Genomic DNA, 54974 nt, shown 5'->3' on the forward strand with positions numbered 1-54974 from the left:
TTTGTCTGTCTGGGTGTCCAAGTAGGGCACTAGTCGCGGCCCACGGGGCTGGGTCGTGACAGAAGTGGTATCAGAGCGGTTTTTCCTCGGAATGTCTACAGACCGTGTCTAGTAGAGTCTTGTTTATCGGTGTGTTGTGCACCACATCTATAAACAGGAGGCTACAGGACATTTAGGATGTTTCCTTCCTTCGAATCTTAGATCGTGCGATAGAGCTGTGCTATTAGGATGACTCTGTTCTGATCAGTTGTTATGTTTTTTCTTTCAGTGATGCCTCCGAAAAAGGCGGCAGCTGCCCAGAAGGGCAAGTCATCAGCGGCCGGAGAGACTAGCCGGGCTCGGAAGGGTACTCGGACCCTTGCTCAGATGATGCGTGATATTGCGCCCCGGCTAACAGACTCTGCTACGTCATCATCATCAGAGGAGTCTGGAGCACCAGCCGCTGCCACTAGGGATCAGGGGACGACTTCACCATTGACTCCAGAGGCTCCAGCGCCCGAGCCTCCAGCTTCTCAGCCAGGGGCGGAGGATAGGACGTTGAGGGAGGCCGTACAGCTATTGACTACTTTGGTAGCGGGACAGGCTCGCAGGCGCGGGCTGAGAGCTGATGATGATGATGATAACAGGCGAGATAGCCTGAGAGTTCGTGACTTTCTGATTTGCGGTCCCCCAGAGTTTTTCGGGTCTAAGCCCGAGGAGGACCCCCATGATTTTATTCGGGGGATGCGGCGTTCATTAGATTTGGTCAGGGCTTCAGAGACCGAGTCCGTCGAGTTGGCCTCGCACAGATTACGAGATGTTGCTGCCAATTGGTATGAGTCTTGGGAGCTGTCTAGAGGTGAGGGTGCTCCCCCAGCTACTTGGGATGAGTTTGTGGCCGCTTTTCTCCGCCACTTTTTGCCCCCGGAGTTACGGCGGGCACGGGTTGACAGATTTTTACAGTTGCGGCAGGGAGGTCGGAGTATTCGTGAGTATAATTTGGAGTTCGATTCTTTGGCTCGATATGCGCCTGCTATAGTGGCTGACATGGCTGACCGGATGCACCGGTACGTGATAGGGCTGGACCGTTATTTAGTTGACGGTTGCATGGCGGTGGCATCGCAGACTGATATGGACATCGCCCGGTTACAGGCTTACGCGCAGGGTATGGAGGACCGGCACAAAGAGGATCAGTCGGGCAGAGATCGTGATAGGAGACCGCCCAAGCGGGCCAGGTCAGCTGGGTATTCTGGGGAGTCCCGAAGCGGGTAGCCTCAACAGTATGTTAGACACCCTTCTCAGCCGGCGCAGAGTGCACTCCCGCAGTCTATCGGGGAGGGATTTGATAGTGTCATATACTCAGGAGCAGGCCAGAGTTCCAGAGCATCAGGTTCGCAGACGACCAGGGGTCCCAGCCAGTCCAGACCACCCAGGCTCCGTTGTTCTTATTGTGGGAGATCGCACCCAGGGGAGTGCTACCGAGCTACAGGACCCTGCTTTTCTTGCGGCCGTCAGGGCCACATGATGTGTGATTGTCCAATGGCGAGTGGTTCTGGTAGTACAGTTCAGCCGACGGGATCAGCCGCAGGTTCATTTTCTATTCCCTCAGCTGTGCGCCCTGCAGGGCGGGGTATGCCGGCACCGGCGGGCCGTGGCGGTGTTTCAGATTCTAGCGGTCCTTCGAACCGCATATATGCGTTGGCCAGCCGACAGGACCAGGAGGCGCCACCAGGTGTGGTTACAGGTGATTTGAATTTCTAAATTTGTTACATTGTTTGGTAAGAAATTGATATATGCTATTCAAAAAGAAACTCCCCCGAATTTGAGTAAGATCCGTAGCATTAAATCCAACATTCGAGGATGAATGTTCTTAAGGGGGGGAGGATGTTACGTCCCGTATTTTTTATACATTGGGACAACCCGGATTAACTATGATAATTTAGGTCCAAGACCATTCCGGGATTCGAAGTCGGGACTTTTGACCATTTGATTTTATTTTGAGATATAAGTTATATATGAAATTGTGGGCATTGAACACTTAGGAAAAATTGGGACCACAATTCATAAAATTGGAATTAAAAATGTTGTGCAAAAATGCCATGGTGGCCTTGTATATTGAATGATCCCCACACATTGTGTGGCCAATTTTAATTGGTCCAACACATTGTGTGGGCCAAAGACAATAAGAGATATTTTGAGGGACTTAAAAAAAAAGATGACCTTAAGTCATCTTGTCTCATTGTACAACACTTAGAAAAAATAGATCAAGAAGGTGAAAAACTCCACCATTCTCGGCCAAACCATAGAAAAATCCAACCCCATTTCAAGCCACTCCAAAAATAATTCTTTGGTGTAAACCCACTATATTGAGGTCCCTAAGTAGCGTGGAAGTATTGTTTGGGTCATCCAACTACTAATTTTGCCCATTTGCAAACCCTAACCTATTGGTGGGTTGAAGAAGAAAGGTGAGTTCTAATCTTGTTTTTGAATTATAAATGTTGTATGCATATTGTAGTATGCTAAAATGGATAAAAATCATGAAATATGGAATGTTGGAAGTGGGTTGTGTGATGGGTGTGCTAGCCGTGTAGTGTGGGTGTGATTGTGTAAATGGGTGTTGTGATTGAATTGATGAACTAATTCTTGTATCATGATTAATTGTTGTAGAGTGGAGAAGAGAATACGAATCATCAATATATGTATATATGTGTGTAATGTAGCCGTGTATAGCCCCCAAATGTTTGGCAAAGAATGAATTAATATCGCTTAGCGTCGTAATGGTTATTGTGATGACCTTTATGTTGGAAATGAGAGTTTAATGTCCCAAATTGAGATAGTAAGCGTTGCGGACTGATTTGGAGAACTTTGCGCATTTAATGCAATCCTTATATATGAGAACCATTAACATACATATGTATATATGTGTGTTGTGGACGAATGTGAGTTTTATAAGGTGCCGAAGATCACATTACTACCGCTTAGTATGTTAGTTGTCGTCGTCTTGAAATGAACATTTAGTGACTTATGATTGATGTGAGGTTGTGCGGGCTGTTTTGAGGCTTATCGTGCGTTGATGTAATTGGTATATTATATGAGAATAACATCGTTATATTGTGGATTGTTGAGACAAAACATGACTTGAAAATGAGGAAAATAAAAAGAGGGCTGCTCTCGGCCAAAGGGCTGTTTTCGGCCAATTGGGAGAAAAATTGTGAATTGTTTAGAATGTCCTAGAATATTGTTGGTAAAGATTCGGGTTGATAATTAAATGTGTGAGCGATATTGTGGCTTGAATGTAAGCCGTTGAATTGAATATTTGGAAAGTTGTCGAATGATGAAAAAGAGAGCTATTAATGTTATTTTGCCTTCCGAATTTATTATTGATGTTGCTAGGTTGGTTATTGTGGTTGTTGTTGTTGATTTTTAAGCGAGATAAATTCTCGGGATGGCCTATTTACAGGGGAAGTGCTGCCGAATTTTCTGTAGAATTTAGAGTTAGTTGGAATAAATAATTGCCTAAGTGCCTATGGTTAATATTTGATATTCATTGGCACATTTTGTAGACCTTGGGGAGCCCGAGGCGTAGATTTGGAGTAGCTTTAGATTGGCTAGCTTGGAAGTACGTTCGAGGTATGTAAGGCAACTTCCTTTCTTTTTGGCATGTCTTAGTTTTCATAGGCTAAATTAGAGCCTTAAGGAAATTCCAAATCCGACATCCGAGCATGTTATGATCCGTATATGTTCTTTGGCATTCTTATGCATGATTTGATGAAATATGAATCTTTATGTATTCGAAATAATCGTTCTCCGAACTTTGCACCAAAAGGGTTTCATTTTAAAGAATTCGTAAATTTTGAATGTCATATCTTTCGTATAAATGCTCGGATTGCTCCAATATTTTTATAAGAGTTGGCATTATGTATAATGAGTACGTTTTCCATAAGCGGGCCCGACTTGGGTAAATTCCCATCCGTGGGTCCCGCGACTTCCCTTTATGAAATTCCGGAGCTTTTGAAAGAATTTGTTAAGACTATTATTTCGATTTTCAAATATGATCATTTTGCTTATGTTTGAATTTATGATATTGATTTTGTGCATATGACTACTCACGACTCTATTCGTGCATTCTGTTATTCCTTTCTCCGAGTCCCGGGCCGGTTCTGTTATCGTGCGCGCTTTGATATACTCCGGAGTTATGCTGTGTTTATGGTTCACCGAGCTACTCGCAAAAGAGGGTCGGGTTCCACATATATTTGGTGTTATGCTGTGTATGGCGTTATGTTGTGATGTGATATGTGACGAGGATACGGAGATTTGAAACATTCTGGTGTTTTGCTGTGTTATGGCGCCATCGACGGGCGGGCGACCATATTCTTCTGTACCCTACGCATGACTTACACATTTTTGAAAGTAAACAAATTTTGATATGTTGGATTTATACTTATGTTCTGTACTACTATTTCGTTTATGCCTCAGATTTGTTTCTGTATTTTCTGCTTTGCATACTCAGTACATATTTCGTATTGACCCCCTTTCTTCGGGGGGCTGCGTTTCATGCCCGCAGGTACAGACGCACAGTTTGGTGATCCACCGGTTTAGGACACCATCTTTTGCTGTTGGAGTGCTCTTCTCCTTTCAGAGCATATCTTTTGGTATACACTTTTGTTCGATATGTATGTATATATTCGTTCAGGGGTACAGCGGGGCCCTGTCCCGCCATATGATTCGTTTGGTCTGTTTAGAGGTCTGTAGACGTATTTGTGGGTGTGTGTGCCTACTTCCGTACAGTTGTGTTTATATGATCTCTTTCGTTATGGCAGCCTTGTTGGCGTGCGGTTTGTATATGTTTTGGGTCGTTGTGCCATTTGATAGCCTTGTCGGCTTTTGACATATTTGACAGCTTTGCCGGCTTTTCGTTATATATATATATATGTCCGCACACGGTTGCGTTGAAATGTGTTTGAAACAGTTTGATATAGTTTGAGACGGTATATAGTATTTGTGGCCGTATATGCTATCTGTATGTATTCGATTTGGATAAGTGTGTTACGATTTGGTATGTTTGTCTGTCTGGGTGTCCAAGTAGGGCACCAGTCGCGGCCCACGGGGCTGTGTCGTGACAGTTGGCATGGGAGACATTAATTTGAAGATGTCAAATGGATCCTCGTGGAAGATTACAAAAGTTAGACATGTTCCAAATGTGATGCGAAACCTGATCTCAGTAGGTCAGCTTGATGATGAGGGATATGATCTCAACTTTGGTAATGGGTCTTGGAAGGTGGCGAAAGGTGCTATGGTAGTTGGCCGAGGAAAGAAGATTGGCACTCTCTACATGACGACGAGATGTCGTGATACGATTGTTGTGGTTGACAACACAAAGAAGATAGATTTGTGGCATTGTCGGCTGGGGCATATCAGCCAGAAGGGGATGAAGCTGTTGGTGACAAATGGCTTAATTCCGGAGCTGAAGATGGTGGACCTTCATACGTGTGAGAGCTGCATTCTCGGAAAACAAAAGCGAGTAAGCTTCTCAAATGCAGGCAGGGAGTTGAAGGTCAAGAAGCTGGAATTGGTGCACACAGACGTGTGGGGACCTACCACTGTCCCCTCTCTTGGAGGATCACACTACTACGTGACCTTCATTGATGATTCAACCAGGAAGGTATGGGTTTATTTTATGAAAAATAAATCCGATGTGTTTAGTGTATTCAAAAGATGGAAAGCCATGGTCGAGAATGAAACAAACCTCAAGTTGAAGTGTTTGAGGTCTGACAACGGCGGAGAATACACCGATGGTGATTTCAAACGGTACTGTGCCGATAATGGGATCAAGATGATGAAGACTATTCCTGGAACGCCGCAACAAAATGGAATAGCCGAAAGAATGAACCGAATGTTGAACGAGCGTGCTTGGAGTATGAGAATACACTATGGGCTGCCCAAGACATTCTGGGCAGATGCAATCAATACCACGGCCTTCTTAACTAACCGAGGACCGTCAGTTCCCTTGGATTTCAGAATTCCAGAAGAAGTCTGGAGTGGCAAGAAGGTAAATCTTTCATTTCTGAAAGTGTTCGGCTGCTTATCATATGTTCATAACAATGACACGGCTAGAAGCAAGCTTGATCCAAAATCAAAGAAGTGTTACTTTATTGGCTATGGTGACACCGAGCTTGGTTACCGATTTTGGGATGAACAAAATCGGAAAATCATCCGAAGCAGGAATGTTGTCTTCAACGAAGAGGTACTGTACAAAGACAAGTTGCAAAAAAATTCAGAATGTCAGGACAAGGAATCGGAAATAGTCAATTTGAGGGACTTCCCGACACCTGAGCCGCAGCCAGGTACAGCCGAGGCAGAGGAACAAAATATCCGTGAAGGTGCTGATGAAAGTGCTGATTCTGAAACAAATAAACAGACGCCAATCACAGAACTGCGTAGATCATCCAGGATCAGGAAACCGATTCACCGGTACTCTCTATCCCTCAGCTACATTCTACTCACTAATAGAGGGGAGCCAGAATGTTATGAAGAAGCAATGCAAGTCGATAAATCGACTAAGTGGGAGCTGGAAATGAAGGATGAGATGGATTCACTATCGGCAAATCATACATGAGAGTTAGCCGAGTTGCCAAAGGATAATAGGGCATTGCAAAACAAATGGGTTTATCGGATAAAGGAAGAACCCAATGGAAGCAAGCGTTATAAAGCAAGACTGGTTGCAAAGGGATTTCAACAGAAAGAAGGCATCGACTATACGGAGATCTTCTCTCCCGTAGTCAAGATGGTGACTATCAGAACTGTTCTTGGACTGGTAGCAAAGGAAAATCTACATCTGCAACAGATGGACGTGAAAACTGCATTTCTTCACGGTGATCTAAACGAGGAAATCTACATGCGACAGCCGGAGGGATTCAAAGTCAAATAAAAGGAGAATCTGGTGTGCAAACTTCAAAAGAGTCTGTACGGACTAAAACAGGCTCCAAGACAGTGGTATTTAAAGTTTGACAGCTTTATAAAGAAAGTTGATTTTTCAAGGTGCGAGGCAGATCACTGTTGTTACTTCAAGAAATTTTAAGACTCGTACATGATACTGCTACTCTATGTCGACGACATGCTAATCGTAGGAGCAAACCTACAGGAGATTGATCGGTTGAAAAAAGGGTTATCGGAAGAGTTTGCAATGAAGGATTTGAGAGCTGCAAAACAAATCCTTGGGATGAGAATCGACCGAAGCAAGGAGGGCATCAAACTCTCACAAGAAGAATATGTGAGGAAAGTTATCAAAAGGTTCAACATGCATGATGCCAAGCCAGTCAGCACTCCCTTGGCTGGACACTTTCGGTTGTCAAAGGATCAGTCGTCGAAAACCGAGGATGAGAAGAAGCAGATGGACAAGATACCTTATGCATCTGCAATCGGTAGTCTTATGTATGCAATGATATGTACAAGGACAGACATTGCACATGCAGTGGGAGTTGTCAGCCGATTTATGAGCAATCCGGGAAAGCAACACTGGGAGGCTGTGAAGTGGATATTCAGATATCTGAAAGGCAGCTCGAGTTCAGCTCTGTATTTCCGAAAATCAGAAACAGGATTGCAAGGGTATGTTGATGCTAACAACGGTGGTGATGTTGATAGAAGAAAGAGCACATCCGGGTATGTTTACACCTTCGGAGGTACTGCAATCTCTTGGGTTTCCAAGTTGCAAAAGATAGTAGCTCTCTCTAGTTGTGAGGCTGAGTACGTTGCTGTGACGGAGGCCACAAAGGAAATGATGTGGCTACAATCTTTTCTGCGGGAATTGGATCAGGACCACGAGGGAAGTGTGCTATATTTTGATAGCCAAAGCGCCATTCATTTGGCAAAGAACCCGGTCTACCATGCTCGAACGAAGCATATACAACTCTGGTACCATTTCATTAGATCAACTTTGGAAGATGGAACGTTAGTGCTTGAGAAGATCGCAGGGAGTCAGAATCCAGCAGACATGCTGACAAAGGCAGTGACGATAGACAAACTGAAGCTATGTTCAGCTTCAGTTGGCCTGCACGAAGTGTGAAACTAGGAAAGAGCTGCTGCATCGATCAAAGTGTGAAGACAAATTAAAATTAGTCTTCAAGTGGGAGAATTGTTGGGTTGAGGTCCACCCATGTGGGAAAGAAGAAAAGTGGCCGAAAGTGAAAGTTGAGACATCATAACGATGTCGGCCGAAAGTGAAAGTGGAGACATCATAACGATGTTGGCCGAAAGTGAAAGTAGAGATTTTCTTTTTCTTTTGCTTGAAATCTCAACTATAAATAGAGACACTTCTTCTCATTCTAAACACACCAAAAATTGAAGAAGACAACACATCCCAAAGAGAGAAAAATCTAAGAGATATACTCTTAGTGAAAGGCCTAAATAAGAGAAGGTTTTTGAGAGAATTTTTTAAAAAAAATTCTTGAGTGTAATTGGGATTGGGGTTGTGAGGTTGAGTGTTGTAAACACTTGTAATATTTATTCTTTAATAAGATCTGCAGCAGCAACGTGGACGTAGCTTTCACATTGATGGTGAACCACTATAAATCTGTGTGTGCTATTTATTCTTCGCTTACATCACGGCATAAGTAGGTTCTGTCTAAGGAGGTTGGTATTTAAGTGGTCCAGCTGTGACCCTCCAATCTTTCCTGAGAACCTGCTTACAAAGGTCGGATTTGGGATTCAAATCCTAACACAACCTGCATACAAGATTTATACATTGAAGGGAAACATCTCACAATATCTTATTCCCTTTTATTTTATTTGGTATGATGATGATATGAGTTGAGCTTAAATGAAGAAGTGAGGATTCGTATATCCGACCTGACTTGTTTGGGATTGAAACGTAGTTGTTGTTGTTGTTGTGCTACTATTCAAAAGCACTTATGTTTTAGTTTGATCAAACAAGCTATCAACTCGCTAAACTAACGGGGAAAAAATAGATTTAAGTAGCGACTTAAAAAGGCCATTTGTGCAAATATCCCCACCCACCCCACCCCCAAAGAAAACCAAAAAAAAAAAAAAAAAAAAAAGAAGCAGCACTTGGAAACAACAGAACCCCACAACCATAATATCATCAATATTCAGTCCTCTGCCAACTGTTTTCTTGTATTTATGTCTCACACATATTAAAGTCAAACTAGTCATTTATGCAATTAAAGGAGAAGTCAATCAGTAGGCTCTTTACGCTGTTTTTATTACTCAAACAACCACTTTTTTCTTGCTTATAAATTGGATACAATACCTAGATAGCCCCTTAAACTTGGCAGGTTTTGTAAGATAGACACTCAAACTTAGCTAGTGACCAGATAGACACTTGAACTTGGTAGAAGTGTGTCTTTCAGACACCCGTATACATAAGGCTAAGTGTGTAAAATACACTTGCTTCTAATGTGTTATGTGGACCAACTATTAAATGACACGTGTAATTTCAAAGAATTTTTTTTTGACAAATATAACTAAAAAGTATTAGAAAAAAACTAAAGCATATATAGAAAAAATGCAATAAGAAAAAAAGAAATAAACCCTCCTCCCACAATCCACTACCCAGGAAGTTCCCCCTTCCCCTCCCTTTCGCCACCACCACCCTCTGCCCCAACCCCCCTTTTCCATCTTCTTTCTCAAGAAAACCCCAGCCCTCTCATTAACTCGTTCTCCATCTACCAACTTGAACTCCAGAAATAACTCAACTTGATTATGATGAGTTAAAAAGCTTTACTTAAAATTAGACCTCAACTTCAGTCCTCAGACCTTTTACTTCATTATGGCTTCATCAATTGGGTACAATGTTTGGTTTTACAGTATGAAACTTGAAAATATTGGGAGATTTATTTGAATATTGTGTTTTCTTTCATAAAATTTGATTGCCTGCTTGAATTTTATGTTTTTTTGCTGATATAGTAATAACCTAATTATGAAAAAGTAGTTGATCTTTGTAAAAATGGAGAACACACGCTAATGATCCAAGGAGAAGAATCTGATAATACTAACAGTTAAAGGAGGAGTAAGTTGAAACTATAGGACCCACACGGAATAATATTTTTATTTTGAAATGTAAAAAATCAATTACATACACGTTTTGAGGGAAAAAAGAATCACAATTTGGGTTCTCAAACGTTACTATGTGCGTGCAAAACAATCAACTTGTCATGTCAACATGAGATGTATAAAAGATACATTTTTGCCAAATTTAAGTGTTTATCTGGTCACTAGCTAAGTTTGAGTGTCTATCTTATAAAACCTGCTAAGTTTAAGGGGCTATCTAGGTAACAACAGAACCCCACAACCATAATATCATCAATATTCAGTCCTCTGCCAACTGTTTTCTTGTATTTATGTCTCACACATATTAAAGTCAAACTAGTCATTTTTGCAATTAAAGGAGAAGTCAATCAGTAGGCTCTTTACGCTGTTTTTATTACTCAAACAACCACTTTTTTCTTGCTTATAAATTGGATACATCTGTGTACAGAAATCTTCAATTAATTGCCTCAAATCTTGAAAAAACAATACCAAATTAATCTTGAAACTGAGTTCCAATGGCTTCTCTAATTCTTCTCTTATCAGAGCTTATTAGACATGAAAATACAGATTTATCATACATCATTCCCAGTTTCTTCAAATTCAGCTGTGAATCCTTGTCCTATTGTGGCTTCAAAAGGAACTAAACTAATTTTTGTACTAATTCTTCCTTTTCCAATTCTTTTGTTTTCTTTTTAAGTTGCAGAAAAGAACATGTAAAATTTTACTTATGTTCCAATTTATGTAGCATGCTTCCTTTTTAGCTTGTTCCAAAAGAATGTTATATGTACTCAAGAGCGGAGGGAGAGTGTCGCTTAAAGGTTCGGTCAAACTCAATAGCTTTGGCTCAAACTCTGCATTTGTCATAATAATCTATTGAATATGTAAAGATTATTAATGTAGAACCCTATAACTTAAAAATATTAGAATTCAGAACCTATAAGCTTCAACTCTTAGCTCTGCCTCTAGTCATACTTATTTAGAAATAGCTTAAAGTTGAAATTTATATTTTATTCGCTTTCTGTTGTTAGGGCCGAGGGCGGAGCTGTGGAGTTAATGTGTATTGTGGGTTTTGCCTAAGAAATACGTGCTCTCAGTTTTTATGAAATAATAAGAATTCAATTTTCATCCAAACCAAAATTGAAAGAAGACATTCTGATTCATCCAAAAAGGTGCTCTTCTTATACAGGAAAAAACCACGATCACCATCAGAACAAGTACATTGACTAGATTGTTGAACGTAAATGTATACAACTTAAATTCTTTCTATAAGCATTCGACTCTATGCAACTGAAAAAATAAAAGTACAAAAGCAAGTAAAGGAAATAAAAACAGCACAAGACTAAGGCCTCATTTGTTTGCACTTAATAGAAATCTGAATTTTAATCATTCAGATTCAGTCCATTAAGTGTGTTTGTTTTTTGGGTCTAAATTTTAATTATTCAGATCCAGCCCGGTAAGTGCATTTGTTTTGTTTCTTTTAAAAGCTCTTAATGGGTCAGAATATGTCTGAATTAATCAGATCTGTACAAAAGTCTTAACAAAATTCAGAGTCATAAATATGGCTTTATTTCCGCCATGTTTCACGCATCCTCGTCTTCTTACTTGCAAAAAAAATTCACGCTCCTCTCGTCTCCATCTATCAATTGGCAACCAAATTTTTATCCTATTAAATTGGTAAGATTTCAAAATCTTATAGAATCAATAAACTGTTAAGATTTTAAAATCTTATAGAATCAATCACATGTTCGGTTGATGTGGATTTGACGGGCATAACCGGACTATAATCAAGTAAAAGTAGAAGATAGACTAATATCTCCAAAAAGATCTTCATTCAATTTTGTTCCTCGCTTATTTTGCTTATTAATTTATTTCTTTATTTCGTTTTAGCTGAGGTATAGAGGTCAAAACACTACAGCCGTGAATTTTTAAAATTTCATGTTACCTTGTTGCAATAATTTTTGATATTGATATATAATTTATTTGCATTTTAGATGGTTCAAAAGTATTGTCAAATATAATAATATTCATACCTTAAAATACTTTTCCAAACATAATTTTATTTTGCTGAAATGAGATTTTTTTTTATATTCTACTAATATAATGTTTAATTCCAAATTTTATTTGAATTTTATATTAATTATGTTTAAACATATAAATTATGCACGTTCAAAGATTGAAAATAAACAGTCTTAATCATTCAGTGTTCAGATCTAGAGGTAACCTCTTAATATATCTAGATGTGTATTCAGATTTAGACCTTTCAATATTAATGCACTTCTTAATACTCAGATGTGTATTTAAAGTTAGACGTCTTAATCTTAAAGTAAACAAATGAGGCCTAAATGCTGTTACTAGATTTTAGATACCGAACGACTAAAAACTTAGATGGATATTATTGAAATCTTTACGCAATGGGAAAAGATTTTCTACATAACTATAAATCCCTTCAATAGTAACCGTCTTAGGAGGTCCATGCATTTTACACTTTCTCCACTTCTTGTTACATCATAAAATAAGTAGGAGATAATATTTGATTTTGACTTAGCACCAAATACAATATTTCTGTCATGCGTTGTGTGGACCCACAAAAATCTTTTATAAGTAAATCCTGTCTTTACCCGTACCAAGGGAAACCCAATGATGATGCGCATATCCCATTCCTCATGTTGAGTATCTTTTGAGATCCATACTGTTACCAGGCCTCGTCTATTCAAAAAATCTTTATAGTCTACGACTGCTAATTTGCCTTTCAATTCTATTAATTGATACTTTCATGCTTCGCAATCACGCGGATACCATGTGATGATTCTGAAATTCTCAGCTCTAACATCAAATGCAGCTATATTATGTAGGATAGGAATTGAATCAAAAGTATAAGTATTAAACATATAGTTGACTCCACTAATGCAAACTACACCCGTGAACGGATAAAATTCGGCGACGGTTTCAGTCTCTCTCCATGCTTCATCTATACCTAAAGTGAAAATCCAGTTTCTTGTGCAGTACCCTTGTTCGAATTTAGGTGTCGGTGTCATCAAAAGAACTTTATACTTCTTTTCTTCTGGTTTATAACCCAACGAATAGTAGCAATTATTCTGAGAGACATCTAAATTTAGGTGCGGAAGAAATCTTACTTCTCTGGTACTAGGATTGGAAATTGCAACCGGTTGCGCAAGGAACTTCCAGAAGCAAAACAAGCCATTGACAAACTCAAAACAATTGGTGCCTGGGCGATCGTAGAGTTTATCAAAATTCTCTATACGGAGAAGGGAGGTGTTCCCATCTTCCTTTTGCTCTACAGCGTAAAAAGCTTCCCCTCCACGCACAAAGAATTTTGTTCCACTAGGACGAGTCATGGAACGACATTCATAAATATCCACAAAATTTGATTCAGATACAAGGGAATTACAAAATTTTGTAACACACTTGAAATGCGTTAAAGACTTAGCAGGAAGCCAGGAGAATATCTCAAAGATTATTTCTTGTGGAATCATTCTCCCAAAATTCATCTTCTTTTCCCTGCAAAAACAAAAAAAAAAAGACGGCTGCTAAATCTTAGCAGACGATGTTTCCAGTGTTATTAGGGTAAAGTTTTTTATTCACCTTTAACTCGTATATATACCTAAAACTTTGATACTTCAAAGAGTTTTTATGGGAATTTACCATAAAATTAATAGGGCAAAGGTGCAAATATACCCCTTAACTTTGTGATTTAGAGCAGATATACCCCTCGCTAAAAAAGTGGTGCATATATATCCCTGTCGTTACACAAATGGTGTAAATATACCCTTGTCGTTACACAAATGGTGCAAATATGTCCTTTTCGCTACCAATTTTTTTTTTTAAATCATTTAGCTTATCTTGTAATTAAGAAATATCATGTGACTTTAAAAAAATAATTCTACCAATTTGTTTTCAGTAGACTTATTTTTTAAAGCCCCGATGCAATTTTTTTTTCTAGTGGGTTGTCTTGTTCGTTTTAAAAAAAATATCTGCTTGACTTTAAGAAAAATAAGTTTGCCCATTTTTGTAAACGAATCAGGCCTGATCCACCAGGGAAAAACAATTACCACGTGGCTTTAAAAAATTAAGTCTACAAAAAAAAAAATAGTTAGACTTATTATTTTTTTAAAGCCACGTGGTATTTTTTTAATTAAAAAAAAGCTAAATGATTTTTCAAAAAAGTTGTTAGCAAAAAGGGTATATTTGCACAATTTGTGTAATGCCAGGGGTATATATGCACTAGTTTTTTAACAAGGGATATATCTGCTCTAAATCGCAAAGTTAAGGGTATATTTCCAGCTTTGCCCTAAAATTCCAAAGGACAAAGGTGCAAATATACCACTTAACTTTGCGATTTAGAGCAGATATACCCCTCGTTAAAAATGTGTTGCATATATATGTTACACCTCGTAGTCTTGTACGTGAAATCTATTAGGCATTAGTTGTTTAAGTGTAGACGTAGAGCATTTCCTAGGATATGTGAGACTGTATGCACCTATTTCATGGTTACGAGGGTTTAAGTTCATATAATAAGCTATGGAAGACTCTGGGACCAAGAAAATCAGAGAAAATAAGTTTGTCGGAAACCAAAAAAAAAAAACAAAGTTGGTAGAATCAAGGATAGAATTTTGGGTCAACTTTGGAGTGGTATATCTCCATGTATATTAGGATTTTTAAGGTGTTTCAAAATCCTAAAATGAAGTTCGTCAAGCCTAGTTTCCAAAGCAACAACCCGCTCGTCGATAGGACATCGGAGTAGAGAATTATGGGCGTTACAAGTTAGGCTGACAGAGCAGAAACAACACTGCTACAGTGCTGCTACAGTACTGCCGACTCTAGCCACTATAAAAGGGTTAAAAACCCCATTTTTCTCCATCATAATCTTCCAAAATATTCCAGAAAATTCAGCAAGGCAAGAGAGCTCTTATATCACATAAAAGTGAGGATTTTGAGTAAATTTCAAGCTACGGAATATTAATCGAGGTCCGGACAACATGTAGTCGCGATTATAATTTCGTTTTGTATTGGTGTTAGCTTGGAAACAAAGTAAATATTGAAGATCTTGCTACTTAGGTAAAGATAAGGTATGAATCATTGAATCTCTCTCTTTATCAACGTTGATTAAGGAATATTTACAAGAATAAAAGTTATAGTTTGTTGTGTTGATGTCATTGGCTTATGGATTGAGGTTTGAAGAGAGTTTTGGATGAAAATATACATATTTATCTTGTAGAATATTGAGGATGTTGTTGTTGATGTTGTTGGTATTGTTTGGAAGTGTTTTGGTATTTGGAGGAAATAGATGATATAGGGGAGATGCTGTCCAAATTTTCATAACCTAAATTAGTCTTCAATAATTAGTGCTTATAAGTTGATGAAAATATGATGAAAGTGTGATTAAAGATGTATTTCTCGATATATAGGTTCGGGTGAAGGGCAAGCATCGGTGTAAGGAACTCTTTAAGTGGTGGCTTGACGGATAAGGTATGTAAGGTGTTTGTTTCCCTCTTTCTTTGGCACGAATCCAACTAGAATATAAACACAAGCGTTCCATAACAAATCCACTCTATTCCCATGCTTTGTATTTCAAATCTTAATGTCTTGTTATTTTATTGATTCTTAAAATATTATTTTACTTATCATCATCGATTACTCCTTTGGACTCGATACGAATTCCATAAGCTATTTGGAGGCTATCGACCTTATGTCACTCCGAAAGGCCAAGGTCAGATCATTGACTTCTCATACATGGTATATACATATAAATAAATGTATTGCACTATTTTACTACACCGTGTCGCGCTATAGTCGGCCGGGCATGGCGCGTAAATGCGCATACCACTGCAGTGGGCATGTTATGATATTGGCCCGGACGCGGGCTAATGATGATAACACCGAGCCTTAATGGCCGGGCATGATTTTACACATATAACACCGAGCCTTACGGCTGGGCATGGATACTATCTGTTACGTACATATACACACACACACACACACACACACACACACACACACACACATATATATATATATATATATATATACATATATGTATGTATATATATATATATGTATATACATATATATATATAAATATGTATATACATACATCTACATATATATACATACATACATACATATATATATATATATATATATATATATATATATAAGCATACCAATGATTTTATCATGCATGGTATTTTGTGCTACTTCCAGATGTTCGGTTTTCTATGTATATATATATATATATATGTATATATATATATCTTCCAGAAGTTCGGTTTTCTTTTGCCTTTATTAATGTTACATTATATCTTAATTATGTTGTTACCCTCCTGCCTTACATACTCAGTACTTTTATCCGTATTGACGTCCCATTGCACGGGACGCTGCATTTCGTGCTGCAGGCTCTGACAGAGTTATCGAGGAGCAACCGCAGTAGGATTTTCCAGCTTCAGCGGTGTTAGCAAGTGCCACTACTCCGGACTTGCTATCTTTTGATACTTTTCTGTTAGTATAATATATGTTCATATGTATACTCTTAGAGGCTCATGGACATAGTGGGATATGTAAATATTAGTATGGCCTTGTCGGCCTTGTTTTGGGTTCTTGATATTTTTCTGATAGCCTTGTCGGCTTTATGATATACGTTATGTTGTGGCGACCTTGTCGGTCCGCATATGTACACATGTGTTGAATTATCGGAGATTTCTATGTTGGGCCTTTTCTGCGTGCAGGTGTTCTTTGAGTTATGGTAGGTGATGTTCAAAGTAACTATTAAGTCAGGTGGTTTCGACCTACGGGTCGGAGCCCGTCATACTCCTCATTAGGGGTGTGACAATATACCCTTGCCGTCACACAAATGGTGCAAATATATCCTCTTCACTGACAATTTTTTTTTTCTTCAAAAAAATGAGTAGCTTATTTTTTAATGTAAAAAATGTCATGTAGCTTTTTAAAAAATAGGCCTTATATATATATATATATATATATATATATAAGCATACCAATGATTTTATCATGCATGGTATTTTGTGCTACTTCCAGATGTTCGGTTTTCTATGTATATATACATATATATATATATATATATATATATATATATATATATATATATATATATATATATATATATACATAAGCATACCAATGATTTTATCATGCATGGTATTTTGTGCTACTTCCAGATGTTCGGTTTTCTTTTGCCTTTATTAATGTTACATTATATCTTAATTATGTTGTTACCCTCCTGCCTTACATACTCAGTACTTTTATCCGTATTGACGTCCCATTGCACGGGACACTGCATTTCGTGCTGCAGGCTCTGACAGAGTTATCGAGGAGCAACCGCAGTAGGATTTTCCAGCTTCAGCGGTGTTAGCAAGTGCCACTACTCCGGACTTGCTATCTTTTGATACTTTTCTGTTAGTATAATATATGTTCATATGTATACTCTTAGAGGCTCATGGACATAGTGGGATATGTAAATATTAGTATGGCCTTGTCGGCCTTGTTTTGGGTTCTTGATATTTTTCTGATAGCCTTGTCGGCTTTATGATATACGTTATGTTGTGGCGACCTTGTCGGTCCGCATATGTACACATGTGTTGAATTATCGGAGATTTCTATGTTGGGCCTTTTCTGTGTGCAGGTGTTCTTTGAGTTATGGTAGGTGATGTTCAAAGTAACTATTAAGTCAGGTGGTTTCGACCTACGGGTCGGAGCCCGTCATACTCCTCATTAGGGGTGTGACAATATACCCTTGCCGTCACACAAATGGTGCAAATATATCCTCTTCACTGACAATTTTTTTTTTCTTCAAAAAAATGAGTAGCTTATTTTTTAATGTAAAAAATGTCATGTAGCTTTTAAAAAAATAGGCCTTCCCATTTATTTTAGTAGACTTATTTTTGTAAAGCCACGTGATAATTTTTTTTTTTTCTAGTGGGTTGTCTAGTTCTTTTAAAAAAATATCTCTGTGGCTTTAAAAAGAATAAATCTCCCCATTTTTTAAAACGAACTAGATGCGACCCACCAGGAAAAAAAAGTTATCACGTGGCTTAAAAAATAATTCTATTTAAAAAAAATGGGTAGACTTATTTTTTCAATTAAAAAATAAGCTACATGGTTTTAAGAAAAATTCCCATCAGCGAAAAGGTTATATTCATGTCATTTGTGTAACGACAGGGGAATATATGCACCATCTATTTAACGAGGGGTATATCTGCTCTAAATCGCATCGTTAATGAGTATATCCTTTTTCACAATTAAAAAATATATTTTTCTTCTCACGAGCGAAATTCCTTTTACTTCGAGATGGAAGCTGATGTATGTGTTGTTAATAAAAAAAAGTCTTTAATGGCAGGACTATGCAATTGGAAGTGTAACACTAAGACTCAACTTTTGACGATATGTCACGGCTCAAAAATTAATTAAAGTTAGGGAATACCATCAAGAAGAGATAAAATTTATAAACGATCACTTTTCAGCCATATAATGAAAAAAAAAAAAAACAAATGTTATAAATTTTGAAATTTCACTAGTTAAACTCCTCGATTGTCGTGAAGTTTCAACTATGGAATTTCAAACTCAATAATAGTAACTAATTTTGAATTACATACTAAAAAGTGGCAAACCCGTGCAATTACTGACAAAGAAAACACAGCACTTGGAAACAACGGAACCACAAGCATAGTTTCATCACAATTCACTCTTCTCCGCCAACTACTTTTGTTTGCATCACCCCTCCCCACCCCGCACCCCCACCACTCACACAAATTAAAGCCAAATCATTTTTTTTGCGCGGAATGTCCTTCAAAGGCACTGATCTTTCATTTTTGTCCTTCGCCTAAAAATTCATGGGTTCCGAGTTCGAATTCCACTCAGTTAAATTTTTTTTAAAAAAATAGCAAGACAGAAATTTGAATTCGCCCGACAGAGTTTTGGATTCAAAGGTAGAGTTTGAACCTTATAAGGCAGATTTGGGCATAAGTCTGCCCGAAGGCCTAACATTTGCCCGAATAGCTTAATTTTGGGTAAAAATTTGTCTTAAGGCAAACCTCTGCATTAAGGCCTAAATTTTGCCCCAATAAGCCTAATTTTGCGATAAACCTCTGCTTTGCGAAATTCTTTTTTTTTTTTTTTACTGACATGGGGTTCGAACCCAGTATCTCGAGGTATTAGGCGAGGGCAAAAGACCAATAATTTGAGGAGCAAAAATTAAAGACCAGTGCCTTTAAAGGGTAATCGTGCAAATGATCCAAGTCAAATTGGTCAGTTTTGCATTGAAAAGGTGGGCTGCCACTATGTTTTTATTACTCAAACAACCACTTTTTCTTGCTTACCCTAAATTGGATATATCTGTCAAGAAAATCTTTAATTCAGTGCCTCAAATTTTGAAACAAAAAAATATATATCTTGAAACTGAATTTTAATGGCTTCTCTAATTCTTCTCTCATCAGAACTTATTAGACTTGAAAATACAGTGATCTTACTTCTTCTTTTTCTTCTTCAAATTCAGCTACTAAAGAGCTCAATTAATTGCCAGCAAAAGTGGTTTAACAAGTTTTAATGATAGTTTTGGAAAGGAAGAAGAATTTGAAGAAATTACAAGGATTTGTGTTGATATGGTTTGGCCTTAATTAGAACCTTGTTTTTGTAATTTTGTGTCTTAAAATTATAGCAGGACAAGGTTCTTGTTAGGGAAATGAACCTAATTTATGTGCTCAGTCTTTCTTTTTCCATTTATCTTTACTTTCTTTTGTCTTCTTTTGCAATTGAAGAATTTACTCTTTATGTGAAATGATATAAGATTACAAATTATACCTCAAAATACATTTAAAATTACCTTTTTAACCATTTTGTTTGAGAAGCCTGTTAAACCGACTAATTTTGAATTTTAAATTTACGTTGAGTAAATCCATTAAATGAGTAAAATCATTTATTACTAAAAGATTCTTGATTTTTAAAGTTAATCATTAGAAGAACTTTATACTTCTTTTCTCCTGGCTCATAACCTAATGAATAGAGCTATTCTAAGAGACATTTAAATCTAGTTGCGGAAGAAATCTTACTTCTCATATAGCGGGACTGAAAATTGCAACTGGCTGCCCAAGGCTTCCAGAAGCAAAACAAGTCATTGACAAACTCAAAACAAGTAGTGCCAAAGTGATCGTGGATTTTATCAAAATCTCTGTATGGAGAAGGAAGGCGTTTCCATCTTCCTTTTGCTCTACAATGTAAAAGGCTTCCTCTTTGCGCACAAAGAATTTTTTTCCATTAGGACGAGTCATATAAGAACAACACAAGAGCAAACACGTAGAAATCAATGAGTGCCGAATATCAAATAGTTAAATACTTAGAAATGAGTATTATTAGAAGAAAAAAAAAAGTCCGAGTCCGGAGTCTAAAAGGCAACTTTTGCAAGTGAATAAACAGAAAGGGGTTGATAAAAAACTACATACCAAAAGGGAATGTTACATAATTAATTACTCACTCAAGATAAATAAGTACATTAATTTGACGTACATCAAACATGAGCAAACATTGCATGATTAAAGGGACGGAACTAGAAAAAGGAAGGGCAGGAATCAGTGGCGGACCTAGATTTTTTGGTATTCAAATATTGATAAGTAATTTTTATTTTTTATTTTTGTTGTTGTTGTTGTTGTTGAATGAGTGACTCAAGATTTAAACTGTGACTTTTAGGTAAAATTGAACATCCTTCACCACTAAGCTATCTATCTCAATTGTTTTAAGGGTGTTCAAAATATATTCTATATCCAGTTAACTATAATATCTAATATGTATACTAGAACCATTTCCAGCCAAGGGTGTGCAGGTGACCACCCTTGGCCATGAGTGGCTCCACCACTGGCAGGAATAGACAATAAGAATTGAATCTATTAATATCACATGACGTGTTTAAGAATACAAAATTTAAAGGGTATTTTGGTTCATCATATACATCTTTAGTTTAACACCGTAAGATTTAAAAGTGCTCCTTACTTGTTCAAATTTCGTACCCGGACAAACTCAGAGTTACGTGAACCTTAAAAGAGAAATATTATGTTAATCTTACATTATTTCTAGAAATGCTTGCTAATATGCAATTTTCATCTAAACTCACCAAAAACTTGTTAATTAATAAAGTAATTTTTTTGTTACAACTGTTCTTTTAATAACTACTTCATATATTAAGATATTTCATTGATTTGTTTACTAGCATAATATAACCATTAATTACCTAACGCTAAAAGGCAATGTAGTAATTTATATATAAAAGTGAAATTAGTATTGTCTATGATTGTATACTGATAGTACCATAATCTCAAATTTAAAGTTCACTTCATTGACTTTAGGAAATTGATGTAAATAGGAATATTTAAAATCATATCTAAACTAGATCACCTATTTATGATTTCTTCTCTGTTGAGTAGCAACAGAATCTCTAATGGTTTCAAATTTATCTGATATCCTTATACTACTTGACTAGATTATTTGATAACTTCATGAAAATAAATATAAAAATGAAAGAGGTTGCATTCTGTGAGGATTTTGTAATGAGTTTACGTTATATACATAGTCAATACAAAGTTTTTTATTTTTTTATTTTTTTTATTTTATATTATGAGGTTACCTAAAGGATATTTATAGGTACGCTTACTTAAAATATGAGATTTTTGATCTTGAAATAAGAGTTTAAATGTTACAACAAGTAAAAGTGATATGATAGCATAGATTTTTCTTACACCGACAGTCTACGAAGGGTTTTTCCGACCCCATTCATGAAAAATTATATTGCATATGCAAGATCAATATAATTTAATGTATATATAATACATGTTGAATCCCCTTGACTTCTTCCTATTTTACTCTGTTATATATTAAATCGTTTTAGTGAAAATCTCGACTCTACCACCGTTGACCATGTATGTATATATATAGCTTAAACTCTTTATAATTTACAGTTTAAAAGATTTATGATGTGTGATGACTAGTTGGTGTCTTCACATTGAATTCGGTGCAAAAAATAAACGGTGAAATTTGTTAGTTAGTAGGCGAAAGGGGATTTATACAAAATTAATTAGGTAATTGTCCAATTGTGCAAAAGTCCCACACTTTTGAATTAATAGAGATACTTAGTAGACTTCACATGCTCTTTTTAGTTTGAGTGAGGTCTTTCAATGAAAATTAGTTGTCTTTTGCTAACTAAAATTCATGTTTCAAGAATCCATGCATCACCTTGTTCCCCTTTACTTGTAAGAATTGGCTTCTCTTCACTTGTTTGAATTTTCTCTACAAAACAACAATCCCAAGCAAGAGTTATACTAAAAAAAATTAGCTATAAAGTTCGTTATCAATCTGCAGTTAAATAGCTTATAGCTAACATGATCGGTACTAATCCATCATAAAAAAGATTAGCGATGCATTTTATTATTTCGACAAAAGTTCTATGGCTAATTCTTGTTATACTTTTATAGTGTTGAGATCAGTTGTATAAATTCATATTTTTTTTTGGTGCAAAATTGCTCAAATTATACTATTTATATATGTGTCTTCGCTCCATTTGAATTCGTCTTTTTTCAATATTTTAAAATAAAATTATTAGTGATCTTACTGTTTCCACATTGTCTAAACGATCATATAGTTTCTGATTAGATCAAAAGACTCATAGCGGATAGTTGACCTAAAAGTAAATGTAACAACATAATTATAACTAATTAGTATTGCCTACATAATTTTTTTCTTATTCTATTCCATTTTTCATTATATCCACATGTATTTTTAGGGATTGTATGTCTTCCAAAACAACTTCATTTCATGTGATTTTATGTTTAGCTCGTTCTTTTAACGAACACATTTAAATTTTCCTAATCCGCTTTTTTTTTCTAAAAAAGATTAATTCTCCACTCCTGATTTAAAAATAAGAAGGAAATTTCTAGGAATAAATTTGAAAGTGTCTGGCTATGCAAGGTCCTTTCATTACCTTCACAAACTTTTGTGGAAACACTTTTGTGTGAAACAATTTTAAAAAACTTTTCAAATTGTTAAAATTTGTATTGAGATAATTAAAATTTTTTGCAGACAAGTTAATTTCTTATAAAATAAAATTACCAAACACCTTATAATTTTTCTATATATGAAACTTCTTTCAACGCCTTTTCAGAAAAACTTTTAAAATTGTCCAATGACTTTTGGAGTCAAATGCATAAGAAGCAAATAAATTATTTTTGCACTGTACAATAGCTATAAAAGGAAAATTCTTAAAGAGGAAAAAAAAGTGTAATTTGAATTAACTGTTAAAAAAGAAAATTCTATAATTGGTAAAGAAATATCTTAGTTGTAAGACAAAACAAGAATACTTTTATTAGTTTGTTTGCTTTGACCAAGTAGTGCATATGGTTTGTACTTTATTTACTAGCCAAATAAACCGCATATTATCACCCATCATTCATTTTATTGCATGTTTAACATACCGTATTTTTTTATTGCACACACTTTATAATGAATTCTTTTCCATTTAGTAGATAATCCTTTATTCTTTTGCATCCTTTTTCTCTTCTGTCTTTTCTTCCTCTCACTATTATCAAGTCAACATAATATTTTGTTTTTTTGTGTCTTCTCTTCCATTTAATTTTTGCATGAAACTCTCAATTATAATTCTGCACAAACTAATATATCTTCACTCTCATTTTCTCCTCTTTCTCCATTGTTATCTCACTTTCCTCTCTACTCTATTTTTCTTTGTCTTTCTTGAAGTGAGGCTGAATATTTGGGATCATGGACTCATGGGATGCTCAAAAGATGTGAGTTTATAAGTGAAAACTGTTTTTCAATTGATCTTTTTGATGTTCTTTTCTCCTTTTACGTTACTCGTAATTTTAGGTATACTTTATATCATGTGCATACTTGAATGTGCATACTTGAATTTTGTTTTTCAAAGAAATTTTGTAAAACATGATTTATCTTGAAAAATATTTTTTTTGGAGAAATATTTTGATAATGTTTTCATGACTTTTACAAGTTGAAAGAAAAACGTATAAGTATTGGTTGAAGCAAGTGATTTGAAATGAGCATCGAATAAAAAAAAAGATTTTTACTAGTGGTTTTAACGGATCGGGTTATATTTGGACCGATTAAGATGGATCAAACCAACAAGGTGATGGATAAAAAACTATTAAATTTTTTCTTGGGCCAAAACTTGGTGAGTTATGAGAAAAAGCTTTGTATGTCAATGAGGTGCAAATAATGGCTCATAACTTAACCAATCAAATTCTAAATTACTTTTCATTTTTTTTTCTCTTGTAATTTTTTTAGTTACAAATCAAGCTACTGTACTTTTTCTTTTATTTATCACTAAATAATCCAATAGACCATACCATTTTTTTTTTAATAATGTTTTGATGTGTTATCTTGTGAGTCAATTTGTAATAAAGACCAAATTGGACCAAACTTCGATAGGTTATTTGGATCACACTCAAAATAACACATCAACGAATATATATTGAATTCAATCCCCATAAATTTGGGCAGGTTAGATAGATTTATATTTTAATAAAGGAAAAAAGTTGATTTGTCCTTATACTATTCGAAACTGAGGAACTTTGCATTGTTAAACTTTCGATCTAATTCTAGTTCGCGCAAAAAGAACTTATTTTTACCTTTGATCTTTAACGGAGTTACAACTAAGGATGATTTTAAAATTTAGTCAAAATTGAGGAGTGAATATTAGTTTCTTGGGGAAACGACATGGTGTGGGCTGCCATCAATTTAAATGACCCAACTTTGGATTATATGACCCCAAATACACTTAAGGCCCAAAGAAAAGACAAGTTATAAACAAACCCTAGTATTTAAATACACATTTTATAACACCCTTTCCTACTTTTCATAACTTAGAATCCCTAGAAAATACACTTTCTCTCTTTTTATTTTCTTGGAGAATTGCCGCTCAGCCTTCTTCTCTGGCAAAGCAACGCCAGAGCTCTGGTGAACTAAAGTAACCAACAAGGACGAACAGACCACTGCTCGTCCCCTCTCCTCCGCCTGTTTCTTCTTCTTTTGGTTTGATCTCTGATGATAGCTGGAGAAAAATTCATATCCGGCCGGTATTCACTAGAATCCAATCACGCATCACCACTACTCTGCGTTTCACCACTTTTTTCCGCTTGCTCCATGGTTTTTGGCCGGAGTTTTTCGCTGAAATTTCATCGGCCATATAGTTCATTGTTTGTTGGTCATAGTTGTTTCCAGATTTGCAAACGACCCCTACCCCGCCATTATTTTCCGGTTTCTGCTCACATCTCCTCTTCTTTATCTCCTCCACCCCTTAGATCATCACACCTCGTGAATCTCACCGGAAACACACTTAAAACTTTCAGATCTAACTTTCCCTCTTTTCATTTTCTTGGAGAACAACTGACTCAACCTTCTTTTCAGGCCAAACAACGCCGGAGCTTCGACGAACTAAAGTAACCAACGACGATGCACAAATAAATGCTCGTCCCCTCTCCTCTGCCTCTTCATTTTCTTTTGCTCGAATCTCCGATGCTAGCTGGAGAAAATTTTAGATATGGCCGGTATTCACTAGAATCCGGTCACGCACCACCACTGCTCCGCGTTTCACCACTAATTTCCCCCTTGCTCAGTGTTTTTGGTCGGAGTTTTCGCTGAAATTTCATCGGCTTATGATTCTTTGTTTGTTTGTCATAGTCGTTTTCCAGATCTGGAAACGACCCCTCCCCCGCCATCATTTTCCAATCAAACACAGATCAAAATCTCTACTCACGCCGTCTTTTCTTTATTTCCTCTGTCCCTCACATCGTCACACTGACGTGAATCTCACCGGATATACACTTAAAACTTTCAGATCTAATTTTCTCTTTTTTTCATTTTCTTGGAGAATAGCTCATTCATCCTTTTTCTCCGGCAAAGCAACGCCGGAGCTTCAACGAACTAAAGTAATCAATGAAGACGCATAAACCATTGCGTGTCCCCTCTCCTATGCCTCTTTCTTCTGTGTTTGCTTGAATTTCCGATGATAGCCGAAGAAAATTTCAGATCTGTTCGATATTCGCCAGAATCAGGTCACACACCACCATTGCTCCGCGTTTCACTATTGTTTTTCCCTTTGCTCCGTGTTTTTGGCCGGAGTTTTTCGTTGAAATTTTGTCGGCTGTATTGTTCTTTGGTGACCCCTCCCACGCCATTATTTTCCAATCAAACAAAAATCGGAATTTCCACTCACATCCTCTTTTATTTATCTCCTCTGCCCCTCACGTCATTACACCGCCATGAATCTCACCAGAACACACTAAAACTTTCAGATCTAACTGAAAAATTAACCAGATATGAAAGTCATTGCCGGAGAGTATATTTTTTTCCGTCCAAATTTGTCGTCATTTATACATTTGTAAGTAGTGTGTTATAATTATATAATATATGTATAATTAGTGTGTATACATACACACTGAGTATACATTGATTAAATATTTTTCCTATATCATTTATACACAAATTATATAGACTAATGTATATAATGTGTATATGTATTGTATGAAGAGCGTATATATGAAGTGTATAATAAATGTATAATAAATGTATAATATACATTTTGGCTACAATATGTCTTTTGATTTTATGTGGCCATCCGGTTGTCAAAACTTTCACCAGATGGCTACTTCTGTCCTTGCCCCTAATCCCCCCCCCCCCCCCCCCCCCCCCATAATTTGAACAGGCAAAGTCCACTCATTCACCCTGGAGCTCAATTAATAGTAAGAGCAAATACGAGACGATTTGCTAATTGTTAGGGCATAAACAGACTAAAAGTCTAATGAAGGACAAATTGATCAATTTTAAGTAGTATAGGGGCATATTTAAACTTTTTCCTTCTAATAAATTTTGGAACACACGACTTAATCAAGAAAAATTAGGGAAAACGGTTCAAATCAACTAATTCTACTCTATTTTGCTCCAATTTTCTTGATTTGTGGGCAATTTTTCAGGCTTGACAAATATATCCATGATTACTTGATTAAAAAGGGGATGATTAAGACTGCTGAGACATTTGCTAGCGAAGCTAATTTTATTAATCCCATGGATGTTGGTAAGTCTTTCGTTAAACTTTGAACTAATTACTCTGCTTTAATAGTGATTATCATTCATTCAATTAAAAGTTGTTTCCGTGTAACCTATTATGAGTAGGTTTCTTATGTCGCACCCCCTTGAAGTGGGTCCCTACCTTCGCTTTTGTGGGTGAATGCCGGATGGTTCGTGTTAATTTTAAGAACTTTTTTATTCCTTTGATTTAATTATAATTTTTATATGGTATTTGACACAGACTTTAAGGAATAACTGAAGTCTTTTAACAAAAAATAAATTTATACTCCCTCTGCTAGAATTTATGTGTCATTGGGGTAGGGGCGAAATTTACAGTTTCTTTAATTGTGATTATCTTTCAATCAAAAGTTCTCCGTCTTATAATGGTTTACAAAGAAAAGAGGGAATGGTGATAGATAATAATGCCATTTTTAAATTTTGTGTTGCACTTATCTAAGTTCAATCTTTTCTCGAAAGTGCTTTTCGTGTTTCTAAAATTGTATTAATTGCTCTTCTTTATTTTGGAGGGATATGCACGTCGAAGTGACTGATCATTTTATTTGTGAAGCGATGTGTTACAGCGTTAGTGTACCATTATTTAATTGTCACGCCCCGAACCATGACCTGGGAGTAACACGACACTCGGGCCTTGCTTGCATGTGTCCGAGTGAACCTCATGGCTTGCTTGTCAACATGGGCATCAAAACAACATAATCTATATGATGCAATTTAAATGAATCAAGAAAATGTAATTTGCGGAATAAAGTCTTGAAATTTTCTCATAGCATGAAATATCATGAAAACATAATAGTCTGCAAACATGAAAGCACAACTGACTCTGTGAACTAACATCTGTCTATGAAACCTCTAAAACATGTCTGAATACTAACTATCAGGACATGGCCCTGGACTACCATAAACTGAATACTAATGCAGACTCTATGTTGAACCCCGAGAGGAGTGGGGCTCACCAATAAGCTGATAACTGAAGTGATCCTACTGTGCAGATGTATGCTCCTGAAAATCGGTATCTGCACCGTGAAGTGCAGGCCCCGGGCAAAAGGGACGTTAGTACATGGTGAATAGTACTAGTATGTAAAACCTGCTGAAATGAAGAACATGGCACAGTATAGGTATAAGACATGAACTGAAACTGAATGTAACTTGGACATGAGCATGAAACGTGAGTAAAATCTTAAAATAGTAAATCAATAGAAATACTTGTATGTAAAACTACTTGTAACGTGGGGAATGCTATAGTATAACCGACAACATGGTCTGGTACTTGCGTCCTACCAGCAGAACACTCACAACCTTGCCATGGATATGAGATTTAAGTAATAATAAGCATGTAAGGATCCAAACTGCATAATGAAGGTGTTGCCTCCTTGCTGACAACCCTTATCCTACGGTGGCAACGTAGTTTCAGGCTATCTGAGCCTTCTCGGTTAACTAAGCAATTCCCAAAAACATGAACATAATACAGTTGGCTAAGAAACTCATGATTTTCGTGAAATAACTTGTAAATAACTTGTAATCATGATTTCACGAAATAACTTGTAACATAGTTTCATGAATATCTTGTAATATGGTTTCTTGAGATAAGTTGTCGAAGTTTTGCAAACATGTTCTTGATTCATGGGTAATAACAATAGTTAATAATTATATATATAATTGATTTGAAAACATGCTTGTAACTTGTTACATAAAATCATAAGTTTCATATAAACATAATGAGAACACATGAGGAAGAATTCATGATTCATGGATTAAGCTAGGGTTCTTAATAACCGTAATGGAAAATTAGGAATACAATAACGAATATAGATACAAAATTCATGTACATAAATACATAAATACGGGCTACCAATATGTTGGGTTTAATGCCCTAGGGTTTGAACTTCATGGATATCAAGAAACGGAGCATGGGGAAGAACGTAGAGATTCCCACATGTGGATGGAAGTTCTACATACCTTAATTGCTCCAAAACTTGAATTAAAGACTTGAGCTTTGAAGAAGGTTTCCAAAATCTTGAATTCTTGAACCTTGAGATGGGTTTTCTTGAAAACCCTAGTCTTGGAATGATGATTTCTTGTTTAGATTACAAGGATAGGTATTAGAATTGATTTGGAATAATTAGAGTAGGCTTACCTTGGTGTTCTTGATGATGGAAGAGGGTAGGAAGTCGTTCTAGGGCTTGAAGGAATGAAAAATAATGATTTGAACTGATATGGATGAATATATACTGTTCTGGAAAAATTAGATTTTCGGCCCAGTTAAATACTGGCCGTATTTTGAAATACGGTCCGTATTTTGACATATGGACTGCACTGCGTCTCTTTAGTAAAATGGTCATAACTCTTTTCACAGATGTCTGTTTGACCCCCATAATATACCGTTGGAAAGATATTTCAAAGCTCTACAACTTTCATGAAGGAAGTTTTCCCAAATTACAAATTAGTTTTGAATAAGGGCCGTATTTTGAAATACGGTCCGTATTTAACCATTTGACATCAAATTGCCAAATTCCAGAATGCTCAGAAATCCTTGGTTTCAGTTTACGATTTGAAATACGGGCCTTATTGTGAAATACGGTCTGTATTTAACCATATGACATTCAACTACCAGTTTACGATTTGATTTACGATCCGTAAACTGGAATATGGTCATTGTTCATGGGCGTAAACCACCATCTTACAACTGAAGAGGAAATTTCCAATTCCCACATTCTTTATCTGATTTTCTAAGTCTTGGATCATGGTCAAAGCTTAGGTTAAAGGTACGGGGTGTTACATTAATTATGTGATTTGTTTCAGTTATCAAATCTCCGGAGGGATTTCTTGCGGAATAGTGGAATGTATTTTTTGATATACATCTCGAGAATGCTCAAGAATCCTATGTTGAGGTGTTACCTAAAATTTCTTCAGTTAAGTTCATCATTTTTTGAGACTACTATAACCTAACCGCATGATTTTTTAAATTCTCAGGCTGCACTGACAATGGACAATGTGCTACCTTACATCCCTTCTGCTGTGGCAACATCTTTTCCTCATTCTGCTAGACCAGTTAGCTCTCCTACCATGCAGTCTTTTGGTCCTTTTTTTAAAAAATAAATTATAGTCAGGGGTGTTAATTGGGCGGGTTGGACTAGATTTGGGCCGAGTTAATATAAAGTTCCTTTGGCTAAAACGGGTAGGGCTAAAATGTGGGTTATAACCCAACCCGTCCAATTCTTACTAAGTTTTAATTTCTTTGATTGTTCTTTTTTAGTTTTTTAAGTACCTAATAAAATTATTATTTTTCTTTATTATGGCTATAGATAACATATCAAATAAAGAAATGTCTTTTTGAAAATATCTTTGATGAGGTTTCACGGGTCAATTTGGTTTTAGTTGGGCTGAAATGGATTGGGATGAAATGGATTGGGCTAAAATAGGCTAAGCTAAGACCTGCCTAAAATTGAACGGCCTGGAGGGGTCATGTTTTCATGGGTTAATTTTGTCACCCCTATTGATGCCACTCTTTTGTTCCAACTATAGGCACATAATATATCTCCTGTGGCACCGACCTTTAGTCCCGAGAGATTGCAAGAGAAATGCCATCTTTTAACACCTGACGATGAAGTGACATCTAAGTCTTTTGAGACGGATCTTCCGAGTCAGAGGGTGACATTTTTAACCGATTCTAGGTAACAACATTTTATGCTTATTGCTAATATGGACCAACTTTTTTGCACTTGATGTGTTTTATAGTGTTTGCCATGTTCACTTAATTTCATGTTATATCTGTTCTGCTTTGTTCTTCAGCAAAATCACTTTTTTGTTGGGTTTTGTGCAACGTAATTAAGACCGTAAAATTGAATTTATCCAATTCTCTGCATTAATCTTTCTGGATAACTAGTTATTGCTAAGATATTGCACAGTGAAAGCATCAATTTGGTTGTTGAAGTTTGCGAATCAAAATATTTCTAACTCTTTTTGATGTTCATGTGTCATACAGCCGCCTGTTGGAGAAAATTCCACATATCCCCATTTTGATTAGATATTGTGCTTCAGGTTTCAATGTGATATATTTCTAATGGTTGTTCTAAGAGTATACACTTGATCTCTTAAGGACTTCCTAATGTTTCCCAACAGTTAGGCCGTATTTCCTCTTTATGATTTTTCCAACTATAAAAGAGTTGAATTCGAAGAGCGATCAATAATGCCAATTTAGACTTGTTTTTATCCCTAAGTTAGTCTATTAAACGAGGGTTAACGCCTCGAGTCATTGTTATTCAATCTTACCAATACTAACTCTCTTTTCCAAGAAAAGTTAGTATAATGGCTTAGGCTAATGCTTGCAATCATTACCCATCGCTAACGCACAAAGATAGAATAAATACTAACAACCATTATGCATATATCAATAGTAGAAACCCATTCACATAATACCCATCATGGGATCCACAACCTTAGTATTAAAATTAGCTACTCATCATTTTGGTTAACAAAGAAATCTTAAGAGTTAACATAATATACTTACGATGCTAATACAATACGGAATGGAAGTGAAGTTGTTGCTTTAAATGCTCCAACCACCTCAAATATTCAAGACTTAAAGTTAAAGCTCTCAAAGAAAAATTAGAATTATGAATTAAAACCCTACTTTAAGTATTTATAGGGCCAAAAATCGCGCCAAGTTTCTGGACAAAAACACCCTTACGCGGCATCATTATGGACCGTAACACAGGTTACGGTCCGTCCTTCAGTTCGTCCTTTGTCAGCGTGATGTCACGGCCACTATGCGACGGATCGTAACACAGGTTACGGTCCGTATCTCCCAGTGGATCATGGCCCCAGTCTTCAGTGGCCAATGCGTTACGCCATGTCGTTACACCCCGTAACCTAAGTTACGGACCGTCCTTCGGGGGCGTAACCTGTGACACTACTTGGGCAACATTCTGGAAATTTTTCTCAGCTTACGGTATACGTTATAGCTCGTAACATGAGTTAAGGACCGTCCTTTATAGCGGCACGTGTCCTCTGTGGTACGGATCACGTTACGGCCCGTAACATGAGTTACGGACCTTCTTTTAGCTCCAAGTTGTCCGTTTTTCAGCATTTCTTATAATTTCCGATCCTTAGTCAACCAACCCTATAAAACACAAAAATAACATAAGAAACAATGTAAAAACACTTAATAACAAGCAACACTTCTAGTTACAAAGGCATAAAATGTGTCGAAATTCACGGCACATCAATATTCGATCACGACCGGAAGAATTATTAGATGTCGTTGCTTTCTCCCAATTATTAAATGGCTGTTGCATATTTGTTAATCAGTATGGAGATTCAGGAGAAATAATTCTTCAAGAACCATCTTGTTAATTTTCCTACAAGTGGGGAACATGGCACTATTTTTATAGTGCACAAGTTAAAAGTGCAATGTCTTGATGGTGAAAGTTTTGCTGCTACTACATTTAGATGTGGCATAAAGGGTTTAGGATTCAAGTTTCAACAATGAAGAAACCATAATGTCAACGGCTTCAAGGATGAGTGATTCAGGTTAAGGTAACAGACAACATTTGGTAATTCATATCAGCGGCCTTGATCGTCAATGCTTAAAGTAACATTATATCGATGGTACTTAAGCTTTTGAGAGAGAGACTCCAAATAGAATTAGCGAAGTTGATCATCGATATTTGAAGACTACTATTAGGCTTATATAAACTAAAACATTCCTCCTTGCCTTGGTCGTGAATAAGCATTTCTCAAATTAGCGAGAAATCTAGTCAATTAGATCTACAAATTTAGTATCAAAAGAGAAGGGTAGCCGGGTGCATGAAGCATCCCACGTCCGGGGAAGGGCCGCACAGGGGATGTAATGTAGGCAGCCTACCTTGGTAAAAGCATCAGTGGCTGATTCCTCAGCTCGAATCCGTGATCTGCTGGTCATACAGAGACCACTTTATTGTTTCTCCAATTAGGGGAGACTACATCCTCACTGTACATCATCTGGTGGATAGGAGGGAGAGTTAAAGAGGAAGGGAATTTCTAAGTTGGTAAAGGGGAAAAGATTCTTTGTTTAATTACTTTTGAATTCCTTAACACCTACTAGTCCATCCTATTTAAGCTCGGAAAACAAAGATTTAAGATCATAAATTATTTCTCGCAAAGAGAAAAGGATGAACTACTCTTAGAGAGAAAGATAATGATTGTTACCTAGCTCCATGTGCTTTGAGCATGAAGCCTTCCATATGAAACACCAGTCTGATTGGCCCACTTTCATCACTGTTGATGTGGTGATCACACTGTCAAGCAAGCTTAGACCATGAGGCTCCAATGTTTTCAAAAGCGAAAAGCACAAAAAAGCAAAAGATTTATGGGCTTGAAGCAAAAAGCGAGAACTGAAGCGCACACTTCATTGAAGTAAATCGTTCAAGTTTTGGAAAAAAAATACCAAACGTGTGTAAATTTAATGCTATATTAAAGCTACTGTTGATCCAACTCCTAATAGTTAAGCCAAAAATTGACCGCTTATTGTTGGGATTATTTTGCGCGTCATTAGTTGAAGCACACACTAATGAAGTAAAGCGATAAAACCTCATGGGCTTGCTTTATGGCTTTAAACGGCAAAGCAATAACCCTTAATAACACTATGAGACTCAGCTGATCTTGCCATCATAACATGTTCTATATTCCTCAAGTAGCTTCCTATAAAGCGAACATATTTTAACTACTCTCTGTCTTTGCAAGTAGTCTAAAACCCTTCTACCTGGGTCATTCCAATTTCAACATGTTATTACTAGAGGGGTCCGATTTGGTGCAACTAGTATTAGAGGATGTTATAAACTAAATAGAAATATTCCATTTATGACTTCCTTTCTCTTTCCTAATAATCGTCATAAGATAGAGCATAAAAGTAAAGAGATACATAATGAAGTAAAGCGCACAAGTTATGGAAAATTAAAAAGTACCAAACATGTATGAATTTAATATTGTAATAAAGTTGGTATCAGTACAACACCTCATCGTTGAGCCCGAAATTGTCCACTTAATGTTAGGATTATTTTGCGCGTCATCATTTGTAGCGCATGGTTTCGCTTATGAAGCAATAACTCCTTTCTTGGGCTGGTTTATTGCTTTAAGCGGCGAAGCAATAACCCTTAATAACACTATGAGACTCAGTTGATCTTGCCATCATAACATGTCCGAAATTGACTTCTATATTCTTCAAGTATATTCCTATAAAGCGAACATACTTTAATCTGTCTTTGCAAGTAGTCTAAACCCCTTCTACCTAGTCCATTCCAATTTCACCAATTTATTACTAGAGGGGTCTGACTTGGTACAAGTAGTGTTAGAGCATGTATAAACTAAATAGAAATATCCCATATGTTACTACCTTTTTCTTTCCCTAATAATCGTCATAAGATAGAGCACACAAGTAAAGAGCTATATAATTAAGTAGAAACCTTTACTCAATTCCACAAGTTATCATAAATGCTTAACCAATAAAGGCTCAAATCTCATTCTATTTTTCTAATGGATGGGTGGTTGTTGCACAAGGTTGTTTGAAGACTTTGTTTTAATAGAAAGTGTGACTTTCCATAAGAGACGTTCATTGGCACCTTGGTGTACAATCTACTAAAATTGCGATGAATAGTATGTCTGAATCCATAATTTCAAAAAGACAATGGTGCAATGCTACAGACCTTAAAGATTGAGCCTATGAAGTTTAATATCTGCATTCGCTTCATTAACATCTCATAGTTTCCTAATCATGCTTTCTTGATTATTTTTCACAAAATCCTATTGGAAATAATATACATTCAAACACTAACACTAGTATTAGTTTGGATTAAAAGAAAAGAATGGTATTCAGATGACATTAATTGTGATTAGTTTTTTATAAGGACGGTAGTTGTGATTAGTGCGATTGAGTCTACAATGGTAGAAATTTGGGACTAAAAGATTGTTTTTTTAGTCAAGTGCTCTTACTAAGCGTGTAGCATGAGTTTCTGAGTTACTACATTATAATATTTGTAAGATGAAATGATATTAAATAATCGAGTTTAGATCTATAATATGAAAATCGAGCAGTGTTACGCTTTCATAATTACTACACCTAAGGGTGTAACCTAGCGGTCAATAGAGTGAGTTAAAAACATGGGAAGATTAGGATTCGAGTTCACGCAGAGACAAAAAAATGCTAGGTAATTCTTACCATTTGATTGAGTCTTGGTGAAGGGATTTATATAGTAGCTATGTTGGTAGAGATTGTAGGCATAGGAGGAGCCACAGGGGCGCAAGGAGGTCCAATTGAACCACTTTGGTTGAAAAATTATATTATGTAGTTAGGAAAAAAAATGGTTTTTCTTGTTTTTTGCATATATATAACATATTGAATCCCCTTGACATACGAATATATTTTTTGAATTCCCTTACTTGAATTCCTAGCTCTGCCATTGACTGTAGGCCTTAAATGACTAGCATGATGTTCTTACTTGAATTCCTAGCTCTGCTATTGACTGTAGGCCTTAAATGACTAGCATGATGTTCCCTTTGGTTCTCTAAGAAAGTGCTTGTATATCACTTGTGTGACCTGAAATGGGTCGACGACAACCAGGATTCGGCGGGCACAAATTCCTATTTAAATTAAGAAACAAAAGTAGAAACAAATATTTTCTTCATATAGATTAAGGGACAAGAGTTTGTTGTAGATTTATGGAATGAGTTAGCATGGATAAGAGTTTACTCTGTAAGTTGACATGATTTAATCAAACTTCTTGGATTTGTGTTTATACTGTTTTCATGCGTATCTCGTGGTCTACCTTCCGCCGTATCAACACAAGGTGGATTGAGTAAAATATACTATTGCATCCTACTATGGAAATATCAAATTCTTCCATATTTGTCAGTTAAATTTATATTGCGTACAACATCTTGAATGAACTGGAAATGAACTGTTTCCATGCTAGATATGTATTTCTTCAAAACAAAATCCTTTATATTGAGAATTTTAATGTGATTTTTTTCATTTTTTACAGGTTGTTGCAGACATTATATAAATCAGTTCTTTTAAAATTGCACGCTATCTCTTTTTACTTCTTGTTTTGCAAAGGATATTACCTGACCGGCGGTGTAGGTTCTACGGATTTCTAGGAAGAAATCCACATTGTATAGTTATTTATCCGTAGGATGGAAGCACCAGTATAATGATTTGACTGATAATTCATTGAACGATCACAATTAGAAAAATCACAAATTGATTCTTGGACAAGGTCCTGACTCACTTTAGAAAGGGAGGACTATCAATGACATAAAGAGTGTGGATTTAAAAGGTCGGAACGAGTGGTCTCAAACTTCAAACAAAATAGGAAACGCAGGGTAGAACACCAAACGTATGGGGTCATCAAATCCTTATTCTCATGGACTCCACACCAAGTATAAGAAACTAGAATTGGATGTACTTCAATTGATATAGCATGTTATAATTACATAGAGGATATGACATTTACCGATTTCATTTATATGAAGTCGGTTTCAAAGAAGCTGATATGCCTAGAGTTTAAATTACAATTGTGGAACATATTGTGCTCGCAACTACTCTTCATAGAGTTGGCGTAGAAGCGGGAAACGAAACTAATTCGAAATTGTGTTTTAGCTTCTGCATTTCTGATGAAGATTGAATGTGGATTGTCATTTCTGCTACTAATTGTTTTCCATTGTAAAAGTGGGTATTTTGCAAATTATTCAAGTGGAGTGACAAGCTTCTAGCAGTAGAGGAGAAGGAAGCCACCAAAATTGCTAGGCCAAATGATGACACAAACCACACAATTCAAGGTAATTAGTTTTGAGGCACTCTTTGAATTGCTTGATCAGCTAGCAACTTTGATGGAGATAATGAAAAGCTGTTGATCAAGAAATAAGGCTCTTCTTGCAGGCTCAGAGAAAACAAACGACTTAACTGATGATAAGGGGCCTTGTAGCTGTGATTTGCATCCTCTGCTTGAAACTGATCAAGGCACCAACTCTTGTTCACAATTGCTTAATTAGATTTGGAGCTTTGACAGAGCGCTTACATACTTTTTGCCTCAGCATGACCAGGGAACTATTGTTCCCGCTCAACATGTTGACAGAAATACAGTTTCTAGTCGACAGAAAGAGAGAAACGATGTGGTTAGAAATAAGCGCAAGCGTGATTCACATTCACTGCTTGCATCTGATCAAAACTTTATGATGCCGAATGCAAAATCTCAACCTACTAGGCTTCCTTCTCCTCTGCCCGAAAATACTTGTTCAGGGACACATAAACCTAACAATGGTGTTGTTACTGCAAGTAACAGTCTTAACTGGACTTGATAGAAAAACACAGACATCGTTCCCTTTTTCCCCACTCCTCACCTTCTCAAATATTTCATGTAAAATAAGACAAAAGGAAGAACCTCCCAAATCGAAAACAAAAACAATAACCAAAATATTCTCCGTAATATTTTGTATTTGTAACCGATGACTTTCATGAAATTGGATTAAGGGAAACTAAAAAGGGGGAATTGATCCACTTTGCCACCATCATCCAACCACAACCTACGCTAGTCGTCATATAAACTTGATGTATGTGTTGGTTACAGTCACAAAATTGCACCTTCAATGTAACACTCATGTTCATTATTGTAGAGATACTAAAACAGCGTGTCACATAATGCAAACATGTGATGTTAGTGCTTATGTGTCCCTGTACAAGTATTTTCGGGTAGAGGAGAAGGAAGCCTAGTAGGATGAGATTTTGCGTTCGACATCATAAAGTCTTGATCAGATGCAAGCAGTGAATGTGAATCATGCTTGCTCTTATTTCCAACTACATTGTTTGTTGCTTTCTGTCCATCAGTAATTGTACTTCTCTCAACATGTTGAGAGGGAACAATAGTTCCCTGGTCATGCTGGGACAAAGAGTATGTAACCGCTTTGTCAAAGCTCCAAATCTGATCAAGCAATTGTGAACGAGTTGGGGCCTTGATCAGTTTCAGGCAGAGGATGCAAATCACAGCTAGGAGGCCCCTTATCATCAGTTAAGTCGTTTCTTTCTCTGGGCCTGTAAGAAGAGCATATTTCCTGATTAGTAGCTTTACATTATCTCCATCAAAGTTGTTAGCTGATCGAGCAATTCAAAGAGTGCCTCAAAACTAATTACCTTGAATTGTGTGGTCCGTGTCATCATTTGGTCTAGCAAATTTTGTGGCTTCCTTTTCCTCTGCTGCCAAGAGCTTGTCACTCCACTTGAATAACTTGCAACATACCCACTTTTACAACAGGAAACAATTAGTACCAGAAAGGACAATCCATATTTAATCTCCATTAGAAATGCAGAAGCTAAAACACAATTTCAAATAAGTTTCTTTTCCCACTTCTGCGCCAACTCAGTGAAGAGTAGTTGCTAGCACAATATGTTCCACAATTGTAATTTAAAATCCGGCAACATCAGTTTCTTGGAAACTGACTTCATATAAATGAAATAGCTAAATGTCATATCCGCTATGTAATTATAACAAGATATATCAATTGAAGTACATCCAATTCTAGTTTCTTATACTTGGTGTGGAGTCCATAAGAATAAGAATTTGATGACCCCATACCTTTGGTGTTGTACCCTGCATTTCCTATTTTCTTTGAAGTTTGAGACCACTTGTTCTGACTTTTTAAGTCCACACTCTTTATGTCACTAATAGTCCTCCCTTTCTAGAGTGAGAGCCATGACCTTGTCCAATAATCAATTTGTAATTTTCCTAATTGTGATAGTTCAGCGGATTATCTGTCAAATCATTTTACAAGTGCTTCCATCTTCTGGAAAAATAACAATTCAATGTGGATGTCATCCTAGATATCCACATAATATATACCACAGTCAGGTGATTCCTTTGTAACACAAGAAGAAACAAAGAGAGAGCTAGGTAATTTGAAATTGGCAAATGCTTCAACTTTGAGTAATTTATTCTCCCACGAGTGAATAAATGTGGTTATTAAGAGCTTAAAATTGATCATCCTCCTCTGTCCCTTTGGCATCTCATTATCCTTTGATTCTAAACATGGTAACTAAAAATATGCTCTTTTTTGCTATGTGGCTTGGACTCTCCAAAAATGTGTTGGGTGTGCGAACAAAGTACCACATTGGTAGCTAGAAAAAAAGAGCTACTTATAAGGAGTTGGATACTCTAAATGATGTGAGGCCTTTTGGGAAAAACCGTGCTGGCTTGGCCCAAAGCGGATAATATCACATCATGTTAAGAGTATCTTTGGACCGTTTTAGCCCAACAACTGGTATCAGAGCCAATGGTTTAGCGAGACGAGTATGAAGATGGCAAAGTGTGGCGTGGGACCCGGCTTAGTGCCTTTGCCTGTTTATGGGCCGATTTACAACCTTTACCAGTATCTTTGAAGACGCATACACAACCTTTGGGCTTCGGTGACCGTAAATACTCTGACAGTGTGAGTGGCACAAAGACATGTTGAATCTCTGATCCGTGGTATGATAATGAGCCATGTGGAACTTAGTTCGAGGGGGAGATTATTGGGTATGTGAACAAAGTACCACATTGGTAGCTGGAAAGAAAAAACAGCTACTTATAAGGAGTTGGATACTCTAAATGATATGAGGCCTTTTGGAAAAACCGTGCGGGCTTGGCCCAAAGCGGACAATATCACATCATGTTACAATGTGGGTGGCACACAGACATGTTGAATCTCTGATCCGTGGTATGATAATGAGCCATGTGGAACTTAGTTCGAGGGGGAGATTGTTGGGTGTGCGAACAAAGTACCACATTGGTAGCTGGAAAGAAAAAATAGCTACTTATAAGGAGTTGGATACTCTAAATGATGTGAGGCCTTTTGGGAAAAACCGTACGGACTTGGCCCAAAGCGGACAATATCACATCATGTTATGAGTATCTTTGGACCGTTTTAGCCCAACAAAATGCACTACTTTTGGAGGATCTGACCCATACCTGGTGGCATTTATATGTTCTTTAAGCGGTTTCTTCTTTATTTCTTGTTTTAATTCCTTGATTTTTCTTTATATTGTATCTCCAGGGGAAATAAAGTTGTCCAAAAAGTATCTAATCAATCAATTATGGTTGTTAGCTGTAAGTTCCCTGCATTTTTCACATCAATAGAAAGATTCAGCTATGACTAAAATTTATGCATATTTAGGTTCATTTCTTTGTAGTTCATTCTGTTATTTTTTTCTTCTCAGGAAGTTACCTCTGTTTATGCTGCCATTCACTAGTAATTGTTTACTAGTACCAAATCAAAAGAACAACTGTCATAAGCTGAATCGTTATCACATTATCTGGGCTTTACTTGATAAGCTGATAGTTTCTGCCCCTCCAAGTTTGGTGATTTTAACAATGATATATATGCTTATTCTTTCCGACTTAAGTGGAAATAATGCAGAAGTAACTGGAATACTCATAAGTAATCATTTTTTCTTGATGATCGCAACAAAGCACTTATTTTGGTTTTCATATTGAGCATGAATTCATTTTCAGAAAATTTGAAATCTTTGTGCAACTCCTTGTGTGGATTATCGTTATTTAAGTAAGAAACTAAGATTAATACTTTAATCTAATATCTAAGAGTTTTATGCTGGAAAAGGTTAAGACTCATCAAGTAAATATTTGCAAAGAGTTTCATCTTAGGGATTGGTGATGGCGGCTGCCTCATGTGGTATGTCGATTGTTCTTTTTACATTAAAGTATCATTTGCTGTCTGGCTGCTTATAACAAGGCTGGCAGTAATGCATCTGTTCTGCAGGTTATGGGGACAGATCAGGAAACATACGTTGGTGGGATGTTACTACTGGACAGTCGTCCCATTTAATACCCATAGGGAAGGGATCTGTAGAATCAAGTTCTCATCAGTTGTACTGGAGATTGTAGATGTTGGCGAATTGCCATTTTGTTTTATGATAACACATTCTCGGTGTTTGATCTGGTAAGTGAGAACTTCCCCTTGTTTATTTCTTTGCATCTGTCTCAATATTCTGAGTGCTCTTGTGTCCTACTATTCTATGGAAGTCGAGACACTTGAATTTGTATAGTTTTCTCTGTCTTCGAAATACAAATCTCTTTGGTTTTGCTTTGCTGATTAAGAGTATATATTTCCAGTATTATTATACATCCCATTGCTGCTCCATTCCTTGTCTGTAGTTGTAGAACTTTCCCATTACCCTTCCTTCAAGTTCTTTGCATGCCAAAAGTCTCAACAATTGGCTGTTCAAAAGTTATCGAAAAGTCTGGCACACAGTTCTAATTACTTCTAAACTATATGCGTTCCTCATTTGCAGGGCTCACCCGATCCATTAGCCAATTCACTTTTACAACTTCTGTTTCCTGGAACTCTTGTGTTGGAGCTCGATTGGTTACCTTTGCGATCAGGTAAGAATGATCCACTGGTGTTATGTATTGCTGGAGCTGATAGCTGCTTTCACCTTGTTTAAGTCAATATGTATGTCTAGAAGATCGCCATAACTTTCTCGTTGTGGAGGCATTTATTTGTTCTTTACTGATTCTTATTTATTTCTTGTTTTAATACATATTGATTTTTATTTCCATTTAGCCTCCAAGGGAAATATAGTTGTGTCGAACAAGTATCTAATCAATCAATTATGGCTGTCAGTTGTAAGTTCCCTGAATTTTCCGTATCAACAGAAAGCTTCAAAATCAAGTAGTCCTGAAATATTTGCATATTTAAGTTCAATCCTTTGTAGTTCATTTTTTTTCCTTCTCAGGAAATTAGCTCTGTTTATGCTGCTGTTGACTGTTAATTGTCTACCCCTAGTTTATTAGTACCAAATCAAAAGAACAACTGTTAAAAATAGAATAGGTAACAAATAATCTAGGTTTTCTGTCCCTCCAATTTTGGTGATTTTAACAGTGATATGCTTACTCGTTCCGACTTAAGTGGAAACAATGCAGTAGTAACTTGAATACCCGTAAGTAATCAATTTCTTCTTAGTGATCATAGTAAAAAAGCACTTACTTTGGTTCTTATATTGAGCATGAATTCATTTTCATAAATTTCGGGTCTTTGAGATCTTTCTGCCACTTTTTGTGTGGATTATCGTTATTTAAGTAGGAAATTAGGTGTAAAGACTTACATATGATTTCAGCATAAACTACTCTAAGCACCCCAAGTGATTGGCAGACTGAAAGAGAAAATAAAGATTTCCGCTTTAAGGTACAAATCTGATTGGGATTTTCATTCACATCTCACAATCTCCTTTTCTTTTTAATGAAAAACATTTCTCCTATGCTTGGGAACTTTTTTCGATTCTTATAATGCAAGTTCATGAATTAGTATTTGCGTCTAGTTTCCAATAAAAGAATATTGCAATTGTTTCATGACTTTCCAAACATGGATTGGAAGTTAATTCCTTAAAAGACGAATCATTTAATATTGAAATGAATTGGGATGAATAGAGGGAAATGGATCTAGATGGCTCTTATAATCAACCCGAGCTAGTTTGGGATTGGGACATTGTTGATACTATTGGTTTTCCTATATCTACTGATCATTCCTTATGATAAAAAAATCTCTTTTCGAATTAGACCATCATGTTCTTAGTTTAGTCTTTTTTCTATCACATGTATAATCACTTTGAGAAATGAGTATGGATCAGCTATATAGTGCTGCAACGTATTCTTAAAACATTTCTGAGTTGTAGATTGAGAAAGATGCTGACTTGCAAAAAGCTACAATAGATGAGTCTGTAAAAAAATTGCAAGATACTTGTCTCAAGAACATGATATCTAATTAGTGCAAGCAATCTGTACAGTGCTTTGAATCAAGATCCTTCAGCATATACTCAACCTGAATAGAAAGATAGATTAGCACAAGTTTTGTTAACCCACAAAGGGGGAAATATGTAGTATGCTTATATCTAGATGAGTGGTTAACAAAATAGCATATTTGGTGATACACTCATAAAAATAGAATTTGATGTAAATAGTGGAGGACAATGTGATTATAACCTTTTTGTCTAGTCTCCGATAATTCAAGAGCTTTGTTACAGAGTAAGTAAAATAATTATTAAAAATTACTTCCTCTGGTCCAAAATAATTGAGGATTTAGCCTCTAAAAGTTGGTCCAAAATAATTGAGGGTTTAGTCTATCAAGAAATTATTTTATTCTTTTTCCAAAATTACCCTTGACACATTCTTAATTCAATAAACAAACTGAATGCTTGTTATAGGTGTCAAAGCCCCTCTTAATTAAGTGTATTTTAGTCAATACACCTCTTAACTTTTAGGATTAAGTGAATTCCTTAATTCATGTGCTCAAGTCTAAAACCTCAATTATTTTGGACTGAGGCAGTAGCAAAGAAGCTCATGCTCTGTCTAAAACCATTGAGAGTTTGTGCTTTATTAAGAAATAGATGCAGGTAGTAAGTCCAAGTCTGATACTTCATCATATAATTTGCTTAATATCACAATAATGATGCTTCAATTCTTATTTCTTTGTAGGCATCTCTTTGATTTTTAGCCCTCATTCTACAAGAAGCAAGATACTGTGTTTCCACTTTCATCACAAGGGATGTGTGTTGGCTGATGCTGGGCATGAGAAGAAAAGAGCAAGTGTGTTGGCTGATGGCACCATGTGATTCAACTTATTCGTTTCAAAGAATAGTAAATTTGATGTCACTTCATCGTCGGGTGTCATAAGATGACATTGCGCTTGCACTCTCTCAGCTAAAAAATTCAATTTAGGTTTCCCTTGCATCACTTGAACACTTGATCTAATTGGAAACTGTATAAACATGGGTTGGTTATCTCCTGGATTTGGCATAGACATTTTGCTAGATGTTTACCCCTATTGGCATAGAGTTAGGACTAGGGGAAGACATTGCATGAATCTATTATGTGTCACAGAGTTAGGACGAGAAAATGTTATCATAAGAAGATATTAGATTCTGTAAAATTAGGACCAAATGATTGCACTAAATGAGACTTCTGGTCCTGCAAAATTAGGAGCAAAGGATGGATGGCATTATAGAAGGGATATAAGGTAGCACATTTCCTATACTGCTTGTAACCTGAGAATTTAATAAATCATTCACTTAGATTATAATTGCCTCAGGAAAAATGAATTTGACTTAGAAAAGTTTAGGTAACACCTCATCATAGGTCTCTTGGGATGCTCGGGATGATTAAAGGTGAATATATCGTAGAATATATCATGCCATATCGCTAGAAGTCTCTTCAGGGAATTGATAGCAGCAACTAACTCTGCAAGATCAAATACCTCTCCAGTGATGCAACTGTTTGGTCCAAATTTTATAGAACTAATCTCTTTCGTGACGCTTTTTTCCCAACTATGATGTAAGGGCAGCTTGAATCATATTTTTTGATTGAGAGAATGCAAGAGTAAGGCTGCCGTATGATACCTGCTGACGAGTGACGTTTGATTTACTATTTGTACAGATGGATAAGGCGAGTCACATGGAGCCATTTGCAACAAGTCTAGATGACAACGTGTGTGAGATGCCCTTCCTTGGAAAGGTTACGGAATCTGCATGAGTAGGATCAAACCTTATTTTTTCACTTACATGAGGTCCCTCTTTATGAAACTCCCCAAAAGGGCTTAAGCTTGATGGATGTGAAGCATCAGACCTATAAGTCTGACTTCTTTCTTCTCTCTAGGTTTAAAGAAGGGAGAGAAATGAAGAAGTGAATGGATTTTTGATAATGGAGCGGAAAGCAACCAATTTTATAAAGTTTCAAACCTATTGGCTAATAAGAGGAAAGGGGCAAGACAAAACCAACTCCTAGAAAAGTCTAAATCAATGAAACCCAAGGTCTTACGCTAATAGAAGTTCCTTACTTTCCTATTAGCGAAAGACAATGAATGGAAAGTAAATAACTTTATTGATTGTGTAGGGAAAATCCAGCATAAAAGATCTATTCATTCGAGGGAAACATCTCACAATCTCTTCTGTTTAATCTTCCTTGGTGATTGAGCAACAACTTGGTGATACTTGCAACAAAATTCAAAAGAAACAGCTGTTCGGCCAAAGAAATCTCCAAAAAAAAAAAAAAAAAAACCTCTTATACAGGAGCAGCTGAAGCATTTGTCTTCAAATAAGGTGGTCCAAGATCAGACAAGCTAAAGTAAATTATTCTAATTGAACAATTTTACTTTGACTTTCTTCCGTGCAGTATAAAGATTGAAGGTCAATGAACATTTTGTCGATTCCTTTGGCTACCATTTTCTGATGCATGTCGTTTGAATAAGAATGGCACAAAGAGAGACTTATTCGTTAGGTTCTCTTGCAGTTGTGCCATTTGATAGGTCTTTTGATGTCAACCAGTTAGGATTAAGGATTAATTGTTGTTGTTACACTTAATCTGGCTCCAAATTAAACTCAACACTTGCTGGTTATATCAACATTAAGAATTATGGGAATGAAATCTTACAAGTAGAGGTTTCTTTTTAATCTAACCAATGGAACCTCCTGGAGTGAAAGTAGGAATGTCCAAAAATACATATATAGATCATGAACTAAGGGATATAAGGTTAGCACATTCTCTATAGATTGTGTACCCTGAGAATTTAAAAACTCAAACAATCAAGTTATAATTGCTTTAAAGAAGGTGATATTTAACTTAGAAAAGTTTAGATTCTTGGGCATGCTTGGAGTAATTAGAGCTGAATATATCGTAGAATATATTCCACCATTCTGCTACAGATCCCCTGGAGAATTGATTGCTGAAACAAATTCCAAAAGGAACTAAGAATTTTTCGGGCATTCTCGGGATTTTTTTAGCTATCAGTTCTTGAGAGGGATTTATGGCGGAATTGGGGGATGTATTCTAGATATATTCATCTCTAATCTCCCAAGCATGTTCAAGAATCCTATGCTAAGGTGTCACCTAACTTTTCTCAATTAAATTTCACCTTCTTTGAAGAAATTATAATTTGAATGCATGATTCTAGTTCTGACTCAATGACAATATGGTTGAACATCCGGTAAAATATCTGTTTAGTCATGCCAAAGCCAGGAGATAATTAACCTATATTACTCAATTCCCTATTGGTTGCAAGGGCTACCTGAATCAAATATTTTGGCAGAGGGAATGCATGGCTACGTCATGATACGTGTAGAAGAAGTAACATCCAGGTCAGTATTTCTTGAGATGGATAAGACAAGTAACATGTTGCCGCAGCCAACACACTCTCTCTCCATCCAAAGTATACACAATTCATAGTAGGTTTGAGTTTAGGGCCTTGAAAATACAACAAAAGAGGGGGTTTAGTAACTCTACGATAGAGGTGCTTCTGAACTCTATGGTTGTTGAGGCCTATAGGGGGAATAGGCTTTTGGGATGACTTAAAGTGAAAACTGTGATTACTGGAGAGGGGTGGGTTCTTCTTTTGCAGTTCGATTTTGACTAATATAAGTTGTAATTAAACCAGGGACAATAGAGATCAGCATCAGGGCATTTTTGCTACTGGTTATATTCAAGATAAGAAGTATAGGCAAGTCATTACAGGTGGTGCCACAGGTTAGTGATCCGAGTTTTCTTTGATCTTTATTCTTATTGGTTTGCTTTCCACAAATAACAATTGGTTTGTTTGGTTGGCCATGTTTACTGCTTGTCTATCAGCTGTGTTTCACAAGCTTCTACTTTAACAATTTCAGTAAAGGTGAGATCAAAACATGGTACACGAAGATGGTCTTTTACAATTATCTCATTGTTCTGGCAGACTCTGCGTGGTCGAGTAAAACAGACTTCAGGAAATTGCAAAGTTTGTCGTGTAACATTGTAATGTTCACCGAAATATTTTTTCTTTGTGGAAGCCTGTAAAGGATTGTGCCTATGTGCTTGTTGTTTGTATTTTCCATTTATACTGATCATATTGGTCTTCAATGTGGAAACATTTGAAGCTTGGATTTTCACTGTTTTATCGGGATAACTAAATAGCCTAATGTTACCAGAATCGAACTAGGATTGTAAGATGCTTCTGATTTTCAACTTCATATTTGTGTAGGGTGTGTGGCAGCCATGAATGCAGAGCATTACTTGCAGGAACTCGATGACAAAAAAGGTAACAGTGATTGCTTCATTGGTTCTATTGAATTAGAAACGATTTATGTTGCAATAAGGACAGGCCTTCTTTAGATTCCATAATCGATTCAAAGAAATTGTTGTAACCATGAATATTTGCTGTTGCGAGAGTCCTTTATAGATGAATTTGATGGTGCAAATTAGATCCGCAGTAAAGATGGTCAATGTTTTGGCCAGCTTTACTGCTGATCTAAATTGTGGGTGTAGTCTTCATGCTATTGCAAATGTTGTGATTTCGTAAGTAATGTTCGCATGTGGTCCGATTAATTTTGAAGAACAAATAATTAGAGAATAAAGTCTATGGTTTGCAGAGGCAAAAACTTCCCATTCTTAGGAATATCTATCTTTGTCCTGCAAAATTGAGCTGTAAAGGAAAGAGTCAATATTAATGCTACATTAATTAGGTGGAAAGTTTCAACCTCACCAACGATATTCATCTCCGAAATGGGACTAAAAGTTGTTGAAGATTCTCTTCGTTGGAAGTAGGAAAGTAGAACACAACCTTACAATTTTATCCTGCAAGATATTGGCTATGATGAGTGCTTTGCTCTTTGCCTAGAAAATTTCTTGCGCAAATCATACACATGATTTCTGAATGTCTTAAACTTTATATTGTACAAATGATGAATTTGAACTAGAGGTATAGTAGATTCGTGCTACTTTATTTAGTTGAGTATTGTTGGTTGGATTATTTGTTCTTTAAGGTTTCTTATTCCTTTCAGGGGAAAATCAGCGTTGCCTAACGAGTATCTAATCAAGGATGGAACTTAACTGTAAGTGCCCTTAATTTTCATCTATCAGGAAAAAAATTCATCTACACGGCTTGTTAGATTATGTAAATATTTAGTCAAATATATTTTGTAATCTTCTATTTTAGGATAGCGTATGTTAGAATTATTTAGTCAAATTAGTTCCTAATTTATAGCCTACAATTATGTTGTAAATGCTGTATATCAACCCATTCAAGGGAACAGAATAATCAAGGAAAACATTCTCTTATATGGTATCAGACTAGGTTTCTCCTAAAAACCCTAGCATCCTAAACCCTAGCCCTTAGCCGCCGACCCCCCTCTTTCGTTTTCCTCCCCTTCGGCCATTCCTCCTCCTCTTCTCCATGGCTGACGCGTCCAAGTTGCATCCTGCGACTACAGTCACCAATATCAAATCATGCATTTCTATTGTTCTTGACTATGAAGGAAGCCAATACAATAATTGGGCTACCCTCTTCAAGCTCCATTGCCGTGCAAACTTGGTGATCGACCACATCCTACCTCCTGCCTCCCCCACCGTGCCACCACCGGCAACTGCAGCCGAAACACTTGCTACAAAGGCCCTATGGGAACGGCTAGACGACATTGTTCGGCAATGGATATATGGTACGATATCGAATGATCTTCTCAACACGATCATTCATCAAGAGGACACCGCAGCCGAGGCTTGGAATCGCCTTGTTCATCTCTTTCAGGACAACAAATCGGCCAGGGCTCTTACTCTTGATGCAAAATTCACCAACACCAAATTGGTGGATTTTCCGAATGTTAAAGCATACTACACTAGGCTGAAAGTTCTTGCAGACAATCTCGCCAACGTCGGTCACAAAGTTTCCGACAAACGACTTGTGCTTCATCTTCTGTGAGGGTTATCGGAAGAATATAAAAATTTTCGAACGACAGTGCAGCACCGTACTCCTCTCCCATCCTTTGACATCCGGTCGATGCTCGAGCTTGAGGAAGATAGCCATGCCGAGGTTGCCATTCACGACTCCGGGTCGAATGCTGCTCTTGTTTCCCACAATGTTAGTCCTCAGAATTTCTCCGGTAATGGACTGCCCAATAATTCTAAAAATACCTCCAACAATCGAGGAAATTCGCACAATCGTGGAAAGAAGAACAACCGCGGTCGCAGCGGCGGCAACCGCAACAACCGCGGTGGCAGCGGGAATGGGCAAAGCAGCGGCGGGGGCAGCCAAAACAATGCCTAAGCATACCAGCCCGCCGCGTTGCAGCAGCAGGGAACCACTGCTCTGTCGTGGTATTTTCCACCGTGGGCCACCCCACCGTGCCCGTACCCCACAGCTGGGTGGCAGCAGCCCCGCGGCTGGCAGCAGTCACGCCCAGCTCCCTCGCAGCAGGGAGTTCTTGGACCTCGTCCTCCACAGTCGTTCTACTCGGCAGCCCCGTCATCACATGGTGGGTATGCTCCCACGGATATTGATCAGGCTATGGACACAATGTCTTTGAATCCGCCTGATGACAACAATTGGTACATGGACACCGGAGCCACATCTCACATGACTAACTCCCAAGGTACTCTCTCGTCTTATTATCAATTGAGCAAAAATAATGGCATTGTTGTTGGTAATGGTAACATGATTCCGATTCGTGGTTATGGTCATATATCCCTTCAAGTAAATCCCTCCTTAAACCTGAAAAATGTCTTACATGCACCTAAACTCATCAAAAACCTTATTTCTGTTCGTAAATTTACTATCGATAATATGGTTTCTGTTGAATTTGATCCTTTTGGTTTTTCTTTGAAGGATTTACGGACGGGGAGCAAACTCATGAGATGTGAGAGTTCGGGTGATCTTTATCCATTCTTCAAAAATTATCGAGCCATCTCGTCTTCCGCATCATCTGCTTTTACCGTCATCCCTTCTCATATTTGACACTCCCGTTTAGGTCATCCCCGGGATGTGATTCTTAGTTCTTTACATAGTAGTAATCTGATTGAATGTAATAAGGCTTGAAACAATGTTTGTCATTCTTGCCCTTTCGGGAAGTTAATTAAAATGCCTTTTTATGACTCTCCTTCAACTACTACTATGCCCTTTGACATTGTTCACAGTGATTTATGGACTTCACCCGATCTTAGCTCTTCTGGTCACAGATATTATGTTTTATTTCTTGACAATTACACTAATTTTCTTTGGACTTTTCCTATCAAAACAAAGTCCCAAGTTTATGATTGTTTCTTATCTTTCCGGATTTTCATTCGCACTCAGTTTGAAAAAGAAATCAAAACTTTTCAATGTGACAACGGGCGTGAATTTGATAATGATCCATTTCATAAATTTTGTGAATAAAACGGGATGCTTTTCCGATTTTCTTGCCCGCACACCTCACCCCAAAATGGTAAGGCGGAACAGAAAATTAAATCCATAAATAATATTGTTCGTACACTCCTTGCCCATGCATCTATGCCCCCCTCCTATTGGCATCACGCCTTGACCATGGCAACATACCTACACAATTTTATCCCTTCTAAAATCTTAGCATATAAGACACCCACTCAGATTCTTTATCAAAAGAATCCATCCTACTCTCATCTCCGAGTTTTTGGTTATCTATGCTTTCCTCTTTGTCCATCCACACAAATTCATAAGCTCCAATCTAGGTCCACTCCGTGTGTTTTCCTGGGGTATCCTTCTAATCATCAGGGATACAAATGCTATGATTTATCGAGCCGAAAAATAATCATTGCTCGGCATGTGTGGTTTGATGAAAACTCCTTTCCATTTTCGCAAATAAATAGTCCATCTTCTACTTCTTATGAGTTTTTGGGTGATGATAATTCTCCATTGAGAATACATTTGTTGCATGACCAGGCCGCTGCTCCACCTCCTGCAACCCACCACCCGAGCTCAACTATCCCCTCTCCTCCCTCGTCGTCTGTCCAGCCGAACCCTCCCACCACCCCAGCTGACCGCCAGCTCCCTCCCAATCCACTTGTGGTCCAGCCGACAGTCCCGCCACTGCCCCCCCCCCCCCCTGTCTCCCTCGCTGCCAGCCCCCCACACCGTGAGCAGCCCCCTCCCTGCCAACCCTCCACACCGTGAGCAACCCCCTCCCTGCCAGCCCCCCGCTTGTTCCTCGCATGACTACACGTGGTCTGTTGACACTCAATTTTGTACCTCATTTATTTCAATTTATTTCCTGGAGCTTCTAAATTTATTGACGAGCTAAACACTTTATTTTCACTATTATTTTTATTGCTACTACTATCAATATCAGTACTTTCATTTTCACTACTCTACTATCAACATTACTAGTATTACTTTATCACAAATTTTAAATGGTTCGTCATCGTTTCATTTTAGGATTTGTACTCGTTAAATTAATTATACTTTATTAAATCCTCACTTTCCACATATTAATTACTAATTGTCTTCACATAGTGCATTGTACTAGTCATTAAGTTAGAAGCCCAAGAATAATTAAAAGGAAGGACGAAAGATTAATGTTTCAGCCATTTATGGCCCAGACAGTCAAACCCGTTTTCTTTTACAGGTCCAATTTGTGACCAGCCCACATCAATCCGTAGCCCACTACCCGTTAATTCACCAGCCCATTGTTTTCAACTTAGCGTCCCACCATCATTTCACCTGACCCGGCCCATATTTTGCGTTTTATCCCTCAAATGAACCTAGCCGCACTTATCTTTCTCCTCTTCTGCTCTCTCTCTCTCTCCTTTCTCCTTGTCATCTTCTCCTCTCTCCCTTCCCCGTTTCCTTTTTCAGAAGCGGGCCAAACTCTGAGCCGAAAATGAAGCTTTTGTTGTTCTATTTTTTGAATAATCTCCAGACGCGCCTCTTGTCGTCTTCTTCCTCCTTCCATTTCAAGGAATGGTCCGAATCTTTCTCAGCCATGGCAGAACTTTGCCGTGTTATTTTCATACGAATCTCTCCTCTCTCTTTAACTCAACGTTCACAAACTTCTCTCTCTCTCTCTTATATTCAACAATTAAGGGCAAGAGGACAAGTTACTTTTCTTTGATCTGAAAATCCACAAACGATTTCGTTCAAAATTCAAGCAGCTATTAACATTGAAATCCCGCCCAAACGAAAACCTAGAGTTTGAGCTTCACTTATAAATAATCTCAAGTCCTCAACCGAAAAGGAGATTTTTTTTCGGGTCCAGAGCTTACCCTCAAATTTCATACACTTTGATCAATCACCTTTTATTCTTGAACATTTTCTCTATATAAATCGTTCTGGTCTGTTTCGATCCGATTCGAAATTGTTCGGGCGTAAGAGAGTAGATCGAGATTCACACCCTGTTCACTGCACCACCAACAGGTAAAACCGGATGCAATTTTGACTTATCGTCTTTATTAAAATATGTTAGCATAGGAAAAATCATGTTTTTAATGTCTTGCTGTGGCCATTTGTGATTCGGAAACATGTTTGCATTTCTTATTTCGTGTAGTTGCTATGACTGACGAATAGTGAATAAACATTAACGTTCACGTCTTAGTTTTTTTTGCCGTTTATTGATATCTGAAATATGTCTTATGAAGGTTCTATAAATTACATCATGCTAATTCTTTTTCGATTGTACATCCTGGACCATATTTGTTGTGTTGTTGTTGTTGACTAAACTCAATTTTACACTCTACCTGTTTCGACAAAAAGCGTGAATCAAAACTTAGCCCATTATATTGTAATGGGTATTCAATAAGAGCAAGAATCTTTTTGTAGATTTTATTTTTGTTTTGGCTGGTTGTTGTTGTTTTTTTTTAGCTGGTAAAGTTTGACTGACCTTGATCGAAGAATTTAGATGGTCTGTTTCATGGTCTATGTTGGGATTAGGATTTAGTTATAGAGTTTGATAGTGACTTTTGATTGAAATTATGTGTCCTTTTAGTGGCTTTCGACTGAAGTTCTGTTTTCTTGCTTAATGCCAGCTTATAGAAAAGTAACTTTAGTTTTGTGAGAAGCAATTAGCTTTCTTTCAATCTGTTTTCTAATTGTACGCTATCTGTCTGTCCTTAAGTTTTCGGTGTGATGACTAGGAACCTTTCTTGTTGCAAATTTTATCACTAGACATTCTTATCTTTTCCCTTCTGCAGTCTTCTGTTTGTTATTAAGCTCTCTGAATTTCCTCATCTTTCGTTTTTGCTATTTTTCGTCAATTATTGGGCAGTTATCATGTGTGAGGTTATGTTTGTTCCTCAATGATACTTGGTGTATATTAGGCTGGTTTGTGTTGATATACGAATTTCGTTTAAACTCTTCTCACTCTTATTTCCTTTTCTTTCTTTGCATGAACTGGGAATTTCGAATCCCAAGCATCCTTGAGATTGCTCGATGATCTTGCTGCCACATCCACGAGATAGTGTTGCTATCGCTGTTGTTTTCTTTGTGACAAATTGCCGTGACTCTAGGGCAAACAGTTGACATTTTAAGGCCTAAGCCTACTGCTTGCCATAAGCTGCTGTTATGCCTCTGTTTTTCCTCCATGTTCGAGCTGCACAGGAAACATTAAAGCTCGGCAGAATGTCCCATTAATTTGTTCGTTTTGTTGATTTGTTTACTCTATTTGCTTGTGTGGTATTTGGTGAACAATAAGACTAATAACTGATTTTATTTAGTCATGCTAAATTTTATCTATAGCTTGTAATTAAAGGAGTAATTTTTAGCACATATGGCAGTAACGTCCCTGAGGGCAGTAGTTGTAATTTTGTTTTTTTATCATATAGAATGTGACTTAAGTTTAGAGATTAAATCAACAACCCAATATTTGGTTTTCTTTTTTCAAGTTCAAATGGTCTTCTCCTTTAAAAGAAGTAATTTTCAAAGGTGTTAAACTTGAAAGTAATGCATAAGTCGATATTCGTTGTCCTAACTAGGTCTTGGCTCCTAACCTTGTCCAGATCGTGTTTTAAAACAATTTGTCCGTTGGGTCACTTTTCAGCATATCGTTTGTCGATGTTTTATAAACTCGAAATGTCTAATTATAAGATATTTTCAAAATACCGTGAGATTTCATATTCATATCTACACTTGATACTTAACCTTTTAATCAACTTTTTGGCAAAGTTCAAAAGATTTGATCTCTTTACAATTTGAAACCAACACTCTAAGGTTCCTTTTAGTAGTGTCTTAGCTGCTTTACACTTTAAATTTATTCTTTTAAAGTCTAATTAATTAACGTAAGTCCGGTCGGTTAACCATTGTTAATGGATTTTAAAGGGTGCCTAATACCTTCCCTTTAGAATTAGTTGAACCCTTATCTAGAATTTTAAGTTAGTAGACCTTAAAACGGAGTTAACTTTCAAAATAACTTTAATGAACTTTTAGGTATCCTAATTCACCATAAATAATTAGGTGGTGACTCCCTAACTTTAAATAACCACGGAATTACCGGGATGTTGTAAACTATTTTGACTCCGATTAAAATAGGGTATAACAGCTTGGCGACTCCGCTGGGGAACACTTAGGTTCTAACCATAACGGACTTAGTTTAAATACGCTTTGTGTGCTTGTTTAATTACTTTATTTGTTGTTAACTGTTTTACATGCTATTAATTGTTCGTTTGCTATAAACTGTTTAAGTGTTACTGCTTTGATAAATTGTCATTTCGTTTCATTTTCCTCCACTCCTGGAAAATTCACACAAATTCACACACTTAAAGCGGTTTCGCGGTTTGCGGCCGTGCACTATTGAAATCACCCTCTAGTTGGATCGATCTTGTGGATTTAGTCGATCGTCGGTGCAGTCGATAGCCACGGACTTTCCACTCCCAAGTTGTCCACTTAGGAGAACCTTGTGTCATAAGAAACCAACTCTTAGTCAACCTAGGGAAGAGCTAAACCAACACCCTTTATTAGGAGCATACATTTTATGACCTAGGAGGTTTAATACCCTTGGTGTATTAAGCCCATTAGATGACTTTACCCAAACGTCCAAGTGGGTCCACGACCCCAAGTGACACTAATCATACTTTATGTGCATG

At 36.9% G+C, this 54974-nt stretch overlaps 3 protein-coding genes across 16 annotated transcripts; 2 read left to right on the forward strand and 1 right to left on the reverse strand.

Annotated features, from left to right (window-relative positions):
• Window positions 1–12794: 12794 nt before the first annotated feature.
• Window positions 12795–13689, reverse strand: LOC132620204 (putative F-box protein At1g32420). Its single transcript, XM_060334896.1, has 2 exons — window positions 13646–13689; window positions 12795–13542 (listed from the first exon to the last, which is right to left on the reverse strand). The coding sequence occupies exons 1-2, from the start codon at window positions 13687–13689 to the stop codon at window positions 12795–12797; spliced, it is 792 nt and encodes a 263-aa protein (XP_060190879.1).
• Window positions 13690–24904: 11215 nt separating this feature from the next.
• Window positions 24905–43944, forward strand: LOC132616497 (uncharacterized). Of its 14 annotated transcripts, XR_009573202.1 has the most exons (10): window positions 24905–26443; window positions 27036–27136; window positions 29947–30035; window positions 30118–30195; window positions 30670–30818; window positions 36162–40253; window positions 40765–40836; window positions 40924–41103; window positions 41456–41546; window positions 43635–43944. XR_009573202.1 is itself a non-coding variant. In XM_060330927.1 (7 exons), the coding sequence occupies exons 2-6, from the start codon at window positions 27131–27133 to the stop codon at window positions 41472–41474; spliced, it is 432 nt and encodes a 143-aa protein (XP_060186910.1). In that variant the 5' UTR covers window positions 24906–26443; window positions 27036–27130; the 3' UTR covers window positions 41475–41546; window positions 43635–43944. The 14 variants fall into 14 exon arrangements, 2 of the variants coding, with proteins under 2 accessions (XP_060186910.1, XP_060186911.1); XR_009573200.1 differs by having other exon boundaries at window positions 36162–40836; XR_009573201.1 differs by having other exon boundaries at window positions 24905–26117; window positions 36162–40836.
• Window positions 43945–48351: 4407 nt separating this feature from the next.
• On the forward strand, window positions 48352–48873 carry LOC132620205 (uncharacterized). The gene has a single exon (XM_060334897.1). The coding sequence runs from the start codon at window positions 48352–48354 to the stop codon at window positions 48871–48873; it is 522 nt and encodes a 173-aa protein (XP_060190880.1).
• The last annotated feature ends 6101 nt before the right edge of the window (window positions 48874–54974 follow it).

Source organism: Lycium barbarum, chromosome 11, assembly GCF_019175385.1.
Source record: "Lycium barbarum isolate Lr01 chromosome 11, ASM1917538v2, whole genome shotgun sequence".
NCBI classification, from domain to species: Eukaryota; Viridiplantae; Streptophyta; class Magnoliopsida; order Solanales; family Solanaceae; genus Lycium; species Lycium barbarum.

What these genes read in the sequence shown, in the direction of transcription:
- LOC132620204 (XM_060334896.1), bottom strand. Translation starts at nt 13,689, where the DNA reads ATGGTAAATTCCCATAAAAACTCTTTGAAGTATCAAAGTTTTAG. An exon ending in TTGAAGTATCAAAGTTTTAG is followed by an intron (nt 13,543 to 13,645) that starts GTATATATACGA and finishes TTGTTTTTGCAG; the next exon opens with GGAAAAGAAGATGAATTTTG.
- LOC132616497 (XM_060330927.1), top strand. An exon ending in TTCCTCATTCTGCTAGACCA is followed by an intron (nt 30,196 to 30,669) that starts GTTAGCTCTCCT and finishes TTCCAACTATAG; the next exon opens with GCACATAATATATCTCCTGT. An exon ending in ACATTTTTAACCGATTCTAG is followed by an intron (nt 30,819 to 40,923) that starts GTAACAACATTT and finishes TCTGTTCTGCAG; the next exon opens with GTTATGGGGACAGATCAGGA.
- LOC132620205 (XM_060334897.1), top strand. Translation starts at nt 48,352, where the DNA reads ATGGCTGACGCGTCCAAGTTGCATCCTGCGACTACAGTCACCAATATC.